This window comes from Condylura cristata, unplaced genomic scaffold, assembly GCF_000260355.1.
Source record: "Condylura cristata isolate star-nosed mole 26May11 unplaced genomic scaffold, ConCri1.0 scaffold00014, whole genome shotgun sequence".
Lineage (NCBI taxonomy): Eukaryota > Metazoa > Chordata > Mammalia > Eulipotyphla > Talpidae > Condylura > Condylura cristata.
In genome coordinates, this window is record NW_004567115.1 from 31,082,872 (window position 1) to 31,148,964 (window position 66,093).

Here is a 66,093-nt window from a genome sequence, read left to right on the forward strand (position 1 = left end):
CAATGATGGAAGAGAAACTAGCCAAGCTGAACTTCTGACATATTATGTGGTATGTACAACATTATACGTTCTAGTATTATGGACAAGGATAAGTTTAAAATGACAACAGAAAGGAGACAAGAAGTTGCTCATGACAACAGGGGACATCATGATCCCAGAGCTCAAAAAATATCATGCGATCTTATTTGGGAACTTGAGGGCTTCTCTGGAAGAGGCTTTGGGGTCAAGGGGCAGCCCAGTCTCATGGCAGAGGCCCTGAGCCTCAGGAAATGATAGAGGGCCTTGCAGAGGTGACAGTGGTCCCCAGGGAAGGTGATGGTGCATGACTGGGTGGGGCTTCCACTCTGCCATCACTCCCTTCTGAGAACTCTCAGAAACTGAGAAACTTAAAGGGATAAGAACCTGCAACGTGGACCTCCAAATGGTGCAGGGATTAAAGACAGTACTATCAAGCCATCGCCAGCCACTGCACTGGCCAGCCAGGAAGCAGACCCACATGACAAGGCAGACTTCTCCTGCCTCACCTGCTGCTCCCCTCAGAACTGCCTGTTCTGCTCCCCACTCTCTCTGATGAGTCCTTTCACCTCCTACTCCACTACCTCTGGCTTGTACCCCAGTTCTTATATGCATAAATAAATTAACCGTAAAAAGAAAAAAAAAAAAAAGAGCCTTCAATGTAAGAATGACAGTGTCCTGCTCTTCACTCCAGGATCAGGAGTTGAAGCAGGAGACATCGGTTACATACCCAGCACTGTGTGACTACTCCAGAGCTCCTCGGCCTAGCACAAGTACATATTATCTCTCACAGTTTCTCAGAGCATTTGAGATCAAATTGGTTTCTGGCTCAGCCTCATGAAGCTGCACTCAGGATGGGTATCAGCTGCATTTCAGGCACCAGAAGGTTTGCGGGGCTGGAGGATCTACTGCAAGGTGGCTAATTGGTGCTGGCTGTTTGCAGGAGGCCTCTGTGACCTCCACATCTGGGCTTCCTCAGTGCTCTCATATCTCTGGCTGGCTTAAGAGCATAAGAGAATTCAGCGGCCAGGGCAGAAGTTCAAAGGAATTTTGACCCAGCCTTGGAAATCATACACCCCTATTCCTGTGGGGTTATAGAATCACACAGACCAGCCCAGGCTCAGTTTGGCGGGCACTATTCAAGGGCATGAGTACTAAAGGCAAAACTCACTGGCGTCCTGGGGTAAGGCTCGCTCCCAGGAGAGCACACGGAGCCAGGAAGTGTATTTTGGCATAAGTAGGATCAGATATCTACCCACTATCAGTGAATAAAGCCCAACTGTAACTGTCTCAAAAAATAAATAAAAGAGAGTGAGTCTACTAGCGCACAGAACCAACATGTCTTCTGCGGCTCTATAGGCTGCTTAAGTGCTATCCCAGGGTCTGCCATTCCCAGATCACCATTCTTCGTACGTAGGCCAGACAGACCTCTATGGCTCCCGGCACAACCTCGCTTCCGTGGTTAACAAGAACTAAAACCCCAGCGAGGTGTTCATTGGCCGCAATGTTGACCTCTGAACCAATCCCTGTGAGCCCTTTTCTGATATGGTGCTCTGATTGGTCAGACATAAGTCACATGCCCGTCCCTGGAGCACTGTCACTAAAAGTGAGTGGTGCTGATCAAACCCCACCCCCACTCCTGTCCAGTGCAAAAGCACTTCCTTGTCTTTGTGGTTCCATCATTATTACCCATAAACTCACCCCTTTATGTTGAATAGTCTTGCCAAAATATCAGCCCAGAAACACATCCTTATTTTCCATGACCCCATTTTGCAAAGCCGGAGCTGACTTACTCTGTGAGATAAGCTTTGCACAGTCCAAGCCAGAGACTTCCCGTGGGGTGACAGCATCTGATAGCTCCACATCCGCGTGGCCTCCAAGGAGTGAAGGCTCTGGTTTATGTTGATCACAGCGCAACACTTCCAGAGGCCGCTGCTGTGTCTCTTTGCCAGGAGGCAAAGACCTTAAAGAAGTGTGATTAAAATAACTTCATTAAAGAAAAAAATATAACCTTGTGTATGTAGGGAATAATAAATACAGTAACAGCCCACTCATCTAGACCTGGAGGGGGTGATTTATGATATAATCAACCCTTCGAAACACTCTATTCCTGGGCGGAGAAAGGTTTCTGTAAATCAGATAAAGCACTCACATAGTTATACTTCCAACTGCTCATTTGAAGATTTATTGATTCTAATTGAACATATCAACATATAGTTATGGACATGTTTGATTTTTCTAGTTCCCAGTCCACAGTAGATAAGAAACAAACAGAACAGGGGTGTGGCAGGAAGGGTTGGAGTCAGCCCCTGTGCCGCTGGCAAAGAAAATGTCTGGTGGTTTGTGTCTAAGGTGGAGGTGGTGTCCTGGTTTTGCTGCTGTTTACTCACACTGGCAGGCCGCAAAGGCCCTGTGCTGAGCACTTTATGCGTCTCCTCTGATCCTGCCAACAAGTAACCCTCCAAGGTCAGGGCTATTATTTTCTCCATTTTATACATGGGAAAACTGATGCTTAAGGGGGAAGTCAGAAGTTGTATGTTTGCTTACAAAACAGGCCCAGCAGATAATATTCAGAAACTCCTTCACAGGTGGGCATCAGAGTTCAAAGGAATAGATGAGAAGTTCACTTACAAGAGTGATCTCGTGATCAGGCACACTACGTGCCCAGAGGGGTGCCTTCTGGGTCTGAGATTCTGTATTCTCTGAGGCCTGGACCGCTCAGTAAAAGTTCTCATGGAACTTTCACCAGCTGGATGGGCATACATTGGAACTGCCAACATCCTTATTTTGTCAGAGCCATGGCCCCAGAGAGGAGTCTGGGCCAACATTCGACCGTGCAGTCCATAAGATGATTGTCACTCACGGTCCCTGACGGTGCGGTGGTAAGTCTGATTCCTACATCTGGGGATCTCCAGTAACCTGGATCCTGGCTGAAAAGGACACAAGATCTACTCCTACTTGGGGCATCCACTTCTCAGCTTCCTCTGCTGATTCAAGATTATATGGGCACATTCAAAGAATTCTTTCTTTGAAGAAGCTTCTGGCCTTTGGACTTGAGGTCAGACACAGGAATTACTGAGGCTCCTGCTCTCACTAGCACCGATGGTCTTGGTTCGGCTGGTTGACAGAAGAAGCCATAGTCTTGCATGTTTTCTTAGCCCTGCCAAGCAAACCAATGGGTGTGTGGGGTCGTGAGGGAAGCCAGCGTGTATTTGCTTCTGTCATATGAGAAGCTCTTCTGGATCCTTCTCAGCAGGGATGGATATGCTAACCCTAACCGGAAGGATAAACATTTGTCAGGACTATCAGGAGTCACTCAGATTATGTGGTTTTCATTGGTAGGGTGTGTGGGTGTGTGTGTGTTAAGTCCTTCAGGTTTTTACAGCCTAATGTGCCCTTACCTTCACCTCCAAGGCTGAAATGAAGCCGAAATCATCCAGGTCTTTGACACCAGTATCTCCAAAGAGCTCAGAAATTTTCTGATTCCCTGGAAGTTGAACCTGTGATGTGAAATGCTGCAGTGTCTGACCCTTGGCGATTCTAATGTGCCCGTTGTTCTCTCTGGCCTGGAACTGACCCTTGCATCCGTCCAACAAACACTTACTGTGCTGAGCAAGGAAGAGGCCTTGAGGAAGAAAATCCAGATATCAACAGTGACCTTTGAAAAATCAAATTGATTCCTGGATTCAAATCCTTTGCAGGAACTGAAGCACAATGTACTCTTTCAAAGATACTTCTTTTATTTTTAGACTTTATAATGTATAAAGATCAAATATACACCCATGAGGGTGTGGTGGTGACTTATACTAGACAAAACCTGTCTAGTATAAGAAAAGAAGGAGAGAACATCAACCTTGTCTCTCTGCCAGAGGTTCCCCTGCCCAGACATCCCTGTTCTTAGGACCTCCTTTCCCCACAGGGAAAAACAAAGCTGTGTAAGAAATTAATTCAAAGGGGAAGAATCAGGATGTGTTATAATATTTTATGCTGCCCAGACGCTACCTTTTAAAGGACAACCTCTAGAGAGGGGGCATGTTCAAGAAATATTTCTCAGAAGGAGAGCACCAAACCTAAGGATTGGAGAATTCCATATTTTCACTCATAAGAATCACCTGGCAGCAGCACCTGCTTTTTTTGCAGCTTGACTCCCACCAGGCAAGACACTGGCTGGTACTGTACCCATTGAGCTCATGGGTCCCTAGAGTTCAGAAATTAACCCTCTGCATAAAAAGTTTCAGGGGCATGGAGTTGTGGACAGCTGTGCTTAGGGGAAGACAGGCTCATGTTTGATCGGGTGCAGTGCTTTGACAAGTATGGTGAGCTATCGTGTCATCTCTGGAGTCACACCTGTAAATTGGATCAATCATTCTGCATTTGCAGGGCCACTTGGGGCATGGAAATCATGCAAGGTCAGGCCATGCAAGGCTCCCCTGCACATAGAAGACACTAAGATTCAAGGTGAAGCCCTCAGCTCCTTGTAGAAGTTTAGTATCATTTTGTAAAAGTCATTTGCCTTTGTCTCATACCAAGTGGGTATTTGAATGCTTTCAAATGCACATAAAATATAGAAAATAATACAAGCTGCTACAAGTGTCAGCTTATGCACCTACCTTCTTGTGATTCTGTTCATTTTGTTAAGTGTTAAGAAATGCAACAATCTCCCCCCCTTTTTTTTTTCAGTATCTTTTGGGAGTTGATACTATCTTTTGGGGTGGTGGGGAGAAATGTACACTAGAAAAACGCCATATAAGTCAGCACGCTGAGGACAGATGAACGAGAGTGATTCTCCCTGACATCACTTGGGCCCTAAGTTCCATCGTGGTGACTTGGCCCCTGAGTCCACAAGATCTTCCTACCAACAAAACCACTCTCTGGACCCCAGTTATGCTGGTGCAGTGGGGAGTTAACCTCAAGGAAGACAGAAGTGAGGCCATAAGGCGCAGGGCCTGCCGCAGAAGCACAGGAAGCGGGCAGCGAGTGGAAATACACGGAGTGGATTCGCGTGCAGCCAGCCCTCCGGCCGCTGTGTGTACCACAAGCCGAGCAGCGAAACGCCCATGAGGCTGCCGCGCAGGCGTGGCTTGTGGGTGGAAGGTCTGCTTTTGACTGTGCAAAGGACACGCACGGCTCCTAGCTCCCAACAGGCCAGAGATGACAGCGTTCTGACAAGGTGACATGTGGTTTCCAAGGTTCCTAGTTCTTGAATCATCAGCTGATGTAACTAACACCCTAGTGAGAACTCCCAGCTCCCATGTTTATTTATTCCTAAGTTAACCATTGAGTGAGAAGCAGAGCAACCTGATAAAGCATGACCCAAACGAACACAACAGAAAAAGAAGCCCCGTGTAGGTCAGAGGTCATCTCTGCTGGCTGCTCAGACCAGAGACCAGAGTTCATATGGCCAGGTTATGACTCCACGAATCCAGAGCTGCCCCAGGGGTGTTCAGGAGGGTGCTGGATCCCAGTGACATCTTGGGGGCCATTAAGCAAAGGGGGTCCCGGTAGGGACTGTGGTATTTGGTTCTGTCTTTTGGCATCCCCGGGAACCTGGAAATGTCCCAAACAGGCCCTTGAGCGGGGGGAGGGGAAGTAGAGAGAGGGACTGAGGCCACAGGATCCCAGCCACACTCAAAGGCACAGCCCAGATGTCCACCAGGTCTCTGGCACCTCCTTCCCTGGAAGCTGATAATCCCCAAATAATGTACTGTGACCTCAAAGGGGTGAGACGTATCTGTTGTGGAAAAAGAGTAAGGTAGGAAATTCACTGTCCTCTCCTTCACCAATTTTGTCCAGTATAAGCCTGCACCACACTCTTCTGGGTGTATGTTTGATTTTTATACATTGTAAAGTCTGAAAATCAAATAGCTTTGAAAGAGACACATCTCTGGAACTAGACCTGGACTCTGTCTTATTATTTTTCAATCACACCAGGCAGGTGACACACCTGGAACACTTCAGAGGACAGAGAGGTCAAAAAGGTGTCACTTTGTACTGAAAGGACCATAACCTGTAACCACAGTTATGGGGGGTGGGGACAGGAAGGAGCATGGTGAAGGAGGGTCATACTGGCCAACATAGTCACAAGTTAGAGTCCCAGCTCTCAAGTTTTGTTAGTTTAACTCCCTCCCCCACAAATTCTCCTCCTTTCAGGATGACCTAACTTCCTTGGAATAATCTTTTTTTCACTCTGTGGTGAAGAGAGGCAAAAACTTGGCTGAAAAAGAGCTTCTCGTTACATTGTGGAAAACCAGAGGGCAGATCCCTTAGTCCTTGCCATGGCTTGCCCCGACCATCTTTGGAGCTCTTTATGTCTTGATTAGACTGTTCACCTTTGCACTTTTCTTGGTATAGTGACACATGGCTGTCTTTTACCCCTTCCAGTTGAAAGTTGCTTTGTTCATTATAAATCATCTCATCACGAGATCTTTTAGTTCCCCACGCGAAGAATAACTGGACAGAATAGGGGATGGAAATGTATCCACTGAATTCTATGCCCCACCCCCAACTCAGGCAGAAGCCCCAAGAACCAAACACAGGCCCTCTTGCAAGTCCTGCATATTGAAGGGGACATCCCCGGGTCAAGGAATTTGCTGGGAGTTAACTCAGGAAATGGCCATTTCCCTGGGTAGCTAGCAAGTGCCTGTAGACTCTGGCTGCCTGGGCTTCTGGGGTAAGGAGCCGGTCCACTTACATGCAGCCTTCCAGGACCAGCTTCCAGGGTCTGTGGGCAGAGGTGAGTGGCCAGGTGAAGTCTCATAACTTGGAAGGTAGCTGGGCTAAAGAGGAGAGCTCGGCTCCTGCAGCCTGACTTGAGCCTGGGGTTCTGCTGGGAGGGACACTTGGAAGGAGACACAAGAAAGAGCGACAGGTAGAGACACTTGAAAGAGATGTGTGGGTGAGAGACCTTGGGAAGGCTGACAATGGCAGCTGTTATGTTATCTTGATGTGGTTTCTCCTTTTGTACCAGCTTTCTGGTCCCTGTGCCAGGAAGCCTCCCCACCTCCCACCATAGTTTGCTGCTGGAACGTGACTGAGACTTGAGGCAAGCTTTCAGGCCTCAGCTGTTCTGCTTTTGGTCAACTCCACTTGACTTTTGGTAAACTGCTACCATGAGAGGACCAGTAATTTGGTGTATTTTATTGGGAAACTATTATCCTTTCTTCTTTGTGCACACTAGTTCTATCAAATCTCTCTCACACTAAGAGTTTACTACCGTTGTCTTTATGCAACAAATTTCAGGACCCCCACTTTAGAACAAATGTTCTAAATAAATTTGTTCTGTAGTGTACCACATTTGTCTGGGTCCCTGGCTCGGTTGTGTTGTAACATTATGACGCCCTAAACTATGTCAGTGTCCCACCCTGGCTCTGCTAATGTCCCATGGTCTCAGGGTGAGGGTGGAGTCATAGTCCCATGATTGTTCTTCCACAGGGCTGGTGTCCAAAGACTCAAAGCCTCACCATTGTGCCCTCAGCTGAGCGAAAGCACGGATGCTTGTTAGACACTCATTTAAACAAGTGGCATGAAGACTCTAGGTCAGGCTTGGCAAAAAGAGTCTAGCAAGGAGCAGCTCTCTTAATAAGATGGCTTTTTGTTTCAGAAACAATCTCAGTGGTTCATATGAATGAGAATCGTAATAGCACCTTATTCCATGTGCTAGGATGGGCTTGTTTCTTCCTACCCTGCCCGTAAAGCACCTTAAGCCATTGTATGCAAATTATTATTTTCTAACCAGACAATCTAAGAGAGGCAGCTGAATGTTTAATAATCTGTAAGGAAATATATTGAAAAACCTTTAAGGACAGAATTCTAATAAACATTACCTCTTTTCAAATCTTGTACATTTCTTAAACTCAAATATGTGTAGTTCATTTTTCTTTGCAGGATGTTTTATAAAAGGTCTGGAAAACACATGCCATGAACAGGAGGCGGCATCTTCAATCAGGTCACTTTGGTCCTGACATCTTAGAGATGAGATAATTCAAAAAACTTGGATGCCTGTAGTCACCCCCAATTGGACATTGCATTTTCTCCCCATCTTAGAGATTACCTGTTCAGACACCCTCTTCTAGAGACGGGATTTTGCACAGCCCTTTGCTAATTCGTGTTTGGAAGATTCTCCTTGTAGAGCCTGAGCTTCACAAATTACCCTTGGCCAATTCAGAGCATTTCCCCCAAAAGTGGTCCAGGGGTTCTGCCCCACTCAGCTAACCCAGCCCTGCCACATTCTCGGAAAGTCACAGGTTCACTAGGTTCCAGGGCCACTGAGATTAAGCAGCTCTCGGGAATGAGCTCCCTGGAGGTGGAATGTCAGAGAACTGGCAGTGAGGCCGCCCAGCTTCCTCCTTTGTCTCCAGACCTGGGGACATGCCTGGGATGACTGGCCCTGCTCTGTCAGGGTGCCCCTGACAACCCCCCAGCGGGGGCAGGGCCTGCTAGACTCGTTCTTAAAGTTACACTTTAAAACAGGAAACACTACCTGGCCAGTCACAGAATTGGCAAAGTGACTGTTTTGCCAGCAACCAGGCACGGAGTGGGGGTGAGGGGCTGAGAGGGCAGCCATGAGGCTGATGAGCCCCCCACTCCCAGTGAATGTGTATGCTTTCTCTTTGGGCTCTCTCTGGGGTTCTCTCGTGGTCTCTTCCTCTCTAGCCTTTGCTGGTCCTCTCACAGCCTCTCCACTGTAGCTCTTTCCTCTCCGAGTGATGCCACCTGTATAACCACAGCTTCCTGTCTCAGGAGTGTCCACTTATGCATGCCCACCCCACACTCCAGGTGTGCAACTCCCAAGCACCTTCGACACCCAAGGCTTCTAGTGGTATAGAAGCCTGACCATTTTCACTCAACCCTACAGTGACCAAGTGGGGCTTAAACCTCAGGAGGTAACTAGGTGTTAAGTCTCAGCACGTGCTATCACTGCTATGGCTGAAGTTCAATCCCTGGCCAGGGAGCTAACCCACATGGTGCAGCAGACTGCTCCTGTTTCACTCACTGCTCCTTGAAAGCAGTGTATTTCAGTCGATCTGCCTGTTCTGCTTCCCACTTTGTCTCTGGTGAATTCTTTCACGCCCCCTCCCCCCCACCTCTGGCCTACACCCTAGTTCTTCTACACAATTTAAAAAAAAAAAGCCCGGGTCCTCCCTGGTGGTGCAGTGGGGTAAAGAACAGCACTGAGAAGCTAAAACCACTTCAGCATGAGTTCGAATCCTGCCCCGGACGTGACCACATGGCACAGCAGACCTCTCCTGACCCGCCCGCTGCTCCCCTCAGGAGTGTACTTCATCTGTTGGCCTGTTCTGCTCCCAACTCTGTCTCTGGTGAATCCTCTCTCTGCCCTGCACCTCTGGCCTGTGCCCCAGTTCTATATGCACAAATAAGTAAACATCTCTAAAAAAAAAAAAAGCCCTCAAAAGCTACCCGTTTACATAGCACTTACCCAGCATAAAAGTTATAAAAGAGACTGAGTTAACAGACTGTTCTAACACTTGAAAAATGCAATTAGGAGGAACCTATGTTATATATTTAATCCATCAAGACTGAGAAATAGTTTCCAGTGGGAAAATTACATGCTGTCCCCTGGATCTCCTGGAATATATAATGTCTAGAAAGTTCAAATGACATGTTCATGTCTTCTTGGTGCCAAGCCAAGTGAATGGGCACCAAGAAGTGTTTCTACCCAGTCATTACTCAAGTTTCCCACATGGCTGAATCTAATTAATTAGGCCTAGCCAAACCTGCCAGCCAACGCCCAGGGCCCAATTGAATAACCCTGAGAGAATTTAGAAACACCCCTTCAACAAACACTCATTTATTACCACCTGCATCCAGTGTCTCACCTTTGTAATAGATAGTTCCACTACCTGGTGGAACTTCTGCAAAACACAGGCTTTAGAAACTAAAAGTCAAAAACCTTTGCTCAACTTTTCATTAAGCATTTTCTCTGGTTTCTTAAAAGTTGAGGCAATGGTCCTTGACACTCTCAAACCACTGACAACTATTAATTTAGGAATATTAATTTCTATTCCACTGTGACTCAGAGTTTGCCCAGAACCAAGAATCATGTGATTTCTTTTACTTCAAGCCAAATATCAAAGCACTGGGTAGCTTCTACCGGCCCATTTGTTGCCCTAGAAATTGGTTTCAGCCTTGTTTTCTCTTCAAAGTCTGTAAAATATTCCCAGAATGGGTTACAAACACCTCTGAGTTCCACCCCCCCACACACACACCCGCTTCTCCCCCCCATCTCCCGGCCACACACCACCTTTGTGCCTTTCTTGGAAGACTCTGGAAAGTTAGTCCAGAGCAAACCTCCATGCTTGAGAACCAAGGGTTCCTTTGGTTCCAGTGTCATTCACCACACGTGGCTGAGGGCTGTTTCTGTCTCAGGGACTGTCCAAAGTACCAGTGAAGAGCAGGCCACCATGCTTCCTGCTTTCCCAAGGCTTGCCTCGGAGAGAAGGTGGAGGGGAAGGAAAGACAATAAACAAATAAACAAAGTAAGTTCTGATAGTGACAAATGATAGGATAAAGATAACACAGAGGCTAATGGCAAGAGAATGACTGGGGTGAGGGCTGGGGAGTCCAGGAAAACTTTGCTAAGGTAACAGCATTTGAGCTGAGACCAGAATGATATTATGTTAAGTGTGTCATGTTCTGTTAGACATACTTCTCTATATATTTTTTGAGATTTATTTTATTTATTTATGCATGTAAGAACTGGGGTGTCGACCAGAGCTGTGGGGTGAAAGGATTCACCAGAGACAGAGTGGGGAGCAAAATAAGCAGATCTACTAAAATACACTGTAAGGGGCGCAGTGGACGACACCAGAGAGGTCTGTTGCACCATGTGGGTCACCTCCTTGGTGGGGGATTGAACTCAGGCCACAGTGGCTGGTGATAGCTTGATAGTGCTGAGACTGTAATTCGTGCATCACCAGGGAGGCCCGACTTCTCTATTTTTAAAGCAATATGACAAAGCATAAACTCTAGTAGAATATAGAGATTGATTGGGAAGGCATGGTCCTCTCAGATGTTCTTTTAGAGTAGGGGGAGGAATATAAATGGGCTTATTCCCATGGACAAAGGTCCATCCAAATGTCTCATCCAAATTAAAATGTACTTTCCTTTGACCTAACAACACCCCTTCCAGGGGTTTCATCTATATAAATAAAAGCCCATCAGCAGGCAGATAGATATAAAAGGATACTCTTTACACCACAGCTTGTGGTAGCAAAAGGCTGAGAACAACCCCAAATCACTAGAGGATTAGTTGAGTACATTAGGGAACATCTATCTGCGAGAACATCTTGCAGTCATCAAAAAGAATGAGATTGAGCTCCAAGATAAACTGTTAAGTGAAAAAAAGGAGGGGCAAGAACGATATGTTCAATATTCTATCATTTTGAAAATATGTGTATATATATTATCTTTGGAAGGATATAAAGAAAATGATAATATTTTTCTTCAGCAGGGGTTAGAGAAGAATTAGGAAAACTATATTCTGTTGTAACTTTCATTTTTTATCATGTGCATGCACTAGCTAATTCATAAACATGTTTTGAAAACTATAGCATTGCAGAATAAGTAATTGTGCATGTAATTTTCATATAAATTTCTTTTCATGCATACTTACCTATTACAGCTGCAGCTGGAGTGAATTTTAAATGTTAGTAGATTAGCTTCTAGAATCAGTTGTGCAGTCACCTTCTTGGCTGGCTCAACACATGGGCGTTTCTCAGCGAGGGCTTGGGTGTGGTCTCTGTAAAGGACCAGTTTGAGAAACCTTTCAGGAAAGGTATTTTCTTCTAGAATGGACATTCCTCTTGGAAGACAGTGCACTCCTAATTCATTCAGAGCTTTGAATAACTAACCCAACCGGTGTTCTGATAAGGAATCAAAAGATAGTTTCCACTGCATGATTAATACTGTAATTGTATTCTAAGTTAGAACAGACCTTGATTTCTAAGAATGAACTTGTTCCAACAGGAATATTTTTCTTAGCTCTCACTAAGCTATTTCATGTTCTGTTCCACTTATGATTATGAGCTGATAAGAGCCTTCAACTACCAGTCACATTTTAGAAATGCAATGGAAATCAAAGGCTTTTCAGATGCCTGTATGCCAAGCACAATGTCGTGCCAGGGCCGCACAGCCAATAACACTTATAACCCTGTCCCTCACAGGTAGAAAATCTGCCCCTTATTAAATAAATCATGTATGCATAGAAAAGTTTTATTGCAAAGAAAATTTGCCCCTGATAATTGGAAATAACCATGGAAATGACATTCCGTATCTATTTTTAAAATGCATTAAATATGTATCCAGTGGAATTGTGAGGCATTAACTCGCTTGTAGGCAAAATTTCCATGAGCTACAAGGGGGAGTGAGAATTCTTGTGAGGACAGAGCTTGGGGAATTGGCAGAGACGCCTGCATTTGGGTCCCAGTGGGGCCTGCAGAAAGAGAAACAGGTCATTAGAAACAAGCGTGGGAAGAGTCCCGAGAACAGCTGTGTCAGAGAGCACGACCCGAGCCCAGGGTGGCCGGCCACTTAGGACAGCACAGGATGGCAGCTCGATGAAGACGTGGGTGCCGCTGGTTGTGGCAGAGTCCACCCCCACGTGAAGCTGGGCACACACACGAGGTGTCTCCCCTGGTGGCTTTTGCTTTGATCCAAGCCCAGTCAGTGTCACAGGTGCCTTAGCAGGAAGCAGGCTGTTTGTTATCTGTGCCATGGTGTCTGACCCCAAAGGAGGAAGTGACTCAAAAGTGGGCTCACTCGGGATCGGGGTCCCTTGTGATCAGGTTTCAGGGAAGGTTGTCATGGCCTTGGCAACACACGCGGGCTAGAAGGGGGGTGAGGGAGAGGGGAGGGCTGGGGTATAAGCTTCAGGTAGTAGAGGTGTGGCAAGGGAAGCCTGAGAGAGCAGCTCAGCAAGGGTCTAGAAGTCCCTCCTGGAAGCGGCCCCACCCAGGAGGTTCTGCTCCTTGAGAGGCCACTGATGCCTGAGAGGCTGGTGGAGGACAATGAGAACCGACCTGCATTTCCACTTGTATTTCCCACCTTTTGTTTTTGAAATCCCTCTTGGGGTCACAGCCTAGAGTCAGAAGACTTTTTTCACTAAGTACAATATGTCTCTAAGGTCAAGACCTTTAGTATGTATGACTCAAGCTATTGAAGCATTATTTTCTTAACTTAGAATCAGCAGTTTGGAAGTGGCTGTAAAAATCCACCCTCTCAGTTTTTGTTTTTGTTTTGTTTTGTTTGTTTTTGCAGATGAGGAAACTGAGGTAAGTAACTTGGATAAATTTCTCAGGAAATCTGGAGCTAGAATTTAGATTTTCTTTCTCCAAGAAGAGTTCATTGCTACTTGAAAAGTAACATTAATTTCCTTTCACATTCTACTCACAGTTCTATTCACTCCATTTCAATCTGTGTGGTCCATTTCCCTGTCCCAAGAGAACTGAATATGTTGATTCAGCAGGAATTTTCACAGAGGGGAGAGGTAAGTGGAAAGAGGGGAGAAGGCGCAGAAGGGAGGGAGAGGGGGAGAAACATGTAAGCCTGTATAAAAAGTCCTACAAAGCAATGTGACCAAAGGAACCTTAATTGACAAATAATGTCCAGATTTAAAACACTTGGGACACCAGCTCAGACAAATGACATACAGAAGATAGGATTAAAATGCTTTCGGAGGACACCTCTCCACGTCATCCACTGCAGATGCCTTGGCTTGGTCTGGGAGTTTGCACTTAATCACTGCAGGTGATGTTCATACAGTGCCAAGTAAAAAGGGATTTGGCATTTTCCAGTTCAATAAGTCTAAACAAACCACATAATTTGACAGTAAGTAGATTGTGTTTTACTAACATTTTCCAGTCTGACGATCTGTATTGATCAAATCCACTAACTTACTGCCTCTCTGGCTAGCTGTGAGAAACTCAGTTAAGAATTGTGGCACTCACGGGGATTACAATTGAGACGAAAAAAAAAAATGTACAAAATGATGTAAAAATAAATAATCTATTGTTAGAAAGAAAAGAATGATGGCACCTTATCTTCTCTTTCTTCATGTAACAAGTCTCTCCATGGTGGTGAGATACCCATTCTGCTGAGTCACATCATATCCCCCTCCCTCACTTGGGGTGGGTCTGAGATGCAGGGCCACACTTCCTGGACTTACAGGGCCTTACACTCTTAGGCCTTGTTTTAGCTAGTCTTTGTTATTTGTTTAACTAATTCAGACAGTGCTGGGTTACCAGAGTGTAAATGATGTAGAGAGAGGCACAGGATCACACTCTCCAGCTGTTTGTTACATCACACCCTTCACCCAGATCCCCATCTTCCTCCACCACAGTGCCTTGTGCGCTGCCCCCCCACCCCTTTAATCTTACCCATCCTATTTTTTGTCTGTTTAAGCTAATCTTAACTTTATGGGGTTTTGTTTGCTTGTTTTGTTTTTTTAAGATTTATTTATTCAAGCATACAGAACTGAGGTACAGGCCAGGGGTGGTGATAGGAGCCACCAGAGACAGATTGAGGAGCCGGACAGGCAGATTCGCTGAAATACACTGCTGAGGGGAACATTGGGTGAGACAGGAGAGGTCTGCTACCCCCATATGGATCACCTCCGGGACTGGGGATCGGACTCACACTGAAGTGGCTGTGGCTAACTTGCAATGCTGCGTCCTAACCGATTGCACCATCAGGGAAGCCCCTAATCTAAACTTTGTGCTTTAAAAATGGGTCCCAAATCTTCTCTCTGCATTTACTCACTCAGCAAACATTACTTATTGAGAGTTCATGACTCCCAGCTTCAAAAAAGTTACCAAAGAAACAAAGATACCCAGCCTAGTGACAGAGACATATCTCCAAATAGACAATAAGGATGTTGTGTGGTAAAACAGATATTTCTTGTTTCTGTTTTTTTTTTTTTTAAAGATTTATTTATGTATGCATACAGAACTGGGGTATAGGTATAGGGGTTGTGAGAGGATTGACCGGAGACAGAGTGGGAGCAGAACAGGCCGACTGATGAAGTACACTGCTGAGGGGAGCAGCGGGTGGGTCAGGAGGGGTCTGCAGTGCCATGTGGTCACCTCCAAGTGGGGATCGAACTCATCGTGAAGTGGTCTTAGCTTCTTAGTGCTGTGCTTTAACCTGCTGTGCCACTAGGGAGGGCCCATTTCTGTTCTTTTTTTTTTAAGTTAGCTCAGGTCTGTCTGCCCCACCACTCATCCCTGGAGGTGGTGTATGATGCACAACCCCCTCAACACACCGTGTGGAAGCTGGCAGGTGTTAGAGACCGGAAAAATCCCATATCCCCTCTCCTTCATTTCACCTTCATTTTTGTAATAATGCCTGTTTTTGTTAATAAAGTTTTATTTACACAACCACACTCACTGATTGACATAGTGTCTAGGGTACTTTCAGAAAATGTGAAAGTTAGTTGTTAGAGAGAATGTATGGCCTGAAAACATGAAATATCAATATTTACTATCAAAACCTTTATAGAAAACCCTATGCTAGATAGTTTTGATAGTTTATAAAATTTTGTAAGATGTGGACAAGGAAGGATTGGGACTATAAAAATCTTTATATCACAACCAACCTCATACAAGTTTCTTAAAACAATGGTAGAATTAAAGAAGAGCTTAGATTTCTATTTTATGTAAAGACAAATATTTCAAGGTGGTTGAGCTTTTTTTTAACTGATGACAATTTGACTCGAGACATTTTTGAACAAAACAAAGTAAAAACACCCCCACAAATTTAAACTGTCCTTTCAATGAAAAGGTCCCTTCATTTTTAAATACTGCATGAGAAAGCTTACATATTTCACAAGAAATCTACTATGAAGAGAGGGTTTTGAAAAAGAATTTTTAGATGTGTTTTTATTGACATGATTCTGTAATGTGGGGGAGGTTCCCAGTTCCCTGCCCCAGGGAGGGGGGAGCTGAGCAGGAAGAAGCTGGAGAAGAGACTGAAAAAGGAAGGAATCAGGATGGAGAGCAGTGAGGAGACCTGGAGGAGACAAGTGGAACAGATGTGTGAAGAAGCTGCTTTTGGTTTTGGTCCTGAACTGGTTGAAACACATGTGGATGAGTCCCATGGGGAGGTTAACTATGGAATATTTTATCTTATATTTGATTTTGCTCTTTTCCCAAACCTATTTGGCTTTTTTTGACCCTTTTCTATGGATCCCACTGGGAGGACCCACAGACTTGTGGTGGCTTTCTAGCCTTGTGTGGGTTAATCCTGTTTAAAGGGGCACTTATCCATGAGGGGATGTAACTTCAGGGGCTTGATTAGGAAGTTATATCCTTTGTCTTTGCTGCATTACACACTAATTGTATTGAAGTTCCTTTCTATTAAAAGTCTACATGTCTTGTCATGATGCAGTAGATGTCAGAACCAATTTACAACAGACAGGTTTGGGAGTTCTGGGGTGCCCCTCTCCCTGTCCTGTAACGATTCTGTTTTTTAAAAATTGTATCACATAAATATGGTCACACCTGTATTCCAGAATACTCAGAAGCAGAATTTTCCTATTTAAGTCATCCAAATGAGGAGTTTCAATGGAACTTGAAGCTGTATTTAAAAAATATAAAAATATACACTTTTCTATTGGTTTGCAAGAGTGACTGGTTAACATCTGGAAATAGGAATATTTATTAGCTGGATTTTAATGGAAATTTTTGTCTAAGAAGGGTAAGAACACAAAATGAATATTATGGTGTAGTAATGATGGACCACTTCTCTTAGGATATAAGTATCTCTGATACAATTTTTCTAGCTACTATTATTCATATTTCTTAGTGAGAATAAAGATATTTGTGTATATTTAATATATACATTTAAAAAAATATTTTCTTTTACATTATGAATATTTCTTTTTGTTACTCTATTTCTATTTTCATATTTGATTTAAAATGTAGCAGAAAAGAAAATGTATGTAGTATATGAATTAACAAATATACATAACTTGGGATGCTACCCCCAAATCTTTAATGATAAAAATATATCATTGTAGGGCCCTCCCTGGTGGCGCAGCGGGTTAAAGCACAGCACTGAGAATCTAAAGCCGCTTCTGCATGAGTTCGATTCTCCGCCTGCCCGGAGGTGAACACATGGTGTGGCAGACCTCTCCTGGCCCACCCGCTGCAGCTCACTTTGTCGATCTGCCTGTTCTGCTCCCCACTCTGTCTCTGGTGAAGCCTCTCACCGCCCCTGAGCCTCTGGCCTGCACCCCAGTTCTGTATGCACAAATAAATAAATCTTTTAAAATATATATATATATATATGTCATTGTAATGTTGAGATAATACTGATACTTGTGGGTGAATTTGGGGGTTTAGCAGACTCTGGTTCAATAGGGCTCTGCCACTCACTTGCTATGTTCTCTTCATGAAAATAGTTTATTCTAGGACTTAAGTTTGTTTTTTTTTTAAGATTTATTTATTTATGCATACAGAACTGGAGTACAGGCCAGAGGTCTGGGGCGGTGAGAAAACTCACAAGAGACAGAATGGGGAGCAGAACAAGCAGCTCGACAAAGTACACTGCTGAGGGGAGCAGTGGGCAGGTCAGGAGAGATCTGCCAGGCCCTGTGGTTCAGCTCCCTGGCCAGGGATTGAACTTATGCTGCAGTGGCTGTGGAGAGCTTTATAGTGATGTGTTTTCACCTGTTGCACCAACAAGAGGGCCCAGGCCTTATTTTCTTAATTGTAAATTGAGATATGGCCTACAATCCACCGAGTACAGAGCCCACCTGGCACATAAAAATTGTTAATAAATATCAATAGAAATTTGACAAATAATAAATATTATTGTAACTAACTCAAAGTTCTTGAGACATCAGGGTTGCCATTTCCTTTAATATCCCAATAAAATCAGTTCTTCTCATTTCATTTGCTTATGAGAAGGCCACCTATGCTCCAGAACTTCTATAGAGGTGCTTAGATTCTTCTGGTACTTACATGTCCCTGATGTGTCTCTCTTGCTGAGGTGTCTATCACTTGCAGGCTTCCTTCTCTTCATGACCCTAAGTGTGGACATAACCTCCTTTCATACACTCCTAAGATTGAAGGCCATTGTAAGTCTTTCAGATAACACAGGGTAAATACAGTGCAGAACAGGAAACAACTTAAAATTTAGGTATCAGACAATGCCCTTCCTGAGTTCCTGGACTGTTGCCCAAAGCTGGGAATGTTTTACTGATTCTACTCAGCCTGTGGTGCTGGCCTGTCTCCTTGTTGGCACTATTCTTTCCCGTTCAGAGAACTTTCTGCCTTCTTAGGTCTTCACTGAACTCAGAATCTAGTCCTGGTTTTTCAGACCACTATAGGTACAAGGTACAGGCTACCATAGTTGGGGGTGGGCATTTAACCCCTCCAGGGGTACTGTACACACCAAAGAGTAAAACTCCCTGGAGTGTACAGTAAGGCAGCCCTGACGCTGGCCAGCAAAATAGAAGTGAAAAATCTTCATTTCAAAATTAAAAAACCTATTAACATATCTTCCAAAACAAAAGTCTACCTGCCATATGTCTCTTTCACTCACTAGAAAATCAAAGCGACACATGAACAATAGCTCCAGTTAGAATCTGGAAGTTTCACACATCAGGCCATGGAAATTCAGCTTAAAGCCCACTTTTGGGCTTTCTGAAACAAGGTTTTGCCTTTGGAACCATTGGTTTTTAATGGATACTTAGGACTTTGTGAGAGAAATTGCCCTTTAATGAAATCCTGATGTAACCTTGAAAGGTAATGTAATGATAAATACTTGTTAGTTTTTCTCAACAGCTTTTCCCTTTTTCTGTACTAACAACCCTCCAATCTTAGTTAAAGGTGACAACTTGCTTAATGTCTCATCCTCCTGCCCTAGGGAATGAATGATTAGTTCAAATTATTTATAGTGATTCTGTCCCCCTTGCCAGGAACTGGCTTAGGCATGGACTGTGCTGCACCCCAGCATACTAAGACCAAAATAGCAGTCCACTAAGGTGCCTTTGTAAAGTTTTTCTAACTTTGGGGAAGGCATCATCACCAGGGGATCCTTTCTTCCTGTTTTTGAATATTGCAAATAAGATGAAATGGAGTATTTGGAGCCAGAGTTGGCATCTTGCAATCAGGAGTGGTGAGTCATATAGAACCCTTAGAAATGCTGCACCTCTGGATTAATCCGTGTTGGAACTACATGTTCTGGATTTCTATTATAAGAGATAATTCATTATATTCATTATGAATGAGGACATCTTCATGTATTTTTATAATTTTTATATTTATTATTTTACATTTCATGTATTTTTACCCAAAATATCTAATTACTATTACCTCCCAGAAGAGTTTTTGGAGGTAAGTACAAGAGGGAAAAGCAACATGAAGTAGATGGCCTTTCTTTCAAAGCTAAACTCCAAATAATGTCCTCTGGTAGACAAGAAGTTAGGAGTGTAATGTCCTTACTTCTTTAAGAAACAAAGGTTTCTAATTCTTTAACAAGGAACTGAAGAAATTGTATACTTTGTCAAGTTAAAGGGAGTTACTCTAAATCCTGGAGCACTGTGCCTTCTAGGAGGAACTGCTTGGTTCTGAGAGCTAGTCATCGTGTTCTTGAACTAGCTGTTTATACTCTTTCTTATGCAAGAACAAAAGATCACCCAAAGGAGGGTTGAGTCTACTAAGCCCATTGCTAGACAATCTTAATGCTAAAATTTCCCATCTCTGCATCTTCTTTTTTTCTCCAACTAACCCTCTAGCACAATTTGCTTTTTCCCCCTTTCATGAGGACTGGACTATGTAACTGTCATGCTGTCTTTCTATCTAAGTGCCCCCTTAATTTAAGTGAGGTTTGTCCTTAGTATGCATACACACTACTCTTGGAATACCACTGGTAGTTTACCTTTTAAAATTTCCATTGGAATTTTTTATATTTGTAATACACTATTTTTAAAAATAGTATTTTTTTATTGAGGTAATGTTTGTTTACATCACTGTATGTTTGCAGTACAAATTCACACTTCTAGAGATGTTACCACACCCACCACAAAACACCCACAATCTTCTATCATAATCCATTGCCCTCCCCTCCAAATTTTGCTCCCCACCTGCCCCAATAGCCTCAATTCTATGCTCAACTTTTCTTTATATTCCAAATCATCCAGTATTTGTCATCTCCTGACTCATGTTACTCAGTATCTTGTCCAGTTCCATTCATGTTGATGTAATTGACAACTTCACCTTTTGGCAATCTTTTTTTTTTTTTTTTTAACTAACTGAGCAGTATTCCACTGTTTGTATGTACAGCTTCTTCACTCATTCATCACTGGGCACTTCAGCTGTTCCCATAACCTGATTATAAACAGTGCTTCACTGGACATAGAAGTGCAGATACCACTTTCAAATACATTTTTGTGTAATTTTCCTTTTAATTACTAAGTTATAATAGAACAGCTTCCTGATGAGTCAATGTAATTACCATTGTACTTGAATTAGTTTACTATTAGTTGTTACAAATTACCACACATTTAGAAACTTAAAAACAAACAAAAATACCTTGTATTCTGGAGGTGAGAAGTCCCAAAATGAAGGATTCATTCCTTCTGGAGGCTTTCATGGAAACTGTTTCCTCACTTTTTCTAGCTTCTAGAAGCAACTGCTTTCCTGGCTCGTGGCCTCATTTTCTATCTTGAAAGTTAGCAGCATAGCATCTTCCAAACTGACCCTTCTGCCTCCCTCTTAAAAGGATCTTGTGATGACATTAGGCCCCCTATAATCCAGAGTAATTTCCCTGTTTTAATCACAACTGCAGTGTCTTTTTGGCACATAAACTAACATCCACAAGTTGTTGAAATTAGACTTTGACATCTTAGAGACTATTATTAGCCTCCCACACTATTTCCATTGCTGCCACTGCTAAAATTTCATTGTATACCTGAGCCAGGTGCTGTGCTGTTTCACACTTCTTATCTTTTAGTCTGTAAACGACATGCTAAGATTGTGTAACTTTCTCAGAGGCTTGTGACAAAGCCATTGCTTCCTGATGACAGTAATTCATCTCAAAAGTAACAGTAATTCACAAATCTTCATTCCTACTTTTATCTAGTATTGATATATATGCCTGTAAGACTACAAACTTCTACTTTTAGAAAAATGTAGTCAGAAACATCATATGGATAGAAACTTGCTTTTAGAAAAAAATTGGGTATGAGTAGCTGGGATTTAAAGCTAATAGTTTCTGGGTTCAGTAAGCTCAACTCATTGAGACCAGCACTAATCACTTATGGTTGCTGATTCTAAATGTTCATTGTCCTAAGCTTAGAAATGATGATTTAAACCCTTGACCATATACTATAAAATGCATAACCATTAAATGGGGTCTTTGTCAGTAAAATGTGGGTTAATGTCCAAATGCATCACTTGTTCAAAAACTACTTTAAAAATGATGGTTGCCACTATGGAAAACTGTTTGGAGGTTTCTAAAACTGCTAAAAATGGAGCTTCCATATGATCCAGCAATCCCACTCCTAGGTATCTACCCAAAAGACACAAAGACACCGATTCAAAAAGACATCTGCACCCCCATGTTTACTGCTGCTTTATTTACAATCAGAAAGACAGGGAAACAGCCCAAAATGTAGATGACTGGATTAAAAAGATGTGGTGCATATACACAATGGAATATTACTCAGCAACCAAAAAATAAGCAAACACATGCCTTTTGCAGCAACATGGATGGAGCTGGAAAAGATCATGCTTAGTGAAATAAGCCAGTAAGAAAATGAAAAATACCGGATGGCTTCACTCATAGCAGGAGTATAAAGGACCAGGGGAGAAGATAATAAGGAATTATAGACCAGAGACATTTTATGGGGGTGAAATGGGGTCAAAAACAGTGGGGGGAGGGAAATGCACTGGACTACGGTGATGGCACACAGGTGATTTTGTGATGGGAAGCCCAAGGGGGTTACAACTGAGATGGAAGAAGGCACAAAATGAAGTCACAAAATGATGTAAAAATAAACTATTAAAAAAAAACCTGACGGTTGCATAAGAATTTCACATTAGCACTGAAGGAGTTCCACTTTATGTAGCTGAATAGCATGTTTAGTGTACTCTTGCCATTCAAATCTGTTAAATATGTTCCTTAAAGTATTGTGATGTGCCTAAACAGATGGTATCTGAACAGAACACTCACCAAATGACAACTTGACACCTAAGACTTGTTAAAGTATTAAAAGGGCTAGATGCTCTTGAACACAGGCTTGAGCCTTTTTGCCATCTGATTTGATCAAGGATACTTGAAGATTGGATATAATTGAGATTACAAAAACTTGCATGAAAATAGTCTGAGTGGTTTACAGCCTGTTGGCTAACTAATTTCAGCTGCACATGGGAGTTATTGTAATGATCCATTAATCCATTTGAACATGTGTTATAGATTAAGTATGTGCTACAATTCTTATGTAGATATGGTTGTGCTGAGTAACAAATTTGCTTACAAAGATCATTAAATTAATAGAAACTTTTGGCTATTTTCCACTTTATTAATCACTCTATACTTAAGTACAAATTAAGTGTAAGATTCTGATATCCTTAAAGTGGTTTTGGTACTATTTGAAGAATTTAACAAGTGTTCACAAAATACCTAACACACAAACTTTCATACATGTATATTAGAGCTGTAAAAGAGCTGCTATCTGACAGCTCTATTCAGGAGAGCTAGTCTCCTACAAGATGTGCTGAGTTGAACAATGAAATAACAATAGCTGGTAATACTGATGAAACCTTTCAATAATAGCTATTTCTATAGTAGCTTATGAATAAGGTTAACAAGCTCAAGGTCAAAAGTACTATTTCATATTTTAAAAACTGGCCTGCAATAAAATTACCTAAATTGATAAACTACACAGGTCTGTTTCTAAACCCCAATACTAACTTGAAAGAAAAGTGTACTTGGCGTTCAATTTGTACACAAATACTACCAGTTTGTTACAGCATTTTACAAAAATTGTTCACACTGCAACCTCAAAATTGGAACACCTTATCATTTGACTTTCAAAAGGGCCAACTGTATTTTCAAAGCTGAGAAAACTAACCACATGAAAGGCTAAGTGAGCTAAGATTATAGCATAGTTGTAGCAGAAAAGCTTAATTATTAAAACAAGTTACACAGTGGCAACAACGGGTTAGATTTTAGAAAAGCTTCATATAAGCACATTTTGAATGATGGATTCCAATTAAATAAAACTGGAATCTTGCAGTCTTACCTTCCTTTAAGTGAAAGAGAGAAAAACCCTGACTTGAACTGACAGTACAATACAATCCAGGTGCTGAATGTATATATATTTAATGCAGTCATTTTTAGACCCAATATAATATTTCTCTTTAAAGATTAGGCCCTAATAATTCACTTTTATGTCTAAATAACATTTACTAAAATGAACAGGTTTGTAATGAAAGGCAGGATTTGGTTTTAGAAAAGTATAAAGGATCCAATATTCCTAAGCTGTTCAAGCATTTTTTAAAAAAAGTCCTGTCTATAAGATTGTATGACACTGGAATATCTGTGCTTGCAGATTCTCACTGAAAATCTTAACCACAGGTTTAAATTAAGTTACATCTTTCGGAAATGTTGGAAATGATTTAAACCCATGGAATCATTTACAAATTTAGATCAATTCCATAGTTCTTGTTTAGCTTGACACATAATACCATACCGGAGCTAAAAATTTATTCTACTAGGGGTGGAGGGAGGAACTGTCAGAGACAGTCATGTTTGCCAAGCAGATGACTTTTAGTTAGCTGAAATCTAAGGAGGAGCTAGAGTTGAGATTTCTTCTGGCATCTGGTGAGGACTACCTGTGCAGTTTTTCACTGAAGTTGTTAGCTGATATAAAATGTATCTCTTTCCCCCAAGTACTCACCTATAAAATATTTATTCTCTTTTTATGACTTACAATTGACTACTAGAGGATATATTTTCTGCTGACTTCCAGAGCACAAAAGTTTAAACAGCAGTCCTGAACAGACTTAGGTCACTCAATTCTCCCATTCAACCAACCAACCAATCAACCAACCAGCCAGCATTTTCTGATCATTCATTGTGTATTGCACACTCAGTTATCTTAAATGGAACCAAAACAACAACAAAATATTTTAAAGAATTACCAGAACTTTTATTTTTGCTTAGTTTTATTAAAAAAATAAATATGTCATAAAGCTTTTTTTTCCTTTAGGGAGAAAAAAAAAGAACAAGTTTCATAAAATCAAATAAGCAATGGTAAGGTATCTTAACTTGAAAAAGATCGGGAATCACTGGTTTACAAGTTATAATTGAATCAAAGAACTGTAACAGCCATAGTTGGCTGTTTCATGCCAATGGCAGCAAACAACAAAGTCAACTAGGGCAAAATAAATAACTGTGTGGAAGCCCTGATAAGTGCTTGAGCAGACTTATTCACTGAGACACCGGTATAGATATATCTTGCTTTAAACAACACAGAAGTTCCTGAAAATTTTTTGTAAATGAAATAACCACAAACATACTAGGAGAGCTTGATATCTGAAGGAATTCTATGGTGAACTGTTTTGTGAACAACTACTTCCACCTCCATTAATCCAGGTATTTGCTTTGCTTAAAACAAATTATATCTAGCTCCACCACTCTGAAGTGAGGCATGAGCATAGTCACTTAACACAGCTCAAGCTGGGCCAGTGGCATAACTTCCAAGTTTGTGTTTCTTTTATTAAGTAGTGTAAAATACAGAGTCAGCCAGGAAATCCAGCTGCATCTGGCAAAGCAGGCATAGGGGTGGGATTACCACCTTCAACAGTTATTTCCAAATCAACAAATACTTTGAGTCTACTTTGTGCAAAGCATAATAACAAACCGTTATCAACTGGTTATATGTACTACTACTCTCTAAAATCTTCAGTCAGGGGCTAGGTCTGGAACTCTAATAAAGTAGTATTTCTAATCCTCAAGATTGACATTAACCAAATTAGCAGCCCAACTCCTTCAAGCTGGGATAAGATGATAATGGAATAGATTGAGTTTCTCAAGGTTGAAGTTTAGTAATACAAGAATCACATTTCATATAACTAAGTGAAAAATTTTGCTGGTGACAAAACTTTCTAAATAGTTCCTTTTTAAACTTCTCCACAGAACTTCAAATTCTCAGGTAAACTTGGCAAAAGTTAATGATGCTGTCTGGTTGGGTGGTAGATTTCAGTCCACCCATGAGAAATTCGTAGTCTTACCCTATACCTTAGTAGTGATGCTCTGAACAGGGAACAAGTATGGTAGTACTAGTTTCAGTCAGTTTTAGCATTGTAAATAAACAGAATTCTCACTATACTTAGAGCCTCCATATTATTTGGCCAAACTTCCATCAGGCTCAATTACATTTATTTAATTAGTAGGCTGTCCAGTTTCCTTTTTAAAAAAATACTTCTGCTAACACTGCTGCCTACATGTCCAAGTGTGAATGTGGAGTATGTAATCTGTAGTCTTTTTCATACTGAGTACACTAACAATTAGTAAATCATTAAAGAATAAGTGGTCATTTAAAACCTGTATTTCTTAAAAAATTTCACTTTCTAGCACTTAAAAAAATGGGTCTTAAAAGTGCCCTGTTAATGACCAATGCTGTTCCCCCACTCTATCCCACCCATCCAAAACCTGCTACAAATGCTGGATTGAAATCATATCAAATAATTTAGCAGTACCAAGATTTTTCAAATGGAAACAGTGTTACTGACTTCTTCATATTGGATAACAAAATAAGGGTAACTCTGGTCATCATTAAAAATGACAAAAATCTGAGGCTCAAAGAAATTATCCACACAAGAGTCATAGAGGTCACTGGTAACACAGCCAGGATTAACTGGAGGGGGCCTCCTCATGCCATGACTGCCCATTGTATATCTGCCAGTTAGCACTTTAGCCAGAAACATGAAATGGACTCCTTTGGAGGATTTCTTAGAAAAGTTATGAGAATAGCTTGCCTTCTTTGCAAAATAACTTCCTTGTCCAAACATTGTAGCATGTTTTCCACATACACGAGGGTCAAAGTTGTGCTTGCAGATTCCATCCACCACATCCTGGGATGTTCCATGAAATAAATGTCTCTCATTTATTATTCTGTCACGGCCAAGCATCTTCCTGTTCATATATTCCTTTTTCCTAATGTAAAGAGTAGACAGGGAATTCAGAAGAAAGTTATGGATCAATTTCATAGGAATAATGTAGTCATAAACCTCTCTTTATAGTGTCAAGGGGGAGGAAACATCAAAAGCAAAATGCCATCAAAGATCTTATTAAATTTAAACTTATATTTTCCATTGCAGACAAGAAAAATCCGTTTCACTTTCTCTACAAACCATTTGTTTTCTCTTCCATTTCAAACGAAGTCCTCACACCTTACCTACTAAGATGGCTTGTCTATTTACCAATCCAAACCTATGTATATTCTTTTTATATAACATTAGTTTGTTGACTGACAGACAGCACAGTAACATGAGTAAGAGCAAAGCCTCTGGTGATAGACTACCTGGGCTCAAATTTCAGCACCATATCTTATTAACCTGTGTGGTATGTTATCAAACTTTTCTGTCAGTTTCCTCTCTGTAAAATGTAGTTTATAATTATCCTATTCCTAGGTCTATAAGGATTATACATAAGTAAATATATGATAAAATATGTACACATTAAGTTCTATGCAAATCTTCACTGTTAGGTCCTGCATTTGTCATGAGCTATATTAAGCAAAATTGTGTCTATTATAAAGTTATGTATATAATTATAAAAAAGTTGTTAAATAAAATTACAAAATAAATACATCATGGAGGTGTAATATATAGCATTGTGATGATAGCTAACAATACTGTATATATCTGAAAGTTGCTATGAAAGTACATGTTAACTAGTTAATGTGATCACTTCACAATATACACAACTATCAAATTATGTTGATCAATTATGTGGAACTAATATGTCAATTACACCTCAGTTGAAAAAGAAAGCTCTGTTGAACTTTCTCACACTGCTGACTCACCTTTTATATTTCTCCCAAAGAAACTGGTTTTGGACTCTTAATATCTGCAAAATTCTATATTTAAATTCAGGCACAGTCTTATGAAAGAGATTATAAATGATTCGATAACTTTTGTCCTCTGCAGAAACAGGCACTTGGATAAAGTCCTGAGATGGATGCATATAAATCCAAGTTTCAGGGTAAAAGTTTGCTGAGGTAACCCCATCTGGGCAGATGATTTGTGATGATGAGGTTGCTTCAAGAGGTGGAGGAGCCTGTGTAGGAACACCACCAAGTGTTCTAGAAGGGAGAAAAAGGATGTCCATGTAAAACTCTCAGAAATAAGTACATCTTACATTCCCGTGCTCTACAGAAGTACTGAATATTGTAATTTGCATAGCTTAAAGTGCTTGTTTAAAAAACAATATTAAAAATATATTAGGAAAAAAAATCTTATGCGCAAAAATTGCCTGTACACAGATAACCAATTGGTTTCTTTATGGCTTCTTCTCTTTGGAGAAAACTCTGGAATGTGCTGCTACAAGGCAAGCAAGAACCAACTTGTACATATCTTTACTTTTTAAATCCCAGGCTCCCTCTTTTGCCTCTATAGCTAAAGAAACTTTGTTTGAAGGGAGCAATGATAATTTATATGTATTCTTCAAACTTTACTATACTAAGCAGAAAACATATTACTAAAGACTATGTAGGGAAGAGAAGCAGATTGAGGGGGAAAGTAAGCAAGGTTAGAAACAGGGAGCTTACAGGGAGAAGACCAAGTTTTACTTTTTATATAAAAGCAAAAATCATGGACTAGGCAGTGAAAACTGACACTTGGCAGTATTTCATTTTTCAGTATCACACAGCACAATACTATTTGGTTTATAGCTTTAAGTGTGCTCATGATGGAGCTAATAAGGTTAAGCACTAGACATCAGAATGCACATCACTGAATATTTAAATTCAGGTTGCTACTTTGAAGATTAGTTTTAAAAAGCAGCACCTTTGATCTGTTACTTATTTCTGCTGGATTAAATGCCTAAATTTACATTTCTTGGCTATTTTCAAAATAGAGCAAAAGGAAGGAAGCAGAGGCAAGGAAACTGGCCTTGAGTTTCAGATTTAAGATTGGGCTACTACAACACCCAATCAGTACATGGTAGTCACAATGGTAGCAGTGTATGCCAATGAATTAGTAAACAGATTTTCAAAAGTACTTTATGACACAAGTTACAGCTTACGCAAAGATGACTCTAATCTCCAAAGAATGTTTCTTACCATTCATCCTTACATTCACAGTTGCCTTATACCAAGCATATAATTTATGCACATTGTCAATAATCAGAGGTGGAGGGTAGAGGTAGTAAGGGTGCTGAGAGGATTCACCAGAGAGACCAGGGAACAGAACAGGCAGATCTACTGAAATACACTGCTAAGGGGAATAGCAGGTAAGACAGGAGAGGCCTTCTCTGCCATATGTGGGTTAACTCCCTGACTGGGGATCAAACTCAGGACATGGCAGTAACAGTGCTGAGACTTTACCCCTAAGCCACCAGGCAAGCCTCTATTCTATTTCTACTTTTCTAACAAAGAAACTGAGTATAGCTACCAAAGAGCAGATGTATGACCTACATCCAGGCCTCTCTAGTTTTTAAGCCCATATGCTTTCCATTTCCATATACTTCTCAATTTGTGTATACATTCATTTTTTACAAGGCTTGAAGGATGGATACCAGGATAACTACTCAGGTTTGCCTAGCTCTCTTCTACATACTGCCACCACCACTGCTTCACACAGTCTAATGACTTCAAGAGTTGGCTTGATAAAAGCCATAGAGGGACAACTGCTTTATCAAATTTCCACCTGCTTCAAGTAGCTGAGCCACAATCTATTTTGTCTCAAAGTTCCTTTGTGAGAAAAGAGGTGCGAGAGTGGGGAGGTGAAGGTGGAGGTTAAAGAGTCCAGGACTTACAAATTATTTTTTCACTGGTATATTTTTCTGAAGAGAAGCCCCAATCTGCTTTAATCAAATTCTTTAAAAAGTTTCCTTTTAAGGTACTTAAAAAAACAAAAACACAATTCTGGAGGAAGGACAGGAAACTGAATATAAACGACCGCCTTCCTTTTTGAACTGTTCTCTCTATCCCTCTTCTGCAAAGAGAAAGACGTTATAGCCCACCAGGTTTCCCAGTATTATTGAAGTCATTAGGTTGAATTTACCAATAGAGATTTCTGGGTGGAGGGGAGAAGGGTAAAACTCTCCCAAGTATTATGCCCCAAATAGGTTGTAGGTTATTTGCAGCCAAGCTAAAAACCTGGCACTGACAGCAAAAGAGACTGCTTTTTTCACCACTCCTCCCTAAAATCTAGTTCAATCAAACAAAAGCTTCAAATGTATCTATCCTTTCCTATTTCATGGGTTAGGGTCTACTATTTATTCACAATGCTTGAATATGAATCTGCGTAAATAAATCCTATCCATCCAAAGATAATAAATTACATATTCATAGCTCTATATGTATTACTGCTATGTAAATAGTATCTAATCTGACCTGTAGTTGCTTATTTTTCACAAGCCAACAAATGAATTGCCTTAGAACATAAAATGCCTATCTGACTTCCATACTAGTTAATATGGATTAAAAATATATACATATCCAAAGCAGTTACAAACATGCTTTTATTTTCAGAGAATGCTAAGAAGTCTGTATTCAGCTGATGATCATTCCAATTATATGCTGCATGCTTCCCAGTGCTGCACTAGCCTTTTTTAAAAAGCCAAAGTCGGGCCCTCCCTGGTGGCGCAGTGGGTTAAATTAGCACTGCACAAAGAAGCTTAAGCCACTTCCGCATGAGTTCGATTCCCGCCTGCCCCCGCCTGCCCCCGGAGGAGACCACATGGCGTGGCAGACCTCTCCTGACCCGCCCGCTGCTCCCCTCAGCAGTGTACTTCGTCGATCTGCCCGTTCTGCACCCTACTCTGTCTCTGGTGAATCCTCTCACCCTCCGCATCTCTGGCCTGTACCCCAGTTCTGTATGAATAAATAAATAAATCTTAAAAAAAAAAAAAAAACCAAAGTTGGCAGGCTTTGGAGCTTACACTCCAAGATCTCTGAAGAATGGATTTTCATCTATCATTCTCTTCCCTCTGCCATATTGAAAGACATTTCCTAGCTCAACCTCAGTTACAAGTACAAATTAATTCATTTTATCCTTTCTGGTAAGGAATCAAAGAAATTCTACCAGGCCTTCTTGTAACTAAAAGGTGACTTCAAGGGATAGATGTTCTTTTAGTTGCGATGCACCTATAGACCTCTCAACCTGGGACTTGTTTGCTTATGCAATTGTAATTCAAGTATTCCAATAATATTAAAGAAAAATTTTCAGTCTTACTAAAATACAGCAAGCTCAGGAAAAAAGTGCTTTGTAACTCTGAAGTAATGGATGTTAATGAGACTTATGGTAACTATTTTGCAATATTTATGTACATACACACACAGAGAGAAACCCATACTTCAACTGACAAGGTTGTATGGCAATTTTATCTAAATAAAACTGGAAAAAGAAAAGAAAGCAGCAGAGAAACCCTCACTGTAAGACATGAATTTGAAGAAAATTCACAAAGTCAGCATCCCACCAGCCCTGTTTCCACCTTAACACCCTCTATCTAGCATTCCCAATGCACAGGCATCTTGGATTCTCCCAAGGTGACCCTTTTGACATCTATGTTTATCTTTGACCCTAGGCATTTACCAACCCTTAAAAAACTAAGCTAGGCCCTCTGTGGTGGCGCAGCGGGTTGGAGCACAGCACTGAGAATCCAAAGCCACTTCCACATGGGTTCGATCCCCACCTACCCCCAAGGTGACCCACATGGCAGGCAGACTTCTCCTGGCCCACCCACTGCTCCCCTCAGAGGTGTGCTTCGTCAATCTGCCTGTTCTGCTCCCCACTTTGTCTCTGGTGAATGAATCTCTCACTGCCCCTGCGCCTCTGGCCTATACCCCAGTTCTGTATGCACAAATAAATAAATCTTAAAAAAAAAAAACAAAAAAAAAAAAAAAACTAAGCTAAACTTTCTTCCTGGCTAAGATCAAGGTTTCTCTGAAAGTCAAGCTACTTCTGCTTAGTGGAACTAATAATGCCCCTCCCCCTCCCTTTTGAGTACCCCCCAACACCAGACTGGAGGCAGATGGAAACTGAGGGCTGCATCTGCCCATCCCGTCCTGGTGAATTTGCTGCTTTTTTGCATAGTATCTTTAATGTCCTACTTGATAGCGGATTTTGGCTGTTTCAGACAAGAAGACTAAAATAGGAAATTCTAAAAAGAAAAAGGAAGAGGAAATAGTGACTTTGTTCTCTTATAAGCATATGTTATTAATAGTAAGGCTATATTTGAAGCATAGTTTTACTACTATTTTTATAGCTAAAAAAATATGTCTAGGTCTTTCTTAAGGGGAGAGGATAATTCATAATTACTTGTCTTAGGGTGAAAACAAATCAATTTTCATCATTTTATAAAACTGCCCCAATAACACAGCTCTCATGAGTAATCTTACTCTCACACAGAAGCTACATCTCCTTGATTGGCTCAGCATGACATACTGCTGGTTTCACTAATGAGTACTACCATCTCACAATGAGGACAATATGTTCCTAACTACTGGATGCTGATACTATCTCCAGCTGTGTAGTGAAATCACAGAAATGACTTTATTAACTTCTAATAATAAAAAAACCCTACAAAGTAAAAATTTTCACATTTGGGCTAGGAAGAAAAGCATACATGGCAGATTTCTACTTTTTTATGTATTTTCTTTTTAATGTTCCCTTTGAAATCTCAGAATTAGGAGCATTAAGGTTCTGTCACAATGATTTAGAAAAAAACATAGTTGAGACTTGAACTCCTAATAAAAAATAAAAAGAGCATCTTAACCTCAAAAATCAGAAGATCAACCAAGATCATGATAGCCCTCCAAGATCCGAAAGCTATCATAAAATTAGGTACAAGGTAAATAAAATAAAAATTAAAAGCCAGGATCTAAGCCCAGTATAAATGACTATAAGAAATACTTTCAAAGGTGGTCATGCTGATCAATAATATGCCCCACAGTTTGGCATCTAAGGAAACATGCCAATGATTTAGAGAGGGAAGAAACAGGACCTGGTAAAATGAAGAAGTACTCACAATTCAGAAGAGTAAGTTCAGATTCAACTTAAAAGTATTTTATTGAACAGTATGGGGAGAAGGGCCTTACTGAGCAAATGAGAATACCGATTATTTTAAAAGCTGAATTCTCCCTGTCTACTTGAGCAAGAATGAAGAACATACCACCATGTAAGTCAGGGCTCTCCATTTTTGCCCTGATAGTTCACCTGGGCTGAGAATAACAGTGCCCTAATATAAGAAATTATCAACAGAAAACTTAGTTTTCCTCGAAGGTGGCAAATGCAATCCCTCCAAATATTAGTTCTATATGGTGAAAAATGTTAACTCTATTTTTTTTGCTTTTTTCAGTTCAAAAAATCCAATAGAATACTCATTCATTTAGAGTTGTGTTATGTGGACTCTATTATTTTTCAAAGAATCAAACCTAAAAATACATAGAATTTACATTCTATAGAATATTCTTGAGGTAATACCAAGTTAGCCTGTTAATTTCAATTTTTTCTTTCAGGTGCTTAGTTGTACATTAACATAAAATCAGAGTAAAGATAAAATTTCCCATTAATCACTTACTGTAAATATGGAAGGAGTATAAAACAGGAGCGGAAGAGGGGTCTCCTTTTTATTTCTCTCCTGAAGAAAGAGTTGTGGAGGATGTAGTGGTTGTTCCACATCATGAATCGGACTTCTTTCAGACCCCGAGAGTTTGCTTCTTCAATCAATCGAACAACAGACTATGAAGTTGAAAAGAAGTAAAGAAAAAAAATCAACTTTTTACGCAATCGATATAAAATATAAAAAATGCAATGTAACTAAAAGCAAAAATAGCTAACCCTGATGTTAACATTCAAAGTTCCAGTAAAGCACAGTAAGTCAAATTATTCATAATTTTAAAAAAACTTACAAAGATGAAGAGTAGGAAGATGTTCACTGTTCTGAGGAACATGAATTACTACTACTTTATGAAACTTGTGAGGTTCAGGGACTATTCTACTCTATTTTGAGATCTTGACCCAGAGATTTTGTTTATATTTAAGGGTATTTTCAGAAGAGGAAATTGGTAGTGTATACAGGTGCTAGCTTATACAATTCAAATAAACCCATTAATTTTCAAGCCCAAGACACATAAGGAAAAACATAGGAGCAACTGAAGTATTCTGAGAATACATTTTTAAACAGCTTCTTAGATATTAGTAGCTACATTAAAGAAAAAGTCAGAAATTTTAACTCAGTATTGTATTGTATGGCAATTAAATACTGGGTCACTTTCATGTCCTACTGTCTGAAAAAAAACTTTCTGTAGAGTTAAAAATGAATTTATTAAATCAAACTGAAAAGGTCTGAGCTCTGGAATGTGAAATTAATCGCTAAAGTCCATTTCAGAATATTTATATCTGACTCAATTCTCATTCAAAGGCAAAGTAAACCATCATCATTTTAAAACCTAGCATTCTGATTGACAAAACTATTTCTACCATCTCAGACTAAGGATGCATATACACATATATGATAGGGTTTTAAATGACTGATCTGTCTGACCATAGTTCAATAAACATTTCCAAACACTTCTTTCAGTAACTGAAAAGTGAATGCTTCCCACTAGACTTCTGTTAAGTGCATACAAGATTCACTTACCAAGAACTTAGAAGCCAGATACAGCCAACAGTTATACCAGTAATTACCTCATCAAAATCACTCCAAAGTTTGGCACTGAGTCTGAATACTCACCACTGTAAATACCTGGTCTTTATTTATAGGATTCAGGAGACAGAAAGCATTTGATCTTTGTGATAACAGTGATATTTTATGTATGAATTCCAGGAGATTAATGAAAAGAAATACACTTACAGTAAAATCAAAAGAGAAGTGCTACTTTTACCAACAAGACTCAAGTTTACATTTATAATATTTTGAGTTGTTGGGACGGAAGACAGGAAGAACAGTGAAGGGCAAAAATTTAAATGTACTTTTAAGAAAAGAACCTGTAAATACCTCAGGATATTCTCTCCATCCAAAGTGGTCCCTACAGAAGAATTTCCAGGCTGTGTGGTAAATAGAGTTGACATTGCTAGAGGGTGGTGTGGACAGCCTTCGTAGTTGGTCAAATTCAGTTGTTTCATATACATTCATGGCATTCAAATCTGCCCAAAATTCTTGTCCTCTAAAAAGATCCAATAAAAAGTAAACTATTAATATGTCTGCAAAATAGAAGTATCTATAAACATCAGGCATTAAAAGTATCTATTTATAGGGTGCTGTATAATTTTCAAAACTTGTTTTATTTGGAGAAAAGTATGTTACTGATTTGTTTGCTCCCTGCACCTCTGGCCGACAGGGTTTATTCCATACCACAGCATCATGGCCTAAACCATTCAACATAATTTCAAAGTGGAATGACCCAAACCATGCTTTCAGTCAATCAGGAGGACAGTTTTAGGATGACACTAGCACAGGAAGACAAGGAGACAAAGAAACTTCTCTAAGTTTGCTCCTTTTTCCAGAGACATTAATTTAATTAACCCAACGTGGGAACAGACCATATTGCCTAATGAAAGAGGGGGAAAAAAAGAAGAGAAAAAGTAAATGATCCCCTAAGGTGAGAGAAGTACCCCTAATCCATCCAACTAACAATGTTATCTTTTATGCATGAGTTGGAGGGGAAAAGTTGGCAAAATATGAAGAAAAAATGGATTATTATGAAGCATAGCTATGTCTTTGTCATTTTTGTTTTCTGGTCTGCTGTTGCCGAATCCGCATATTATAAACATCTCTGAACTATTGAATGCAAAAGTTCTATTATAAGAAACAGAATCAGGACCCTCCCTGGTGGCACAGAGGGTTGGGGTGCAACACTGTAGGGTGGGCACAGCTGCTTCAGTGAGAGTTCAATCTCTGGCCCCGTAGGTGAGCCACATGGGATGGCAGATCTCTCCTGTCTCGCCCGCTGCTCCCCTCAGCAGTGTACTTCGTCAATCTGTCTGTTCTGCACCCCACTCTATCTCTGGTGAATCCTCTCATCACCCCTGTACCTCTGGCCTATACCCCAGCTCTGGATGTATAAATAAATAAATCTTAAAAAGAAAGAAAGAAAACAGAATCATGGGCCTCGCTGGTGGTACAAGGGATTAAGTCACAGCACTATGAAGCAATCTGCAGTCACTGCAGCAAAAATTCAATATCCGGCCAGGGAGGTGACCCACATGGCGCAGTAGACCTCTTCTGTCTCACCCACTGCTTCCTTCAGTGATGTATTTCAGTATCAGCCTGTACTGCTCTCCACTCTCTCTGGTGAATCCTCTCAGTCCTTGCACCTCTGGCCTACACCCCAGTTCTTGTGTGCATAAATAAATAAATCTTTTTTAAAAAGTCAGAATTCTTATAAAAAATGAGTTTTAAAGTGGTTCAATTAAAAGACACCTGTGTTTTCTTTTTAAATGGAACCTTGAAGCTTACTAGTGTTTGAAACAATGTGAACCACTACTTTAAGTAACTAGCAAAATATCCATTGTATTGTCCATGTATGTTTGAAAACCTCCCTAAGGAAAATAAAAATAAAATATATCATTAAGTATCACTGATATTAGAAGCATGGCTGTTTCCAAATACATTTCTTCATACTCCCTACAACAGACTTCTAAATGAATGTTTACAGCACAAAGCATTATCAGAATGTGGCATCATAACAACTGGTTCATGTGAAATGCAGGTGTTTAGACCGATATTCCCATTAGTAAATTTATTTCCCACCTATAAATCAGGTTTTGAAAAGGGTATCTTAATACTGACCCCTGAGTTTTGTTGGTTTATGTAAAATTTTCATAACTCTGCTGCTGTAACTTACTTTGAGAAATGTTAGTAGGTATTTTGTACAAAAAAAAAAAAAACACTGTTTTGTAAAAGTTTTAAAGCATTCACTTACATAAAGTTAAACAAATTACTTATTGCAGTCAGTCCCTTTAAAAGCTAAGGTAGAGATGAAGTATGGACTATAAAGTATTCTTCCAAACCTATGACACAGCTCATTCCTCCCATGAATATCTACCTTTAACAGTGCTCAATAAACACACTTGGGAAATGTCAAAATCTATTCCTCATCCATCCCAATGTTTATAATTTATTAATTAGGTTCTTTTAAATTCCTAAAGATCTTTCAAATACTCAAAGTTTTTGCTTTAGAAAGATTACTAACTTGTGATCTTAAAAAAAGAACATAATTTTAAACAAAGACAATAGAGCTTAAAATCACATGAGCATGACTTAAAATTATTTATTGTAGGCCCTCCCTGGTGGTGCAGCAGGTTAAAGCACAGCACCAAGAAGCTAAAGCCACTTTGCATGAGCTCGATCCCCGCCTGCCCCAGAGGTGATCCACATGGCACGGCAGACTTCTCCAACCTGCCCGCTGCTCCCCTCAGCAGTGTACTTGTCAGTCAGCCTATTCTGCGACCTACTGTCTGTGGTGAAGCCTCTCACCGTCCCTGCATCTCTGGCCTGTACCCCAGTTCTGTATGAACAAATAAACAAATCTTTAAAAAAATTTTATTGTAAAAAGTTCTATTTAATCAAAAAATAAAAATGTTTATGGCAAAGCTTTTAAAAAGAAAACACACACACACACACACACACACACCACACTGAAAACCTGATTTTTTTATACCTAGATTAAATCTTATTATCAAGTTGCTTTAAGCAACTCCCATCTTAGGAGAGTCTCCTATTATCAGAGTAAACAATCTCTTCCCCTTAAGTTAATTTCTAATTTCCAGAAAGATTTCTCTTTTAAGCTTTTTCTCAGTAACTGCTCCCCATTATGAGTTAACAATCCTAAGTATTTTTGCAGAAGAGCAGTTTATTCTGTTAACATGTATTAGAATATAAATAGCCAGTGTTTTTCTGCTGTTAAAGTGTGGATTTTATTCTGGACATCACTCTAGTAATTTCTGTTTAGGCCTGTATTCTTAAGACTTCATAGATAATGATTTGCATGAGAATGACATTCAAAACTGCAGCTTCTCTTACATTCTTGGTGTACTTCAGTCCTTTGGGCATTATGAAATGTCTATGACAATTCCTAATTTACTACAATCAACTCTTCTTTGGATAGATGTATCAAAGCACTATTTTAGCTCCATTTGATTTTCAATATGCTTTTCTAGACCTGACAGAGACAAAACAACATATCTGAAAACCATTATATTATCTTTATAAGATTAATTTTACCACTTGCTCTCCCTTAAACAGGGACTGTTCAAAAAATCCAAAGCCAAGACTTTTCCTCCTTAGTATGTACAAGTATAAACACATACAATATGGGTAACAAATGTTCAACATCCATTATATTTCCTTATCAAACCCTTGCTTCCTATTATCATAAAGCAGTTATGAATCATCTCTTTGTGTAATGGTGATGGTGGGCTGTATTAGGCAATACACAAAGAATAAAACAGATGTATCCCTCAGCTCCAAAGGCTTCAAGAGTAAAATTCAAGTGTAAAATCAAAGAAGCAGTACATCTGCCCATCTAAACTCATCAGTGGCAGACACGTTCTAGGAATGAAAGGACAAAGAATAGGCATGGATTATTATGGGAGAGGAGATAGTTATTGGCTTCCAGGAATGGATAAAGGTCAGGAAAATTAAAAGGCTTCACTATATCAATCCAAGATAGTTTTCTGTAAGGCTTTTTAGGAGCTGTTTAAATAAAAGTAAATAATCATAATGAAAGGATTATATGGAAGAACTAGAAAATAATTTTTCAAGCATTTCATTTCTTGGAAGAATAGAAGGCAAGGAGGGACAGGAACAGAGTGCAGAGTTAGTTAGAAACGGAAACTTTCTAGACAGGAGTACATAAGAATGAAGAAACGCAAATCTGGATATAATAGGCAATGTGAGAGATGTCAAACCACAAATTGAGGGTTTTAGAACCTTAAAATATTGATGAGATAATGTTTTAAGACTAAAGTGTTTTTTTAAAAATACAGGATATGTGAAAAATGAGTAATAGATACAGTGCGAGAGATTGGAAGGTATGATTTTATAAAAGAAGGGTACTATTATCCTGGCGAATAAGAACCCTATCTGACCTAAGGGCAACTCAAGTCAAGAGTGATTATGGAAGATAGTCACTGTGCAGTGGATTCAGACTTTATTAAATTAACCACTCAATCAAATCAATCTGGTCTGATTTACCCAACATGCAAATCCTATCATGATTAATCAGAAAAATAAATCGTATAGAGGATTGATTTTTCTATAAAAGGCAAGAGTAAACTGCAAAATTATTAACAATACTTTTCTACATGCTTTGCTTACTAACACACCACTCTACATACCAGTGTAAGACTCCAGATACAAAACTAATTTAAAATTCTGAAAAGGACACCCACCCTCATATTTTACATGCCTTATAATAATGGTTCTCCTACTACTCAACAAGTATCTTGACATATTAAGCTAACACTTTCCAACACATAGCATCCAATATATATAGAATACTAACACCCACATTAAATCAGAAACCGCACACCATCACTTCAGTATATTTCAGATACTAAAAATAAAGTACAAAAAGTTTATAATGTAAATGATAAACAGTTGGAATGAAAACCAAAAGTATTAAAGAAACAGTTGCTGAATGAAGCACAAATTAGTATAAAAACATGCCATCTTTGTCAGATAAATAATTCTTTGCATTTTTGGCAATTTCTTAGTAAGTTGTTGGAAACCAAGAAACAAACATGACCAAAGAATCATCATAAATAGATTCTTAGACAGACAGGACTATGCAATGGAGGGGGAAATGATGAAATAAGCAAAATGCTAATGTGGGGAGAGACAAATTCTGTAGCAAGTGAAGAATGTGGCACAAAGGTGGTCTGGGAATAATTCAGAGACAGTCTACCTACCTCTGCTGGAAAAGGGGTTAGGAAAGGAGATCAAAGGAGGTGTCCCAGAGTGGATGAAATGAGAACCCAAGTTTGGCCCACCACCAAGCATATAACGAGGGGCAGAATGCCTCATGGGTAGTGAATGACATATGTTGAAGTTAATGGAGCAAGGCATGAGAGATGCAAGAGTATTTAGCAAGAGTATTTAGTACATGCAGTTCATGTGGCAACGCAATGTGCACACGCATGTGTGTGTGTGTGTCTGGAGGTGGGAAGACTGGACTAGATAGTTGGCTGGGGCAATTTAATGCAGGGCTCTGTTTGCTGCAGTAAGAGAGTTAAAACTTGATTCTGCTGGCAACAGGAATCAGTGAAGTTCAACAAGGTTCATTCCAACAATAGTGCTATAGAGGACTTACTTGTGAAAAAGGGTGAGGAAAAGACATGCCTAACATTTATTAGCATTATTTATTGATTTTTTTAATTCTATACTTAGTCATCTATAGCTATTAGAACTGCATATAAGACACATAATAATAGAGAACTAAGGAGACAACAGATGATTTGAGACAGCATTTGAGAGTTGGATAATGGCCCTTCCTGGTGGCGCAGAGGGTTAAAGCACAGCATTGAGAATCTAAGGCCACTTCCGCATGAGTTCGATTCCCGCCTGCACCAGAGGTGACCACATGGCGTGGCAGACCTCTCCTGACCCGCCCGCTGCTCCCCTCAGCAGTGTACTTTCGATCTGCCTGTTCTGTTCCCCACTCTGTCTCTGGTGAAGCCTCTCACCGCCCCTGAGCCTCTGGCCTGCACCCCAGTTCTGTATGCACAAAAAAAAAAAAAAGAGTTGGATACTAATTGTCTGGAGGATAATTTACATGTGGTACCTTAAGAGAGTAGTACAAGTCCAGGATGTGCCCCATGTTTCTGATCTGGGTAAATGGATAATGGTGCTATTAAACGAAACAAAAGTTGCAGGAGGTGGGACACATTTAATTGGAAATATGATGCAAATAAAGTATAACTGAGACTGCATTAAAGGGCAATTAAATATAAAGATTTCTAGACCCTACATAGTATAACACAGACAGATTAGACTTCAGAATCTTGACTTCCTGCCTGTAAGAGTCAACTGGTTTCTACAAGGATAAACCTGTGACCTCAAACTAATTAACACCTGCTTCTGGCCTACTGGACTAACTTGACACAATTAATAAGATCTCTTATTTCACTACTGTGATATAAAGTGAAAATGTCTTTTAAACGGAGGGTCATAATGATAGAGGGAAAAAGACCAAATAAAGTATGGAGAATATTTAGAGTTGAGACAAGCATGACAGATGAAGTATGTTTGGTGCTGCTAAAGAAATTTCACAGGCACACAAAATATAGCTGGCTCTTGCTATGTGGCTTTGATGTTTCCAGGAACTCATTTAGCAATGCTGGGCTATCTGGCAGCTTATATATCCCTTCAAATATGTTACAAGGTGATGAAAATCAAAGCCATGGCATACACAATGCCAACTATTTTGTGAAAGCAAAATTACTAGCCATGTACTCTAACTTTCTGCTCTATAGCCTGTTAGGATTTTTGCATCACTAGTGCTATGATAACAGGAGAACTACAGGGACTACACCTGAGGGGAGAAATCAAATACTGTCCAAAAATTAACAGTGATGTAAGAAAATAAATTTTTAAAGCATACAAAAATTTAACATCCTGCTTCAAGTTTCACTATATTGATAAGTAAATAATGAGAGATCTCTAATATAACAAAATCTAGTTTTTCAGGAAGTACATACCAATAAAATGTCTGTTTCTATGTTTAAAAAATAACAATGAGGCAAGATTCTGTGTGTGCTGCTCCCTTGGGTCATTATAGGGATTTCTTCAAAGAAGTGAATGAGAAGGCAACAAGTTGGTAATGAATGCTACCTAGAATCACATTTATCTGTGTTCTAAATCCCATGTCTGATTTACAAGTTGGCAGACATCTAATCTGTGGTCTTAAAAGTCATTCTAAGACATGTGAACACTGTAAATAAAAAATGAAAGCGGAAAAAAAGGCAGACAGGTAGGACTTCTAAATGAAAGGATTGCCTAGTTTTAAGCTTTTGCGATTCTATAATCTCCAAAAGCATATGGGAAACTAAGCACCTAACACTAACAGTGTCCTATCAAAAATTTTAAGACATGACCATTTGTATACATATAAATGTATTTTAAATCCGTAAGTAATACAATATAAGTTGAAGTCCCCTCTACCCAGGTAACCACTAAAAGCAAAGTACAACATACACTTGAGAAAAATAACATTAAAATACTGTTAAGTTGTATTAAATTTTTATTATAAAACTATATCACAGCAAAGACTACAAAAAAACTATTAAGACATGTCTAAGTCTAAAATCATTTTCACAAATAGAAAGTATCCTTAAGATATGAGATCTCACTGCTATCTACTTATATGAAGGCATGAGTTTAAAATTTTGTACGCAACATACCAGAGATGTCACACAGCCTTAACTTTTATCTAAATTCACTCACATGTCCTGAGACTCCTAGAAGGTGACTTAAGTTAGAATTCTCAACCATGGCCGGAAGAGGAAGTGAATTTATTTTGTACAAAACAGCTGAGAAAGTACACACTGGATTTTAAAAATATGCATCCTGCTGTACACTATCTTAAATTACAGTTACTACACAACAAAAAATGCCATGTGTTCAATAAACAGATAATTCAATTTTGTGGATACAGAATTTGGGAACATTTAAAGAAGGCTGGAATACATTTGTTTATAAAATTCCTTTACATGAATATTGTAAAATAAGTACTTCAAATACTAAGTTACTTTTAAGAAAGTTCAAATCTACTGGGTTAATCTGTTTCAGGACTTATTAAAATTACAAACAACTGCTTTAAAAAATGTTTTAATTAATATTTTAATTTAATTAATTCAGGATTTTTTTTTTTCAGTTTAGCCTCCCCCCCCAAATTAAGAGATAGACGGAATGATAAATGGACAAATTAAAATTATATTCACAATGGCTTGTAAGAATCCAGAAATGAGTAAGAAGCTTTCAGCACTAGAGAGCTGTATATGTAACAAGCATAGAACTCACCACTCCCTGAGAACTCTAAGCAAATTTTTCGAAGAAAAAAGACTCCTACAGAAAACATGCTAAGATGTAAGATTTTTATTGGTTAAGTTTTGTAACTAGACTATAAAAACTTTCAATAGTTTTAAGTCAGTGGCTTTTCCTAGGGGATCAGGATTCTAAAAGGCCAAGTTCTTTGATAGATTCAATTAGTTAAGACAGCCCAAAATTGTAGAACATTTTACACAAAGCTTCAAATATCTGGCAGTATTTGGACAATCCAAGTGTTGGAAAGCAAGCAAAGTTCCTTCTGTTTCACATCTTATCTACTTTCATTCAAGGATGTCTTTCTTTTATTAGGGTGGGCAATTAAACCTTGGAAGGCAAACCTAATATTTTCTCCTGTGCTTATTTTTATTCTCTCAATGTCTGGCAATTAAAAAGCAAAGCCAGGTGGCAGTTAGAAACCAAAGACCAACCACAGCAGGAAATTATTTAGAGTATTTTGTGCCATTTGCCCTTTCTACGCTCTGATCAGCAGATGGGGCTGTGAAGATCACAGGGTGCAGGCAAGATTCTGAAAACACTTGTACTACTGCAAGCAAGGTTCACCCTGAGGCCCCTAGCCCCTGCCATTCTTCACTATACCTTGTAGTGGTAAAATTTAGAGCAAAGGAGGTCACCCAAACACTGGCTACCTGTCAAAGGAGCAGGGTCAGTTTAAGACTCTTAAAAATTTTTTAAATTCCTGTGTGGCCCACACTAATTTTTCAATCATTATAGGAAGTGCTTGTTTCAACACAAGACTCTTCACGAATCAGAAGCAACAGCATCAAAATAATGGGCATTATTTGTATAAAGAATACAAATTTTTGAGCTCTTTCTCAGCCAACTTTGTCATGAGGAGTTCTAGTACATGCCTTACACAACATTCTGTGACATGCATATTTCAAATCACTGGTTTATGTAGACCTTGGAAGGGAACAGTCACTTCAACATTCTCATTCTCCTATGAAAGAGTACCCTTTCATTGTGATGACCATGCAAAAGGTTCTTTACCGGTCAAGTGGTGTTACCAGTAAGTAAACAGCACAGGGTAGAGAAAGATCAAGGAGACAGTCACATTTTGTTGTGTGGACACAGCAAATAGGATTTTTTTTGTTAACTCCCTTCTATGCTTGTCCTACCTAGCAACAGAACTGGTTCTGTCAGCAAAGGAAGTTAGAAATTCCATAGCTTAAGTTTATTAATATTATCCACTTCAAAAATCTGAATTTCTGATCACAGAATTGGTTTTATTAAGCATAAGACTGCAATACTGTCTTTTTGCACAAATATAAATTTTCACAAGCTACCAAGTGAATAAGTGGCATTTAACCAAATCTTTCATTTTCAAAGATTTCAAAATGCTTTTCACAGAATCTACCTCTTGTAATTTAGAATTCCCCTATTAACAAAAAGGTATTATATATTAAATATTTAAGGTATTCAGTTAATGTGTCAAGGATTGAGCTGGATTAACACAGCAACAAATTTTAAAATTGAGGCTAGACTGCATATACTATAGAGAGGATAGGCAGTGTTAATTCTTGGTCCCTTGAAAGCAATGCCATAAATAATTTGTAAATATAAACATTATATCTGGTTTTATTAAAGAAGTTCTTTCACAACTAAATTGTGCTTGCTAGATAGAAATGGTGAGCTACAGCTACAGAAGTACTTATTCCTTTGTACACAGTCTGTATTTATGGTTTTGCAAAGTTTAGGTCAACCCAAGATCTTATTGCCTAAGAATTTCAAATCCAGAATGAAACAGAAAATGGCACAGCCTGCAACCCTGGGTACTGTGTCTTCCGAAGATATAAATTCATTAATATTCATTTCAGATTAGCTCTCAGTTTTATTTAAAAGAAAAACTACTTTCACAAAGTGAACTTCACACAGAAGTACCCAATTTGAGCCAGTCTTATAGAAAGATGGGCTAGGATAATCAAGAATCATCTTGTAGCTCAAAATATATGCTTGTTACACTTCCTCTACTACCTAAATGTAGAACATCCCTATTTGGTATGATTTAGTATATTCAAAATATTTTTCTATATAATCATGGTAATAGCATTCTCAGACCTCCAATGTAATCTACCAAATCATACCAAATTCTGCTTTCGGATAGCAGGGGGAAATCTGACTTAAAATTTCCTTCCACAAAAAGGCAAATTTAACAAACAGGACAGTGGTAATTAGTAAAGGTTCTTGACCTAGGGAAAGAGAACCTCAGATTCTAACTTAAATTTGATTAAATAAAAAATACTTTCAGACCAGGATACAGCATCTAATAGTCTCATATCAGGGGATAATAAATAGGAATGATAAGAAAACAGTTGAAATCTCAAATGACTGAATTTTAGTCGTATTCTAAGCAGGAAAGGTTTATATGGGACATATACAGTGTCACCCTTTAGAAAATAGCCTCCAAACCAACATAAATGGAAGGCTCACTAAATTCAGAGATGCACAGATAGCATTTATGAATTCACCTTTGCTTTATGACAAAATGCAAATCTAGTAAGTAGAAATCCTGAAACAGATCTAGAGGGACAGACCCAGTCAAAAGCAGTCTTCTGCATATCCACATAATTGAATTAAGTATTAAGTTGTTCTAAAGCTATTTTTTTTTTTATTTACAATGAAAAACAAAGCCTTAGAGTCAACTTAATAAGTAAATGCATAATGTATCATGCAATTACTTTTAAGGACTGCCAGGTAATCTTACAAGTGATTTCCTCCAACAGCCTGATTTAGAAGTTATATGCGCATCTTTGCCTTTTGCAAGGTTCATTTTCATTACCATAAATATATCAGGAACAGACAAACCTCAACCTGAAGCCAGATGACAGCTGCTTCTAAAAGTCTAATCTACTTATTTACAAAAGAACAGAAATGGAATAAATGAATGATTGCTATTGATTCCCACCATAAGTCTACACAGACCCAGTAACTTCTCTGGATTAGTATAGACAGAAGCCAATTAGTTTTATTTCATATGTAAATGCAGCATAAAGAGGTTCAAAAAATAATTCATCGGACTGCTTTATCCTAAAGCATAAGGCACATATTTTGAAAGTTACTTCAAACACAGTTCTTGCTTATAGAGCTCTCTTTTTCTCTTAGGCAAGAATTTTTAAAATAAATTCAAACTCATCCAGCTGTGTATATTCAAAAAATACCAAAAAGTCACCAAGCATAGTAAGTTTCAGATGTTCTCCTCTCTCTAGCGTTATCAGTAACACATAATGAGTTAGTTCATATATCATCACAGCTGTGCAGGCCATCTTTTAACTTAGCTAATTTAACTACTCTAAGACCTTGCTCTAGTTTAGATAATCTACTCTGTAAATCATATAGAAAATAACGCCACACTATTTTATCTTTAATATCCATCTTTCCTTGTCTTCTTCCACAGAGTTCTTGTTACTTCATTTAATATACTGTCCCTTAGACAGATGAAATAACAAAAAAAAAAAACGGGCATCTGGAGCAACTAGCAACCAAAATCACTTAACAAAGACTATAACAGTCTAGAGTTAAGACTATCAATAAGCTTTGATCCCAAGAGAAAAGAATGTCCTTTGAGAAAAATTAATGATTAGTCGGGGTTTGTGACTTTTTTCTTCACCCACACACTCTTAAGGAAATTCAGAATTAGAAATAATTACTGGTCATATTTTCACCAATAGGTTATTAGCAAGTTAAGTTTTGCAGAATGCCAGTTCTTTATGGGTGATAACTACAGGCCATTCTAGGGCATTTTAAAAAGAAAGTAATATGACAACCAATGATGATTTTACACATCTCCACAACTTCAATTATCTACAATAGTATTTCACAAAGTTGGTGAGGCTCTTTTAAAACTGCCATTTAATTTCACTTTATACTAAGGATAAGTCCCTTAAATATCAGTGATTGTTTTCTTTAACTGAAAACACATTCAATGTTTTCTTAAGTATAGCACTGAAATTTAGAAATTCTCCAAAGCCCATCCTGAGTGCAAAAGAAGCCATGGCATCTCCACACAGGGTGTTCAAACAAACAACTACCTCCTAGTCGATGATGTATAAACATCTGCAGACGTAAAAAAGCAGAATGAGAAAGGAAAGTGGGATTATATCATAATTTATGGTGAAAGTAAAGTTGGGGAAATAATTAAAATAATTTCATTATAATGAACTAAACAACTATTACTGAAATTCTTTAAAAAAATTTTTTTAGTATATGAACATCTTGACTAAAGAATTGGAACGGATCTATGAACTTATTTAGCTCAACTTTTCCAACTTCATCCTTAAGAATAAAATGGACCCTATGTACATCTAATTTACATGTTTGTCTGTAATTTGTAAAACGAAATATTTTCTCAGCAGTATCAAACCATGAACTTTTGTCTCTGCTTGAGACACAAAACAATAAAACTTCCCCAAGTGCTACATAATTATTATGGGTATAGTATATAATAATGATTTACAAAAGTGAGATAAACTACTGAAAACAAGTGGAATAAATGTCATTCATTATATTCCTGAATCCAAAGATTGCTAGGTCTGACTGAAACATCTACAAAGCTGAACATACACTTCCTGGTTATGTGCAATCTGTACAGATAGACCAGCTTTACAGGCCTGACCACAGAGATTAATAGCTTTAGCCAAATAATGTGGTAACCATGTGAACCTGGTCTGCTCCAGCTTGTTTGTGAGTCTCTCTGCAAGGCTCAACATGCCGTTATCTGCATCTTGTTGCCAGGAAACACAACATCGCTTTGGAATACAAGGAAAACCAGGTTGCACTGACCACAGGTCAACTTCCCAAAAGCTAATTTTCAACAGTTAACCATCTACAATCTTGTAACATTTCTTCCTGCAGTCTATGGAGAACTTCATTTTAATTGTCAATACTTTTTGCTGTTTTTATCAGGGCAGGACCACTTATTACCTACCATTAACAATGCAGCAGCAATAGTAATTAACTCATTTTTTTAATCAAGTATTAATAAAATAGCTTATTTCATTCAAGCACCCAACTACTTTATAAATGATTAATGCGTATGGGTCCATATATATCTATTCTTCAGAAAAGCTATTGATCTAGAGTTCCTGGATTTTCTGGGCTCAAAATACTGTCTTTTTTGTAACAGAATGTAATGTGTTGAACAATAATTCCACTAGTTCCTTCCTAACCAAACCAAACAGATAGAAACTTAATGTACTAAGATGCTGATATACTCAGCGAACTGGAAATTTGCTTCACAAGAGTGAAGTGTGAGGCCAGAGTTCCACAGTTTTGCAATCTGGAGATGGAAGACTTAAGTTGTTCCAATAGCATATAAATTTAATTACCTTAAACGTACCAATTAGAATTGCTAACTCATGGGCAACAGAAATTCTGGACACTAACTTCATATTTAAAAAAAAAAAAAAACTTTAAGGGCCTCACTGGTGGCGTATTCTGCAGCACGGGAGTTTGATCCTCAAAGGAGCTAATCCACAAAGTGTAGCAGACCTCTCCAATCTTACTGGCTCCTTCCCTCAGCAGTGTCTTTCAGTAGATCTGCCTGTTCTGCTCCACACTTTTCTCCTTTCACACCCCCACCCACAGCCTACACCCCAGCTGTTGCATGCAAAGTAAATCAAAATCTTTTTTAAAAAAAAATTTAAGATAAAACAGAAATGTTTTATCCAAGGTTGTGCTGGCTTTTGAAAAGTAAGTTAAAAGTATTGGGCGTTATTATAGAATCTAAGATTTTTGCTAATCAAGCAAGATAATTGTAGCTGTGTTATTATAGTCAACAAAGCAATCTTACAAAACAACCTCCTTAAAATAATACTTTTATATTCAAGAAAGCCCAAGGAGTTTTCTACATAACAGTATCTTTAAATCTGTACCTTACATTGTTTCCTTGTTCCATTTAAAACACAAGGTACAAAGTTCTAATTTCATAATTAAGTTGATGAAAAGATACACAGATCTGCTTACTTACATAACAAAAACTGTAAAAGAAGGCCACTTAATACTAAACGGACAAGTGAAAAAAATACTAGATTCCTGTAGTATCAACAATGCTCTTGTATTAGACCACAGAAGGCTGACATCAAGTCTAACAGAACTAGACAACTTATAAATGATTTACTACTACCATTTGCGTGCTGATTATCCAGATATTAGTGTAACCCAATTTATCTGTGAACAAAGATAACAGGAAGGGTTTTCTCCTGCCCTTTTTTAGGGTACTCAGTATATTTTTCCTCCCTATGGGTCAAGCCTCTCTGCACTACATCAGGCCACCCATTACATGTAAACCTGTCAGGCTGCCCTCCTGTTCTCCAAGAAACAACTTGGAAATACTAATGCTTAAAATTTTAGAAAGATTAACACTAAAAACAGCCATTTTTGCACTAGCAGATTCTTAGGTAGCAACTACCATTTTCTTCATTTTAAAGTTTAGTTATAGAATCAAAATGTGAAACTATCAGTTCCATCAATGATTGCTTAAACATCCATACTAAAATAAATCATACATATCAGTATACAAAAATATAAGGGTAACTAATTTTTACCCTTAAAAACGATAATATACCAACTAATACAAATCTTTCCTTTACTCACTGTTTAAAGATTTGGGTTAAAATAATACAATTTACTTCCTCTGAGATAAACAGATTAATAAACTTAATGGCAAAAAGCTGTTAAGGAAACAAATTTAACATGTTTAGGCATGATTCAGATGTTTGGAAGGAACTTCAGAAAATTTAAACCATGCAAAACAGGAATACAAAAATAAACCAATACTACTGCTTTCCTTTAAAAAAAAAAAAGAGTAATGCAATATGCAAAATTTTAGATAAATTAAGTTTTTACTATCTTATAAGATTCACCACAGATTTTCTTTCAAAAACAAGCTATCCTGTGTGGTTAAAATAGTATTTAATTCACAGCGCTCAATGTATATGCAACTTCTCAGTTACACACATATTGCAGAGTGGCATTTTAATTGTTCAAATCATAAAACCTTCATTGTCTGTTTAGGTACATGGTCTGCATTCAACCACCATGAAAAATCAGGATAACATACAGTCAAAAGAATAACAATGAAAAAAAGAAGAAAACCTGTTGGGTTACTACTGAAAGAAGCCTCCCTACTAAGCTTTTAGACTCTTTCTCTTTAATATTAATAACAGCTTGAAAGTAAATACAAATACATACCCATACTTCATTCTCATTCTATCATTCTCTGGGTTACAGTAAAATCTTTCCAAGTGCTCCTGGGAATCATTGGATACACTCTGCCACTTTTGAGAAGTTGTTCTCTTGACTTGCCAATGATATGGCAAGATTGTGTGGTGCTTTAAACAATCCCTGCCATAAATACAAGTGCCTTGCAAAAAGTCCATGCAAATTTCAATTCCATTCTCTTGGTGCGTGTGGTACTGTAACTGATTCACCAATTCAAACACAAGGTCAAGGGAAGCTTCCTCACTTTTGTCCTGAAAGAGCTTGGTATTCAATGTATCACTGGTGTCCAAAATGTACTGCATTGTAAAACTATTGTCTTGGAAAACCCCTGGAACATAATCCATGACTTTGTCTATGCATTCAGGACTAGCAGGAACATCACTTGAAACTGTGTGCAAAAGGTCAGTCTGAAAATGTCCTGCTGTAGAATCTGCAACTGTCCCACTGATGGTTTCTGGTGGAAAGCTGTGATCCTGGATTGGAACCACTTGTTCTGGAGCATCAGTAGAAGGATGGTCTTCCGCTATTTGGCCCCTGACATTCGTACTCTCAGGAATCAGGACAGGCATATTGTCTTCTGTTGGTGAACACGATGGATTAATTTCCAGGGTTTTTTTCACCATAGGTTCATGTAAGCTGCTATCATCTGCACTCTGGTTTCTAGACCCAAAAACCCCATCAAGTGAGCCAGATTCTAGCAAAGTGTTCAATATTGGCCTCAAAGACCTCAGGGTTCCAGTTCCCAATCTCTTCTGGTCCTTTTTCTTAAAACAAGTCTTCAATGGAGTGATCTTCTCAGAAAGTCTCATTTGGCATGAAAAGTCTTCAGGAGGAGAGGGAGGCTGCACTACACAGTCTGGCTCAGGTTCAGTGGTTTCCATTTCCATAATGTGGATTAATTCCAATTGTTCTTCAGAGTCTAAAAATCCTACCAGGAGAAAGGAGAGAAAATGATCATTTACAAGCAAGCAACAACTGAAGCCCTTTCACTCATCAAAATGTTTTGTTTTAGTCTATGACTAAGTCCCAGAATCACTCCTCTTGTATATTTCATGTTTAAATTTTAAATTTGATTGAGAAACCAATGCTTCAATGCAACCATGACTTCAAAAAAAAAAAAAGGGGGGGTTATTTTCTAATAGGTCCCTCTCATTTATTTGTGGACCTGATATAAAATGATTTGTAATTCTGAGGGTGTACAAAATTTTACTGTGAGTCTGAGACAGGATGGAGGTTGAGGGTTAGAAGCGAGCTTAAACAATGATGGGAAACCACATCTTCACTACTCTCATGTGGCAACAAAATCTCATGTGGCAACAAAAACTCTCTATACAGAAAAGTTCATCAAGTAAAAGATAAACTTCAAAGTTAGTGAGTGAATGAATCTGGAGTGTGAAGCTGTACTCAGTAAACAGAGGATCTTATAAGAAATGTGACATGGGAGAAAGCCAAGAGTCTGTAGAAGCTTTTCTATACTGAGAAAATTCTAATACATTTCCCAAGGATGTTAAAGGTCTCCTTTTGCAATCCCCAAAACACTGCCACTACTGGAGATGGAATACTAGGATCTGTTTGGCAACAGATGGTACAGCAGCAACTGCTGTACACCATTTAAGAAACCAAGCAATCCTCATAATGCAGAAAGGGACTCCTAGATTTCAGAAATATTACATGTGCATTTTTTTAAAAAGGCAAATGAAGGCACATTATAGAAAAGTAATAAAAATAAACACCAAATTTCAAATTCCTAACTAGTTACTGAAACAGACTTAAAAAACCCCTTCCAGTAAAATGCAAAGCCAGCTTTGTAAACTGAAAGACCGCGTTTCCTCCACAATCTATAGATTCATTGACTAATTACTGCCAGGTGGAAAAGGGTTGGCAATGAGCAATTAATCCTCTTCTCTTGTCCAAAAGACTGAAAGAGAACTTTGAGGCCAAGATTCATGACTTCATCAAGTCTGTCTTCCAGGTGCCCAATACAGTGCAGTGCGCCTAGCACCAAGCACACGGTCGATGGCTCATAATATTTTTTGCTTGAATTATGTAAGAAAAAGCACCTTTTAGATGCCCCGTGTCATCAGGCTTCATGGGTCACCAGTAACAAAATAATAAAACCGAGTTCCCAGAAAAAGGAATACTGAAGTTATAATTACAGAGACCCACGAACCTACGTATGGAGAAAGTACAGAACGATCGGACTCAGAAAAACAAAAAACAGCAGATAACGTCAGGTGTCAGCGCACACGGCAGTACAAAAGGAAAAGGTGGGAAAAGGAGAGTTCGGCGCGAGCTGGCATTGTTAGGGAAAGCTTCGCGAAGAAAGAGGGACTTGACAGAAGACATAAATCACTGGAAAGCAGCCAAGCCAGGCGTTATTATTCATCATTCGGTGCTCTTGCCTCAAGGCACAATTGGCACGGCCTGTGGTATTCCCTCCCCGCCACCCGAGCCCGCCCGCGTCTCCCCCGCACGCACACGAACCACGCCGCTCCGCCCCGGCCGGCAAAACAGACTCCGAACTAATTTTGTTTCTACGTGCGTGTGGACACACTGCAACTTTTCCTGCGACTGCCCTCTGTCACACTCGGAAATAAAGCCGAGCAGAGGGAGCAGCGCTGGAGGGGAGCCAGGCGTGGGGAAGTCACCAGGACCTGGTTCCTCAATTAGTTTGCACAACAGAAAAATAAAGATTGGAAAAGCACTTCCTCCGCTGGCGACCCGCTGCCCCACCTCTCACCTCCCGGCGCCCCGGTGCTCGCCGTCCCCGCACCCCGGCCCACAGCTCAGTCCACCGCGCCCGGTCCCGGGCCGAGCGGCGCCTCCTGCCGGCGCCCCCAGACCGCCGCCCGACTCGGTCCCTCCGTGGGTTCCCGAACACCCCTCCCCGCCCCAAGGAGGGCGCCCCCAAACTCTCCGCCGGGCCCCTCGCGACGAGCGCCCCCCGTCCTGCTTCCCCGCGCCCCAAAAGCCCTCCCGGTGCCGTTCAGTTGATTCGTCCTGCACCCCCTCAGGTGGCTCCCCGAAAGCCACGGCTGGAGACTCGGAGCGCGCAGAACCCACCCGGGAGGCGCCGGGAACCGCGGTGGGCTCCGCGGCGAAGGGGAGGCAGACTTCTGAGAAGAGACCGCAAACTTCTGGCTGCAGCCGAGGCTACCTCAGCGCCGCCTCCCCGATCCGCCGCGCACCACCTCAGAGCGGGGTCTGCGCCCGCGGCGGGGGGGAGGGGGCAGGGGGCGAGGCGAAGCCGCCCTGCCCAGCGGGAACCGGAGCGGGCGACCCCGATCCGTCCTCGGTCCGAGTCTGAGGTACACCTGCCAGGCCCAGAGACCGACGTGGAGCCGATCCCATCCGACCCCGAGGGAGCCCAGCAAATCGGCACACCGCGCAGTCTACACAGCCACAGATCCGCGAGGCCGGCTCCTCCAACCCGCCGTCCCGGCTCGGTCCCTCGCGGCCCCAAAGACTACTCCGAGCCCCCGAACCCCCAGCCCCTACCTGAGGAGCAGCCTTAAGAGAACGGACGATCGAGCTTCGTCGCGCTCGCAGGCAGGACCGCGGAGGGTCTGCGCACTGCGAGTAAGGGAGTCTACGGGTCGTAGGCCGGCGCCGCGGCAAGCCGCGCACGGGCCATTCGGCCGCCGCCAGAGCAAGAGCAGCCGCCACCGTCGCCGCGCTCTGTTCTGGCTCGTCTGCCTGTCACCGCGAGCTCTGCTCTACCGCGGCTTCCGGTCGCCTTCCCTCAGCAGCCCGGCGAGGGGCGGAGCCTCACCGCGGGGGCGGAGCGAGTGAGGGGCCGGCACTCACTGGGTACCAGGAAAGAGGCCCCGCCCCGTGCTTTTGCGCCTGCGCGCTGGTGGGGAGGTGCGGGGCCGCGTGCACCCGCGAGGGGGCGTGTCTTTTCGCGGGCCGTTCGGGAAAGTGCGCGCGGCTGGGAGGAAGGGCGAGCGCTCACGGCTGGGAGGGAGGAGCGGAGGGGGCTAAGTGGGGAGCGTTCACTCAGGCCCGGCTCCACCTGCGTGAGCACAGATGGAGGATCACTTTGTTCCAAGGGAGGATGTGAAACGGAACGGTCTGTTTCGGTGTGGCTGACTTTGTTTCTTTGCCTCCTCACAAGAGGCTTCCCGCCCCTGCCGCCGCCAACCCCGAACGACGGACGGCTGCTATGCCGCTGCGGCCAGACGGGGTCGCCCGCCCCGCGCCCAAAGGGCACAGTCGGGCTGCGCTTTGGCGCTGGAAGGGTGGTGCTGGGGGGCAGAGGGGCTGCGCGCCGGGGGACCGGGTCCCCAGCGCGGGAGGGGTGAGGTGGGGGTAACGGGGGCTGCAGGCGAAGTGGGTCCTCTGCTCCCGGTAGACTAAAGCTTTCCTGCTGCAGAGGGGAGATGCGCGTAGACTGGCAGAAGGGAAACGTGGCCTTGGGGTTTGGACGGTGAACGCCAGTATACTTGTGTTTTAAAGTCCAGAAACACCATACTGACTTACCCAACAAATATTTGTCCTTAGCTGGTGCGTGCAGCCTCGTGCAGGACTTAAGTTACAATTCCCATCAGCTCAGACACCACACCTGTCTGCATGGAGCTTGTGGAGCACCACGTACTCAACATTTTTTTATTGCGATAACGTTGGTTTACATTGTTTGTATTTTGGGTTCCTCCCCCTCATCATTCCAGTGCTGTTACCTTAGTGCTCCCACCACCAAAGTACGCGTAGTCCCCCACCAGAGTTCATGGTGCTCCTGCACGTTCACACTGGCCCCTTCCTTTCCCCCTCCCCTCTACATATCTCAGTTCTATAAAGGGGTATCTTTTGAGTTTGACCTCTGACCCTTTGGTTTTTCTGTATACCATATATAAGTGATACTATCTGGTATTGTCTTTCTCCTGATTTATTTCTACTTAGTATAATCCCAACTAGCACTCTCCATGTTCCTGCCATTGGCAACAAAGAGTTTCTCTCTTTTTATATTGGTAGCTGAGTAATATTCCATCATGTATATACCCCATCTTCTGGATTGACTCATTTAGGCTACATATTTAGGCTATTTTTATAGTTTGACTATTGTAAATACTGCTGCAATGAACATAGGAGTGCAAGTTTCACTTTAAATAAGTGTAGTTGTGTTCTTCGAGTGGATAAAAACGGGTGAGTTAGATAGTTCTCAAAAGAAGACACATAGCCAGCCAACAGACATAAAAAAAAATGTTTATCATCTTTTTATCATCAGGAAAATGCAAATCAAAACCGAAATGAGACACCACCTTACTTCTGTGAGAATGGCTCATATCAAAAAGACCGAAAACAAATACTCGAGAGGGTGTGGAGAAAAAGGGACACTTTTATACTTTTGGTAGGAATGTAAACTGGTCCAGCCCTATGAAAGATATTATGGCGTTTTCTGAAAAGGTTTTAAATGGATCTGCCACTCCACCCAGCAACTTTTCCATTAACTCATCTTTAAAGTACCACATGTTGGGCCCCCCTGGTGGCACAGGGATTTAGTCTCAGCGCTATCAAGGTATCACTGTTATAATCCCTATATGAAATGGATGGCCTTATTGTGGGTCCTCTCCCATGCACTTCAAGTGACTTCTAATAATACCCAACTGCAGGCCCTCACAAAAAAAGGTTAATAAAGGGCTTATTTACAAAAGGAGAGATGAAGAAATGAATATTTCAGGGGCAAAGAGGAGATAAATTGGTAAATGGATCCTAGCAGTCCCGCTGACCTGAAATCCTAGTGGCCACACTGAGAGGTGGCAAAAAGCCAAGAGTCAAGCCAAGAGCCAACAGGTTAAGAGACCCCAAAGCCAAGAAAGCCAAGTGAGCGAGAGACCCCACAGTCCCACATGTCTGTTTTTACACCAAACCTGGTACCTAACTCCATCCTCAGATCCCAGCAATCCTCCTTCGATGATGGTGGGATTTGTGTGCTGTGTTTTGATGGTTTTGTTCTGGGGTGGGGGTGGAGTCCCTAAAACCGGTGTGGAATTCCTTCAGGGAACCCTTTCCCTCTAACATCACCAGCTACTGCTTCACAAGTTTGAGTTTGATCCCTGGTCAGAGAGCTAACCCACCGGGCACAGCAGACTCCTTCTGCCTCAGCCCGGCTGCTCCCCTCAGCAGTGTATTTCAATGGATCCGCCTGTTCTGCTCCCTGCTCTGTCTCTGGTGAATCATCTCACCCCGCGCACCTCTAACCTAAACCCCAGTTTTGTATACATAAATAAATAAAATAGATATTTTAAAAAATAAAGTACCACCATTAGGTTATTGGATTATAAAATAGCTTGAATAATTTTTTCATGATAGTGAGGAAGAAACTGTTATTTTCATATAATCCCTATATATGGGGAAAATGACCCATTGTATCCCCAACAATTGGCAATGAGAGAAGGGAAAAGAGCTAGCAAAAAGAAATTCTCTGCCTGTGGTCAGAAATCTAAACAGATTGAATTCTGTAATTTGGTGTCTAGGTTGAAAAAATATAAAACCTCTTAGCTTACCAGCCATGGGAGCCTGTAAAAATATAAGCTAACAAGTGATATTCATACACAATGTGATTCCAGGTTTGTCTTAAACTAAACTTTATTGAGACAAGATTTTGGTCCACGCCTACTAATGACATGGAATTGTCTCATAACAAGTATATGAGTATAAACTGTTTATTATTTGCCTTTTTATATTTGTTTCATCTTTTGTGCCTTCTTTTGAGTGAAATTTTTAAATTATAACAATTCTTACACATTTATTCTTTTAGTAGTATTTCAGTTATTTTCTGAGGTGTACAAATAGCCCCCAAATTTATTACTTTATACAACTCTCATTTGCTCATGTTTCCAGGCTCTCTGTTTCAGGAATTCAGTTCAGGGCATAGTGTATGTGGTTTATCTCTGGTCTACGATGTTATGCCTTTATTGGAGTGGCTCAGATTAGGGATTCATGCCCTATCACAGTTAGGGCATGATGTCTTGGGTCTCTTAGAACTGTTGTCTGACTCCCTGGTTTTTCTCTGCATGGATTTTCTATGCAGTTGAAGTGGGCATCCTGATAGCATGGTAAACTTAGGGTTCCAAGAAGGAGCATTCTAGAGAGGAAAAGCCTCAGCCTTTGCTTGCCTCTTGCTTACTAATGTGTCAGTTGGCAGCAGGTCACATGAATAAGTGTAGAGTTATATATGAGGGTACTATGTCAGGCCATGAATATTGAAAAGTGTAGTTCTTTGGGGGGGGAGTCATTTAGATTAAGGGCAGATCATCTTAACCCAATCATAGTAAATAGTTAAAAGTTATTTTTGGAATTCCAGTTGAAAATCATTCCTCCTCCAGCCCTAAAAGCTAATTTTTCACCCTCCTCACCCCACCTACTCCCCTTGAGGCAGTTGAACAGTAGTTCTCAACCTCCCCACTAGTTCTTTTAGAATGTCAATAACCTCAAAGGAAAAAGTGATGGGCTCACCTCTCTTGTATCTAAGTGCATCAAAATGCCAGAAAAGTTATCTGCCACAATATCCACTTCAGATATGACCCATAGAAGATCATGAAATAGGAAGATCGTCCTACAAACAGAATCAGGAACTGAAAAATTAACTGACAAGGGAGATAGTGGAATAGGAAGTCCCTCCTAGGGAACACAACCGCACACCGGGAACTTACAGATTAACTGACAAGGACATGTATTCTTTGTCAAGACTTGAGATGTCCTTTGGAAAAATGACCACTGTGTGTTTCCCATTTTCTCCTCTTTTGAATGAGATTTTACTAATATCCTATGCCTTGCCCATCCACCATTTCTTATTAGAAGAAGTGAGACATAACATTTCTTTAGAACTTCATTGTCAGTGGGGCCACCCTAGTGGTGCGGGGTTTAAAGTGCAGCATTATGAAGCTATCTGCAGCCACTGCAACACGAGTTTGATCCTGGCCAGGAGGGTGACCCACATGGTGCAGCAAACCTTGCCTGTCTTGGTCACTGCTCCCCTCAGCTGTGTATTTCAATAGATCTGCATGTTCTGCTCCCCACTCTGGTGAATCCTCTCACCCCCCTGCACCTCTGACCTGTATCCAAGTTCTTGTATGCATAAATAAATAAATCTTAAAAAAACAAAAAGGAAAGAAATTTATTGTCGGAGAATGCAGATAGACTCTTGATGAGAAGGACTCCATATCTTTGGAACTTCTGGATCCTGACCTCTGAGCTTTATTGCAGTAACTGGAGGAGACTTTGGGATTGTTACTCTTAAGGGAGGGATGCTTGCATTCATTTTATGAGAGAGTAGAAAGGACAGAATGGGACAGACTATTGCTCTCCTTCTTCCTTATTAGAAAGAGTCTGATACAGTTTTTTTTCTTGAGAAGAGAGCCTGGTAATGGCCTAGCCAAAACACTTATTTTCTTACATCACATAGAATCATGGGTGGCCTTGGGAATAGTTCTAGATTTATGGTGAAGAATTTTCAAAAGTGTTTCTTATGCTATTTAAAAGCCTTTTTCTGTTTGCTTCTAACACTAACACAAAATGGAAATGGATTAATGATAAAATAAAGATGAACATAAAAAATGTGAAGACAGAACCCATAAGCTGAGGATGCTGGAGCAGAACGACAGGAAACTGGGTCTTTCATGATAAGAAACTGGGTCATTTTGAAGCAACTCACCACTCCTGTACTAACTGTTATGGCTGAAGAAAACAAGTCCGAATTTGGATTAACTGTGTAGCTGAACATGTTTTTGGCTAATACATAAACTACCATAAAGTTATCTTCTAACTAGTCTTCCTGCTGTGGGCTCTGCCAGTTAGATAGTAACATGGCCTAGAAGGTTAGAAATATACAAGCTGTTACAAAGCAATACATCAACACCTAGAACATTTCCTGTCAAATCCACAAATATACCAAATTATAAGATTATGTTTATTAAAGAAAATTAAAAAGAGAAAGTACGAGATACTCATATGCCCCATTTTTATAGTCTTATTCAAAGGTTTTTTTTTCTATTGCTATTTCTATACATTCATATTTTATCTAATATATCATCTATGGTTTTCCATGTTAAGTTTTTTAAATAAATAGATGTTTAATAGTCGATGTGACTATAAAGTATTGTTACTTGTCATAATAATTTTTTAAATCATCTATTCACTGAGTACTACATTCAAGTCTCTGGATTGATTATTGTAAGTGCACATACATGTATAAGTGACTCCTTCCTGAACACTTCGAACTATAAAATACAAACACATGTACTGTATACATTTGTGTTCTATATGTGCTCCTAAACCATATAATTCTTGTAAAATGTGCTTATAGAATATAAGCACTCTAATTTCCTGTGCATATATTTCTTTTGTCAATAATTTCTGGTTATCACGGTCTGCTGGATTTGCCTTGGCATGACTGATTTGTTGCAAAGTTCCAGTTTTCATTTTCACCAACAGAGTATACTTTATATAGTGTAAATATCATTATCTGTTGCTTTCTGTTTTCACAATTATTAGTAACTGTTCAGTCCCACAACATCCTTCTGGTAGAAAGATCATCATTTCTGGCTAGCACAGCAAGAAGGAAACAGTGACTAATGTGACTCAGCACAGTGAAAGAACTGAGATTTTAAAAGAGGCGTTGACTCCAGGCAATGCTGTGCTCAGATTACAGAGAACACAGGCAACGTGTGAACGTGGCAGACTGACAGTTCTGAGAGGGTTTAAGCTATGGTGCTTTCTAGCTGTGTGCAAACAATTCATTCTGTACTCAACAGAAGCTCACATATGTGTATAACTAATGTATCTACAGTGAATGAGAAGTCAAATTTTTACATAGGAAACTGAATTACTGTTATTTTAAAATGCATAAAATGTAATCGTATTGAAATTTTGTCTTGATGTTGTTACTAATATGCTAACGTCTGGAAAGTATCTGATGGAAGATTACCTATTGCCTGAGAATAAGTTCTTTAAGGATTCTAGAGCAAGACATGATTTTAGTTGAAAATTTTTTTTAATCTCAAGTAGGTTATAAATATGGTAGATTATAAATATGTCAGAATAACTAAAGGTATGAATTGAATAAGCATGACTTACAAGTGAATTCATTCAATGCTCAGAGGTAAGTTGGTATAGAGCATGACATGAACCTACTTTGATAAATATAAATTTAGTATGTTCATAAAGTGATGGAATATTGACATGACCATTTCCAACTGTTAAAAATATTTATCAGTTAATCTTCCTCAAAACTGATTTTTCACCACCTCTGATGAGGCAACTAGGTGCCTCCATGTGGGAAAAGTGAACATGCAAGGCTTAGTGGAAGAGGAAACAAAATATGAATAGGGTAATTTCTAGAATGTTTGTGCCAGATCACACACTATTCTGTTGATCTATGATTTGCATTTGTAAACCGCCTAACTTTGAGTGGCCCCAATGGTCCTTATTTTTATAGGATTGTTGACAACCAAGACTGCTCTTTATCTCATTTGTACTCACAGAGTAATTTTTTTTTTTTTTAGATTTTTATTTATTCATGCAGAACTGGGGTACAGGCCAGAGCTGCAAGGGCAGTGAGAGGATTCACCAGAGACAGAGTGGGAAGCAGAACAGGCAGATCAAGGAAGTACACGGCTGAAGGGAGCAGCCAGTGAGACAGGAGAGGTCTGCTGCATCATGTGGGTCACCTCCCAGGCGGGGATGGAACTCACACTGAAATGGCTGTGGCCAGTTTGCAATGCTGCATCCTAACCCACTGCACCACTGGGAAGGGAGGTCCCCCCTATTGAGTCGTTCTTATAGCACATAATCAAATTGTTGTCAGATCTAACTAGTTGAAGATGTGAATGAAATGATGCCCTCAAAGAAATTCACTGCTGTTTTCTGGACCACTCATCCCATTGCTTCAATGCAATTTATTGGGTGGGTGTATGCTAATGCAATAGTGATACCAGGATGACTAAACACGATCAGTTTCTTTTGGAGAAACCTATAAACTGATGCCCCTGATCGCCTGGGGGAAACTGACTTCAGACTCCTCACCCCCACCCTAGACCCACTGAATCAAAATCACTGGCAGAGAGGATTCTGCCCTTTAAGGAAATTCAGCAGATACTGTCTTTAAGAGCTCTTTCAACTACCTGAGATGGGGGCAGGGGCAAGGGGTGATTATGATGCAGAAAGAAGGAGACTTTGAGGGTGTGGTCTAATAGACTGCAGTGTGGTAAGTATCATAACAAAACTGTTTCTGGCTGAAGCTAAGCATATAGAAAGCAGAATCAAGACTAACACTATGTTGCCAGAGGAGAAAATTACCAGCAACTTATTTCTAAAAGTACCTAAAATTATTGTTCTATGGACTGTTAAGAAACTCAGCTGTTTCCATTTGAAGTAAACTTAATTTAATAGGAGAAAAGACCTTTAAAAAAAAAAAACCCTGAATTCCCAAATAATTAAAGACCTTGATAATCATTTGCAGAAATCATCTGAGCTAACAGCCTTTCTTCCTGGGTGAACTTCTCCTAAGGATATAATTGGAACTTAAGTGTACAGGTTAGTTACAAAGTTGTTTCCTGCAGCAAATACATCATATTCAAATGCTCATTTTTCAGCAAGTTCCAGACCCATTTCTTTATGGAACAGCTACCTTGTCCTTACTTATACTTTCATAGGACATTCTGGACCATAAACAGTTCCTGTTTTTGCACAGTGTCCTGCAACGCCAATACTCTCTCAATAAAGATTTTTCTTCAGCAACAAAAGTAGAATTTAAGAACGAAGCACATAAATAATGCTGGCCACCCACCGTGGGTAGGCTCAAGTGCATACCATAGGCTTCTGTGTCATGCCCATGCTCAGCACGGTAATTTGGGCAGACTGGACATTTTTGTCATTCACTAAGGAGAGATTTTTCTGATGCCCACCTACTTTTCATCTCTGACTCCTCTACTAGACAGATAACTCTTAAACCGTAGGCTTTCAGCCTGATCTATATAGGAGGATCATTTGATCATGTGATCTATCAACATTATTCAACATTATTTGTTTCTAATTTCTACACAAGACCAATCCAATCAGAACCTCTGAGGTGGGACTTGCGCATTGAGGGAGGACTGTGTCTTATTTATCTTTTCTTCTCTGATTCCTGGAAAAGTACTTGTCACTTTCAGGTATTTATTGACCCTATTCATTCATTCATAAATAGGTATTTAGTGAGTATTTGCTTTTTCAGTACTCCTGAGAGCTAGGGATATAGGAGAGAATAAAACAGTCAACCATTATTAATACCGGGAATGAGAGATAGGTGGTACCAGATGTGAGGAAAGCTGTAAAAACAAAACATGATATAGGTAGGACAACCACATCATTTATCAAACAAGGATAACTTGACATAACTATTTGCAATTATGTCAAGATAGTACACATGAAACTGGGATTGTCCTACCTAAACTGATATGTATAATCATCTAAGTATAAAAGAGTATTGTGTGGACAAGAATGAGGTGCTTTTTTGAAAAGATGTGTTGTTCAGGAAAGATATTTCTAAAATGCCTGGGAGGATGAAGGAGCTGGTCATAGGCTATTAAGGGTAGGGCATGCCTAGGAGGTGGAACAGAGGATGCAAAAGCTCTGAGGTAGGAGGGAATTTGACAAGGAAGAGGAAAATCACAGAAGCTAGTCTCACTGGAATGGAATGAACAAATAAAAGCAATTCTGCTGAAGAAGTCAGAGGTGTGGCCAGGGGTCAGCTTTCATAGCATTAAGCCAGAGTGGTAAGGACTTTGGATTTTACCTTGAGACAGAAATCAGTATAATTTACATTTTAAAAAGATAACTCTTGTGGCTTCTGTGTGGAAAAGAGCCTGTTAAGAAGGCATAAGTGAAAGCAGAAGAATTAGGAAATAGTTTATATAAGAGATTGTGGTGACTTGGACTGTGTGATAATCATGGTAATGGGGAGATGTGATTAGATTCAGCGAGTATTGTGGAGAGGATTTGCTGTTGAATTGGATTAGGTGAACGGGAAGGCGAAAGAGTCATGCATAGATGACCCCTTAATTTTTAGCCTAAGCAGCCAGAATGGAGCTGTCGTTTATTTTGCTTAAAAAAAAAAAAAAGATTTATTTTACTTACTTAGGCATATAAGAGCTGGGGTGTAGGCCAGACATGGGGGTGTATATGAGAGAGGATTCACCAGAGACAGAGTGGGGAGCAGAACTGGCAAATGTACTGAGATACACTGCTAGGGGAGCAGCACGAGGGTCAGGAGAAGTCTGCCACGCCATGTGGGTCACCTAGTTTCATAGAGCTGAGACTTAACCCCTTCATTATCCATTTACAAAAATATATGCTTGGAAGTATACAATTTCATACCTCACCATGCTTCATTTGCCTTCTACCAAAGCTCCATTGCCAACCCACTCTCACCTTATCCCCTTTCTAGCCTCCCCTCTCACCCTCACACTGCTGGCGACTACTGTAGTTCTCATGAAGCCTAAGAGTTATTTTTTGTTGTGTTTTGCAGTGTGTTTTCTTTCATTATTTTTATTCCACAAATGAGAGAAACCTTCTGGTGATTGTCTTCCTCTTTCTGACTTACGTTACTTAGTATAATCAACCTGAGGTCCATTCCTATTGTCGCCAATGTCACCATTTCTTCTTCAATAACTGAGTGATGTTCCAACGAGAATATATTCCAGTTTTATTATCAAGTTATCTGATGATAGGCAATTATAGGCAAGCAGTCTTTTGGAAGGAAGGGAGGGTAAAGAATGTAGTTTTAGACATATTAAAATTGAGGTTTATTAGATGTTCAAATGGAATGGTTAGTAAGCTGCTGGATAAAGTGTTTAGAGAAGCTGGGATTGTTGCTACCATATCTAAGAATATCCCCATTTCTCAGTGCAAGAAAAAAAAAATGTTCCCTCCACTTGATGTGATGGTTAATTTGGAAAACTTAAATGTGTCTTTTAAAAAAGAATAGCAGGCTGGCCCTCCCTGGTGGCGCAGCGGGTTAAAGCACAGCACTGAGAATCTAAAGCCGCTTCCGCATGAGTTCGATTCCCGCCTGCCCCAGAGGAGACCACATGGCGTGGCAGACCTCTCCTGACCCGCCCGCTGCTCCCCTCAGCAGTGTACTTACTTCGTTGATCTGCCTGTTCTGTTCCCCACTCTGTCTCTGATGAAGCCTCTCACCGCCCCTGAGCCTCTGGCCTGTACCCCAGTTCCGTATGCACAAATAAATAAATCTTTTAAAAAAAAAAAAAATAGCAGGCTGTATTCTGCCTTTGCACAAGAGGGAGATTTTTGGCCTTTTTTTCCTCACAAAACCTGGAAGTGAGATATTGTCGGATGGCAAGGCCATTCATTTCATCTTTCTCCAGCAGAGTAAAACTGCAATCCCTACAAATTTCTATTAATTTTCAGCTCCTATTACCCAACTTTGCCCATGAAAACCGCAATCAAGAGACTCCCTGGTGGCCTAGTAGTAAGTCTTAGTGCTATCACCACTGTGGTCTGAGTTCAATCCCCAGCTCGGAAAATAACCCACATATAGCACATGGCACAGCAGACTCATGTCTCGCCCACTGCTCCCCTCAGCACTGTATTTCAGTCAATCTGCTTGTTCTGCTCCCCAGTCTGTCTCCAGTGAACCCTCTAACCTCCTCACACCCACACCTCTGGCCAGTTGTTTTACAAAATAAATGAAAGCAAACAAACAAAAACCCAATCAGGGAAGCTGACTGAGTAAGAAATGACTTGAAGGCTAAAGCAATATAACAGATGACAGTTGCATGAGCTATAGGTTGAGAGAAAGAAAAAAGTCAACCCCAAGTAAAATATATTAATATTCAAAAATAAAAAATAAGTATAGACCCTATAAGTTTCTAGATATATAATACTAATTCTGGTTTTAAAACAAAAACCTATCATATCAATTAAAGTTCCCTTTTTTTTTTTTTACTTTTTGACTATATAACTTAAAAAAAAACCCTCTATCTTCTATTTTCAAATGCAAATCATATGGAAATTTACTTTCCATGGGAAGCCTATATTCAGCAAAAGAAAATATTTGGAACATTACTTGCTGAATGTATTATTTTGAGTAGCCTGAGGCTCTGACTTTTATTTTTCACTTTCTGAAGAGTTCACTAAACTGGAAGTAAAGGACCTGAATGGCTTTTTTTACTCTATGGATCAGTGTATTTACATTGAAACCAAAGAAGCTTTTGGTTTCAAAGTTTTGCAGTCTTAAAAAAATCAAAACACCTAAACAAACCAATGACTCTTTGTTTAAAAAGAAAACTATGTAGACACAAATTCCATATGACCACAGGAGAAATGGAAACAGAAACTGTTTTTGCCAGACTTCAAAATTTAAAAGCCTTCCAATTCAGCTATATCGACAAAACTCTAGGTACAGACCTGTTGGTGAAAATCATGAACTTATTGCACAAGTAAGCAACCTGGGACAGGACTTATTGATTGACTCTCATTTTATTGATTCCTCTTTTTTTATTAAATGCCTAGTAAAAGTCACAGGGTATGCAATGGTGAGCAAAACAGACAGATCATTGCTTCACACAGCATATGCAAAACTGCAGATGTTATCAAGTTATCATTCAAATTAACATTTAATTACAAACTCTAATAAGTATTTTAAAGAAGAGCGGAGTGCCATGACTGAGATCTGACCTAGATCAGGGAGCCAAGAAAACTTCCCTGGAGAAGAAACATTAAACTGAAACCTGATGACTAAATGACTTTAACTAGGTAGGAAATGGGTGGAGGCAGGCAGTAAGTGATCAGGAGCTGTGCACTACAAGAGAAGAGCCAGAACTGTGCTAGTGTGGCATGCAAGTCTGGAGAAGAGAAAGCAAGAGAGAATGGGTTGGAGATGTTATGGGGGATGCAGACCTAATTCAGAATTCTGGAGAAAAACAGGCAATCATTAAAGCTTTGTAATGATAAAACTGACCTGATCATATTTTTTTATTTTTAAGAATTCATCTCTGGAGTGAAAGGAACTTTCACTTCCAGTAATGGATTAGGTAATCCAGGCTAAAATGCTAACCAAGAAAAGCCACAGTATTTTTAAATCCGCTATGAGAGCTGACATGACAATAAAGAAGTAAAGGAACAAGATCTGAGAGAAGGAAGCCCAAAGAAGTGAGCAGAATACTTAGAACATCTTTTTCCAAAGAAGTGACTAAAAAGCTAAGCAGAACAGACTAACAGGGACCAGGACATAAAACCTGAAATTTGAAGGTCAAGGGGAATGACACCAGGCTTTGGGCTGGAGCCCAAAGAAATACATTAGCAGTTAAGAGTAAACCAGAACTACCCAGTCCTCCAATTGCAAATCCTTGCAAATCCTCCAACTGGATCAAGGTGATTTAGGATAGCTAGTAGCCTTAACTTGTTGGCAAAAGCAAGTATAAATCCTCTTTGGAGAAAGATAATTTTATTCTAAACCTCAAATTATTTTTACCTTTTTTCCCCAAATACATTATCTGTAATGCAATTAAAAATAACCAGCTAAGTGGCCCTCCCTGGTGGCACAGCGGGTTAAAGCACAGCACTAAGAAGCTAAAGCCACTTCCCCATGAGTTCGAT

At 40.0% G+C, this 66,093-nt stretch overlaps 1 protein-coding gene across 1 annotated transcript; it reads right to left on the minus strand.

The window, feature by feature from the left end:
• Positions 1–24,209: 24,209 nt before the first annotated feature.
• Positions 24,210–53,192, minus strand: TIPARP (TCDD-inducible poly(ADP-ribose) polymerase). Its single transcript, XM_004682316.2, has 6 exons — positions 52,996–53,192; positions 49,468–50,425; positions 34,210–34,378; positions 32,791–32,951; positions 27,071–27,349; positions 24,210–26,199 (listed from the first exon to the last, which is right to left on the minus strand). Exons 2-6 carry the CDS (start codon positions 50,382–50,384, stop codon positions 25,752–25,754), a joined length of 1,974 nt encoding a protein of 657 aa, XP_004682373.1. The 5' UTR covers positions 50,385–50,425; positions 52,996–53,192; the 3' UTR covers positions 24,210–25,751.
• Positions 53,193–66,093: the final 12,901 nt, after the last annotated feature.

What these genes read in the sequence shown, in the direction of transcription:
- TIPARP (XM_004682316.2), bottom strand. Translation starts at nt 50,384, where the DNA reads ATGGAAATGGAAACCACTGAACCTGAGCCAGACTGTGTAGTGCAGCCT. An exon ending in AGAATGAGAATGAAGTATGG is followed by an intron (nt 34,379 to 49,467) that starts GTATGTATTTGT and finishes GGATCTTTTTAG; the next exon opens with AGGACAAGAATTTTGGGCAG. An exon ending in GATGGAGAGAATATCCTGAG is followed by an intron (nt 32,952 to 34,209) that starts GTATTTACAGGT and finishes TCAACTTCATAG; the next exon opens with TCTGTTGTTCGATTGATTGA.